Source organism: Onthophagus taurus, chromosome 11, assembly GCF_036711975.1.
Source record: "Onthophagus taurus isolate NC chromosome 11, IU_Otau_3.0, whole genome shotgun sequence".
NCBI classification, from domain to species: Eukaryota; Metazoa; Arthropoda; class Insecta; order Coleoptera; family Scarabaeidae; genus Onthophagus; species Onthophagus taurus.
Genome location: NC_091976.1, coordinates 24688502 through 24756705, shown reverse-complemented (window position 1 = coordinate 24756705; position 68204 = coordinate 24688502). Strand labels below are relative to the sequence as shown.

Genomic DNA, 68204 nt, shown 5'->3' with positions numbered 1-68204 from the left:
TAGTTACTTCAAAATAAACTTAGAGACAATGAAAGAAACATTTTTAAAATTGTTTCCCCATTGTAAAAATAGATGTAACGAGAATTTTTTATTGGTCCAGATGTCTCTAAACTGTAGCAGTCGATTGAAGTAAGAATCGAGAAAGAAAGGGTATATTACTACTACTACATCGGAAAATGGAGAAGAGCACTGGGTTTGTCGGATAAAAGGTTGGAAGTTGTTAGATCGAAGAGCTTTATTTCAATGTTCTTTCATTGTTGCGTGAAAAGTCCTCCTGGTAGATTGTTTCATTTCCATAAAATCGGGTAACGCCATTTGCGAGGCGGTCGAGAAAGCTTCAAGTCGGATTCGCTCGGTCGACTTCCTTTGATAAACGGTTATTAAGTGAATGGAGGCCCATTATTTTCAATATTTTAATATTCGTTTAAAGTATAGCCACTTTGTGCCCGGAATAAAACACGGCCGTCCCCGTTCAAATCCCATTTATCCGCGAGGCCGATTTCAAGAATTTATGCACTACAACGTTCTGAAATCATAAAAGCATCGCGCCGGCTTATGCGTTTTTATTTATTGGCCGCAGGAAAAGGTATTGATCGCCATACTTTGGGCTTTCGTTCTTCCTCACATAAATCATACGATCCTCATTTGTATATCCATTACAAATCCCTTTTATGACAATTATATATTCGCGTTGCGTTATCCAGTTTCAATAAGCTTTATATTCTAACAACGCGCGTTTAGTATTAAAATTACAAAATTTACATTTTGATCACGCGAATTGCATTTTGCAGCACACATTCGATTATATATCGTTTTGATATGTTAAAATATACGAATGAGCTGAAGGTTTATTATAAACCCGGTATAATCATAAACGCGAAACCTTTATTCATCAAATCATTAAAACTACATATTTAAAAAAAAATAATGAAGCGAAATTTAAATCACCTTTTTTAACTCTTTTGGTAATTTCGAATACCAAACAAACCGCATTCATGTATATTTACTCACATTACCATATGTTAATATGTGTGCTAATTAAAATAACTCACCCCTTATTCATTAGGGCTTGTAATGAGCGCTAAAACACGAAATGTAAAATGTACGATAACTAGAATAAGCTGGAATGGTTTATACTCAACTTTAATTAGTATTAAATTAATAATTTTAAATTTGCAAAATAGATACGAATTTTAGAAATTTATTTAATTGGGTTTTTTCAAGGAATGATTTTGATTTTCAGGTTTCAATTCATTTCAAGCCAACTTGATTAAGAGCACCTTTTAGTATCAACTCCGTGTGCTATTTCTTCACTGCAAATCTGTTGTTTACACATAAACTAGCATTATTGGTGACTCCAGTGTTAAGGAAGAAAGTTTCGACCAGGATGCAGCATCCTTCTTCAGGTATGCTCATAAAATAAGGTCAAAGAAACATTTTTTGACCAAACATTTTCAAAACTATTTTTCTGCATTTACACACATGGGAAAACGAAAGAACAATAAGTGTCTAGGAATGAGTTCTTAAGAACTAGCGAACTTACGGAGGCTTTGTGACGAAGAAACGTCCAGGAAGACCAAGAATTATTATCAGAGGATGAGTTAACATGGTGTCAGGTGTAAACCAATTTTGAAGATACAACAAGATAGAAAACGGTAAAAGAAAAGAAGTAATTGAAAGTGGTGATATTGAACTTAGCCTTAAAAAAGACAACGAGGTAGAACTGCTAGGAATTTATTAAACGATAGACAGAAATGCTTAGAGTAATGAAAAAAAACCATCACCGACTGCTTTAAGTATAGAAAAGTAGAAAAGCTTCGTTAAGAGTTGGTCAAATTATTGTATAAGAAAAGACATCTTTTCTTAAAAGCATTAGTTAAATATAACGAATTTAATCTAACAGAGATGTAATATATTTACGAGCTCATTTTAATTATTATGTGATCTAGATACGGGAGCCAATGATTTTAATGTTATATATCTCAAATGAAAGCTTACGCCTGGCTGAATATAGAAGTTATAAAGGTTAAATGAACAAGGCGTATATACGCATAACATTGTAATACATGAAACTGTAACTACATTTTTCTCGAAACATCCTTTTTACATGTGGTTAACACGATTCCTAAAAAACTACTCATTCGATTGACTTAAAATTTAAACTGCACTTTCAAATAGAATCTTTCTATCGTATGATCTACAGAGAAACTGATACGATATACAGACTGATTCAGAGTAAGCGCCTTATTTTTTTTTAGCCACACTATGGGTACTACTTTCAAAATATTTGGCAGTTATATGTTTTAGGACACTCTCTACACGATGGTGATATCATATTTTCAATTGGACGAATTATTTCAAAATGGCGACTGTCAACTTTTTTTTTTAAATGGAATGCCAAAATTTTTTTTTTATTATTGAGATCTTAAAAGCATTCTTTTTACGACAGTATTTTGTTTTTCTTAAAAATTCATTTCTTTCCCCATCCAAAAGGAACCTAATATTTTAATCTATACTCTGTTTTTAAACCAGGAGGAGTATTTTAAATTTGTCACCAGATTGACCTTGCACAGGCAATTTTGAATTTTGATTTTGAATTTGAAGGTTAGGTAATTGATAATTCGACAGTTTCGTGTCATTATTGTATATTTTGTGTTCTTAAACCCTTTTTTATTATATTTTGAAATAAATATACTCATAACTTCAATGTTAATTTGTATGTATAGTGTTGACGATAACAAACGAAAATAAATACAATAATAAGTAAATAAATAAATAAATTATTAATTTAAATTTACCGCCAAAATATCTAGTGATATTTTCTGGTGATTTTTTCCAGTGTAAATCTGACTTTCGCGTTTACTCCTCCTGGTTTAAAAACAGAGTATAGTTCTAGTGCAAGTGTTAGTTCTAGTTTTAATTGTTATTCAGTGCTAAGTTGTATATTTTTAAGTTTCGGGTTTAGCCCTGTGTCTTCAGACGCTGAATGTTAGGTAAGGTTAGTTTTGTTAACAAACATTAATTATACCATGAAGTATTCTTTGGCAATTTGTAATGGCAATTATAGCGTGAAGTTTTCTTTTGGAATGTCAATTATAGCGTGAAGGAATGTAAGGTAAGGTTAGTTTTGTTTACAAACATTAATTATACCATGAAGTTTTCTTTGGCAATTAGTAATGGCAATTATAGCGTAAAGTTTTCTTTTGTAATGTCAATTATAGCGTGAAGGAATGTGAGGTAAGGTTAGTTTTGTTTACAAACATTAATTATACCATGAAGTATTCTTTGGCAATTTGTAATGGCAATTATAGCGTGAAGTTTTCTTTTGTAATGTCAATTATAGCGTGAAGGAATATGAGGTAAGGTTAGTTTTGTTTACAAATATTAATTATACCTTGAAGTTTTCTTTGGCAATTTGTAATGGCAATTATAGCGTGAAGTTTTCTTTTGTAATGTCAATTATAGCGTGAATGAATGTGAGGTAAGGTTAGTTTTGTTTACAAATATTAATTATACCTTGAAGTTTTCTTTGGCAATTTGTAATGGCAATTATAGCGTGAAGTTTTCTTTTGTAATGTCAATTATAGCGTGAAGGAATGTTAGGTAAGGTTAGTTTTGTTTACAAACATTAATTATACCTTGAAGTTTTCTTTGGCAATTATACTCTGTTTTTAAACCAGGAGGAGTATTTTAGATTTGTCACCAGATTGACCTTGCACGTGATTGGTTGAATGCGAGGAAGGTTCACACACAGGCAATTTTGAATTTTGATTTTGAATTTGAATGTTAGGTTATTAACAATTCGACAGTTTCGTGTCATTATTGTAAATTTTGTGTTCTTAAACCCTTCTTTATTATATTTTGAAATAAATACACTCATAACTTCAATGTTAATTTGTATGTTTAGTGTTGACGATAACAAACGAAAATAAATACAATAATAAGTAAATAAATAAATAATAACAATTATTAATTTAAATTTACCGCCAAAATATCTAGTGATATTTTCTGGTGATTTTTCCTAGTGTAAATCTGACTTTCGCGTTTACTCCTCCTGGTTTAAAAACAGAGTATAGTAGCGCATGAATGTTTTACACTCGATGTTATTTTTGTCAAAATAAATAAATAAGTAGATGTTTATTACAAAATAAAGTTTAATTGTTTCTTTTGTGTCTAGCGCTACTTGATATTTGGACAAAAATAACATCGAGTGTAAAACATTCATGCGCTACTGAATTTTTAAGAAAAACAAAATACTATCGTATAAAGAATGTTTTTAGGACCTCAGTAATAAAAAAAAAATTTTGGCATTCCATTTAAAAAAAAAGTTGAGAGTCGCCATTTTGAAATAATTCTTCCAAGTGAAAATGTGGCATCACCATCGTGTAGAGAATGACCCAAAACATATTACTGCCAAATATTTTGAAAGTAGTACCCATAGTGTGGTTAAAAAAAAATAAGGCGCTTACTCTGAATCAGGCTGTATACTTACGTGTTTTTTTTTTGCAATAAACTTATCGATTTCAAGAACAAAATCGATTATGTTAATTTGACTAGGCACCATTTTGCCAATAATGTTTTTTTTGCTTAGTTCTAGTTCAAACGATAATCACAACTATGTATATAGAAAAGAACATCATTTCATTTTTGAGTTTTAGATCATTTCAAGGATAGATATTGTGTCAACCAGCAACTTAGACAATCCACGCACCAACTTGGTTGAAGGACAATGTAAAGATTATTTTCTATAAACAATTCTTTTTAAATAAGTAAATATATCATGAAAACATATGCAAAAGATTAAATTGAAATACCACATAATTTGGCAGCTAAAAATTCCCAAAGAAATCATTTTATTTGATACAAAGAAAGATACTCACCCCTTAAAAAGCTTGAATTAATTTATACTAGTATTATTTGGGGTGGTTTACACTCAATTTCAAATTATTTCATGTTTTGACAATGTTAATAATTAAAGCTTTATGATTTTTCAGGCTCAAAACGAAAAAATGTATTGAAATCCAATGAGTAGCGTTCAAACCCTTAAACGCCCGCACATCAACTAAAATGCGTTATTAGCGAATCAACTTCCAAACATCCCCTCCTTAATTTATTGTGTGAAGAGGAATACTGGAGGTGAATAAACCAAAAAATGTAAAGACGACGAGGCGAAGCGGTTTTTAATCGTTTTTTGGTTTCAAAACTCAACCTTTCTATAAAAAAATTACTCGTTTTCTCGAAACATTTCAAATAAAACTTACGTCATTTTACTAAAATAAAATGCACTAAGTAATCGAATTTTAATGTTTAACACTTCCTGCAGCAGAATCAGGTGCCCAACAAATAATTAAAATGAAGCGGCTAACACGTTGGGTTATGCAGCATCCCTTATTTTTTGTTATGAAATATAAATTTGAAATTGAATGAATTTATCAATTCACAACTATAATCACGTCACCTCTTTTTGCAGAAAATCTCATGGCACTTACTGCTCTGTTCAATCAGTGTTTAAACACAGGATGTGTTCCTGATAAATTTAAGATAGCAAGTATTTTGCCGCTATTCAAAAAAGGTGATATTGATGATCCTTCGAATTTTAGACCAATTAGTATATTGCCGGTGTTGTCAAACATTTTTGAAATGCTATTGAAAAATCAATTATTCAATTATTTTGAAATTAATAATATTTTTAACAAACAACAATTTGGCCTTAGAAAAGGATTCTCTACGGCACGTCGATGGTTTTGAGGCTTCGCAATACACTGAAGCTAGTTTTTTGGATCATACCAAAGCTTTTTATTGCGTGTCTCATTCTATCTTAATACGTAAACTGTACGGTTACAATGTCGCCCCGGACGCTTTTGTCATCTTATCTCACAAATAGAAGTAAATTTGTTAAATTTAACTAGGTGATATGTAACCCTGGGAATATTACAAGCAGTGTTCCTCAGGAGTCAATTTTGGGTCCTATATTGTTCTTAATACTTAATATTAATGATTTATCTTCTTTCCTAAGTGGTGAAAGCTCAAGTTCAATCTTGTAAGCGGATGACACAAGTTTGCTGACAAAACATGTTCTGGCGTTGATGCCAAGGGATTGCAAGATTTAATGTTAAAATCGGCAAAACATTGGTTTGCGAGTAATCGTCTAACACTGAATGCTCATAAAACAGAAGTATGACCTTTACACTAAAGCAAACTACTATTAAATCCTGTGTAGCGGGTATAGGAGTCAGGTTTTTGGGTGTTCATCTGGATTCCGGGCTTACCTGGAATATTCATGGTGAGAAATTAGCCTCACGCTGAGTCTGAGTCTTCCTCTGCTCGGGTATTGCGTTCCGATTATTTTGCGCTTTTTCTGACCCATCTAAGTTATGGGCCTGGGGATATGCTCCGATCAATAAAAGAATATTTGGTATACAAAGAAGAGCTATTAGAAATGTTGCTAACTTTAATTACACTGAAGACTGTAGGCCTTCTTTTATCAAATTAAAAATATTAACACTACCTTCATTATATATTTTGGAGTGTTTAAAACTCACTTTACATCATAGTTAGCACAGGAAAAAATACTGATGTCGACAATTATGGCACTAGGGGGAGGAACGACATTCGACCAAAAACACTGCCACTGGAGAGGTCGAGAAACGCATATAATTACTATGGAGTGAAATTCTTCAATGTTTTGGCATTGTGGTTATAGAAGCTTACCTTATAAAGTTTAGGACAAGTTAAGGACACGGATTTATTTTGTCGAGGATTTAATGTAATGTAATGTATTTAGTAATTTAGTCTTTCTTATATGTTTTTTATGTTGCATTTATATTTAGATTTTGACGAATGTATGCCCTCTAGGTTATTAACATAATAAATTATTATTATTACGTTATGATACACTTTTGGGCGGTACTGTACGTGCAGTAGACATATCGCAATTATACGATCAAAGAAATCCAACATCTCAGTTCGTTTTTTGCAACCTTCTAAGGGTGTTAGCTTTAATTTAATTTTGCTCCTGGTGAGTAGAAGTATGAATCACTACCACGATAGTATCTGCGTGACCTACCTACATTTCACATTTCGGGACCTAGGAATAATCCTTATACGACTCTGGAAATCGTCTTTCTCGCTCTTTGGCCTTCAGATGCGTCGGAAGTTGATCTAGAAAGAAATTATAAATCATTGGCAAATCCTAAATATAATACGATATGCATCCAGCCTTTCAGGGCGGATGTTTAATAGGCGTAAACTTTCTTTAAGTCATTCTTTCAGCAGTGAATTAACATGATACTTTTTCTTTATATACCTTATATATGCGTAAAAGTGACTATTGTTTTAAATACGTTAAAAGTATTTTAAAAAAATCGATACTACGATAAAATTAGCAATTCAAAAAGTTCGATCGGCAATCCAAAAGGGATTTATTCAAATTAACATAACTAAACGATTTTAAATTACCTTCCTGCCTACCCTCACTATTTTTTTACTCTTTTCTCGCCCGCCAAGTCTTAATGCAACCAGCGCTCAACTTCGTTCCAATCAGGCACAGCTTTGAATATTCATAAATAGTAATGGAAAGCTCCCCTAATATTACTCTCAGTGAGATGCACAATTTTATAATAGTTATTGATCTTGTATAATTTAAAACATTTTTAATTAAAGGATTTAGTTTCATTAAACATAAAATCATTTGTATCACCAAAAAGAAAGTTTATTGGTCATAATTTATAATAATTACTTTACAAAAACACTTAATTAGGTTTCCCTCGTCCAAAACCTCCTCTGAATTCAACATCAGCAGTACCAGCTCCAACATCAGCTTTTTTATCAGGTCCGCTAGTGCCACCAGGTGCTCTTCTGTACCCAGCGCGATCTTCTGCAGGTTTTGATGTTTCAGATCGAACAGCTGTTGCCCTAGGACGCGCAGTTTCTGTTCTAAGTTGTCTTTTAAGTGTTGCTGGGACAATTTCAGGTGGCAAATGAAGATACGTTCTTAAATATTCAATACCTTCATTGGTCAAGTACCTACAAGTAAATTAAACTTCAAAAATATATAAATAAACTACAGTTTTTACTCACCAATAAAAATGCCTCCATGCAAATTGTTCCTTAACATATCCTCTCGATTTTAAAGATTGTAAAGCTTTAATAACCTCCAAATTAGGGATAGTTTCTAATTCGGGATGTTTTGGTGCATGGTAGTCCTTTTTAGCCACCATAACACCCTCCTTAAAAAGGTATTCGTAGATTGCTACTCTATTCTTTTTTGGCATCAACATCCTAAAGAAAACAGAAAGATAAACATGAGTTACATCGGATTGTGAGGTTATGTTACTTGAATACACGAAATTATCAAAAATTGGATTTATTATAAAAAATAAAGGTGGATGATAGTTCGATAAAACATTAATATGAAAGATATTGCGAAAAAATGATATGATTTAGTTTGATTATTAAGATATTTGCGGAAAAAACTTACTTGACGCTTTCTGGTTGACACTTGACGTGAAAAGGAGGCGAAGTGGGAGAGAGTGAAATCCCCTAGACGTGTTTACAATTTTTTAGGTTGGCAATGAATTTATTTATGAATTTATATTTATCGAAATTCGATTATGATAATTATGATTAATTAGTTATTATTTTGTATGTAACAATTATTTAATGTTGCTTTTTAATTTTAAAATGGAAAAATTTTGAAATTAGTATTGTCACTTTTGACAGGTGAAACAATTTAAAAATTTTGAGGTTAAGTGTAATCTTAAAGTTGATATCCTGTGAGATTTTTAATTGAATTATATTGAATATTTATAATACTTTCAACATTTTTGGATTTAAGTAAGTTGAATTTGGTGTATTATTCATATTATCAGTGATGATATTTTTTTTTTAGGTGAGATTATAGGTTTATCGCAGCATTGTTCTTGGAATACTTTCAAAATGATCTTTTATTAGTATTAATTAATAAAATTAATTCATTTACTGAATATAAATCACATTTACAATGTCATCAAACGAGGTTGAGTCTGAAGTGAAGCTTCAGAATATGATAAATATCGATGTATATAGACAACATGTTCAAACTTATATTAATTTGGTAAAGATCTTGTTAGGGTGTATAATGATGATATTATTGTGGAAATTTTTAGCATATTTATCAAGCGGCTTATTATTGGGCCGAAAAAGTAGTTGCATTAACTTGTAATAATCCAAGAGACATTTATTGGTTGGCTCAATGCATGTTTTTATTGAAACAATATGATAGAGCAGCTCATTTATTAAGATCTAGATCTTTAGATACGGTTATACACGCTATTTTTTCAATAAAACTCCTTAATTATTAAATCCCTTTTTTTAGACATACGTTTTATGTAATTATTTAACAGTAAAATCTTTATTAGAGGCTAAAGATTTAAATGAAGCCTTCAAAGTATTGAATTCATTTAACCCAGATGTATTTACACATGTTAGTAGCATTGATATGTCAAATTTAGGTACAGAATTTACATCTTTTGATGATACCCCAAAGCATGTAAGTGAAAATCCCAAAAAATAATTAAACAATTAATTAGATTTTATTTTAAAGCAAATATGTGCTTCGGTTTTTTTGATCAAAGGAAATGTATTGGAAGCTATGGATAATCGTGGATTAGCCGCGGATTGTTACAGACAAGCGTTGCAATGCGACGTTTATTGTTTCGAAGCGTTTGAAAATTTAATTCAACATCAAATGTTAACAAGTGCTGAAGAAATTGATTTATTAAATTCACTTCCTATATCTCAACAATGTACCCCTGAAGAAGCTGAGGTTCTAACTATGCTTTATAAAAGTAAATTAAAAATATATCAAGGTGTTGTAAACATATCTGAAAATAAAAATCCAATTCCTCCAATGATCACTTCTCAATCAATGTTCTCAAGCACCCCAAGACACGATTTAATTGGTGCTGAAAGAGATTTATCAACACAAAAAGATGTTTTAAGTGATAACAAAGAAATTGATAATAAAGATATTGAAGGAATTCCGACGCAATTAGAAGTAAACTCGGCTATTTTACGTTTAGAACAGAGTTTAGACGTTTTGGTTTCTGAAGCTGAATATTTATATTACATTTGTGATTATCAACGTTGCAAAAAATTAACTGAAAATATTTTAGCTGTTGATCCTTATCACAGCGGATGTTTACCTATTCATATTTCGTGTCTTGTTGAATTAAAAGAATCAAATAGTAAGATAAAAAAATCTCAAATTGTAAAATAATTAATGAATTTGTTTTAGAATTATTTACATTATCTCATAAACTCGTGGAAATATATCCAGATAGAGCTGTTGGTTGGTACGCGGTCGGTTGTTATTATTATGTTACAGGTAGAAGTGATTGTTCGAGAAGAAATCTTTTAAAAGCAACCACTCTTGATAAACTTTTCGGCCCCGCTTGGTTAGCTTATGGACATTCTTTCACTTTAGACAACGAACACGATCAAGCAATGGTCGCTTACTTTAAAGCATCCCAATTAATGAAAGGGTAATTATAAATTTATTTTATTATTTTTTTATTATCAAAACAAATTTTAGTTGTCATTTACCACTTCTGTATATCGGTTTAGAATGTGGCTTAACCAATAATGTTCCTTTAGCGACGAATTTTTTCGATCAAGCCATAAAAATTGCTCCAAACGATCCGTTTGTTTTGCAAGAAATGGGAGTTATCGCCTTTCAAAGTTTAAAGTAATTTGATTTATTCGTTTATAATAAAATGGTATAAATTTTGTTTTCTTTAGATATGATTTAGCTGAACAACACTTTAAAGAGGCTTTAAACGTTGTTAAATGTTCTGGTTATCAAAAAGTTCTTCCAGAATGTTGGGCGCCACTTTTAAATAATTTAGGACATGCTTTGAGGAAACAAAAAAAATATATGGAAGCTGTAGAATATCATTTAGAGGTAAAAAATAACTATTTAACAGTAGAACCTCGATTAGACTAATTTAACTAGTAAACATAGATTTCTAAGATCACCTCTATCAAGCAGCTAGAAGTCTTTGATGTTTGTAGCAAGGATGATGTTTGCCCCCTTTCTAATTTACTGATTTTGTATTTTCAGAAAATGCAATTTTTGTCGTTTTTTTTCTTATACAACCTTATGCTATAATATGTTCATCAAATAGAAAGAAATATTCTCTATCAAAATATGCAAAAAAAAACATATGGGTTCCATTTAAGATAACAATGTTGGTTACCATAGCCAGAGGCGGTGCTACCGGGGGGTACAAGGGGTGCACTGCATCCGGGCGCCGCCTAAAAGGGGGCGCCGGCGCCTTTTTAATGTTTTCTCCAACAATATCTTATCTTTCTTTTGCAGTATTTAGACCTGTCAGCAGTAGCTAGTCTTCAGAAAGCAGTATTTAGTCTCCACAAAGCAATTTTAGTCTTTAAAAAGCAGTATTTAGTGTTCCAGACGCTGTATTTAGACCTGTCGGCAGTATCTAGTCTTCAGAAAGCAGTATTTAGTCTTCTAGAAGCAGTATCTAGTCTTCTGCCAACGTTATGTATGTTTTCTCCAACAATATCTTATCTTTCTTTTGCAGTACTTAGACCTGTCAACAGTATCTAGTCTTCAGAAAGCAGTATTTAGTCTCCACAAAGCAATTTTAGTCTTTAGAAAGCAGTATTTAGTGTCCCAGATGCTGTATTTAGACCTATCGGCAGTATCTAGTCTTCAGAAAGCAGTATTTAATCTTCCAGAGCAGTATCTAGTCTTCAGAAAGCAGTATTTAGTTTTTTAGAAGCAGTATCTAGTCTTCTGCCAACGTTATGTATGTTTTGTTCTTGATACTGACAGCTACTTCTTTCTGGGTGTCTATCATCATCTTTTTGGGAGCCTCTTATTATCTATACGGATCTTGTACCACCCGGTACCTCATTTCTGCAGCTGTTACTTTGTTTTTGTGCTTATCCTGTATTGGCAAAGTTTCCGTATTGGTGATTTCCTATCCTGTGCAATAACAAGACAAGTAACACATAAGCATTGCCATGAAAAATCATGTTTGGTTTATAATCAATTTTTTGTTTTCTCTGAACAGTAATTTCAGACTTCATGTGGACTTTGAACAATGTAATTGCTGTTTTTTGCTGAAGTTTATAACTATTGCAATTTCAGACTTTTTCTTGCAAATTAACCTTCTGACCAGAGTATTCCCGACTATTCCCTTAAGTTTGGTTTTCACCAGTATAATTCTTAAATTTTTGCTGAAGTATGGATTATGATTATTCCAGTCTTTTTTAAGTTTATTTATATTTCATTTACCATAGTTATACAGGTGTCCCATATCTTCCGCATCAGAGCATTATACGGTTGTAGGATACATTATTCTGACGCGATCTTTCTAATAAAATTTTTCCGAAATGTTTATAATAACCGAACGGGAACTGTTTAAAGTCTCTCCAATAGCGATTCACTTCAATAGCACAAAAAGTTTATTCCTCTTTCCGTGTCGAATCTATCTATTATATGATTTACGATATCCGAAGGCGTTTCCCGAAGCTTTTCTTGAATTGCTATTGGAGGAAAAACAGTTCCCGTGCGGTTATTATAAACATTTCGGAAAAATATTATTAGAAAGATCGCTTCAGAATAATGTATCCGGTTGTAGGATAGATAATGCTCTGATGCCGAAGATACGGGACACGCTGTATAGATATTCCATACATAATGGGCACCTGTATTGGGCTGTATAATTATTTGCTTAGAAATGCGTTGATTTATGTTGCTCACAGGGAAATTAAAATTTTAGTTTATCAAAAAATTTTATTAATAAAAGTTGTTTCTAATATAACTCTCAACAAATATTGTTTATAAAAAAATTCGATACGATCAATAATTATAATGATATGCCAACAATATACCATCGTACTGTTCAGTGGGAAATTAAAATTTTGTGTTATCACAAAATACTGATAATAAAAGTTGTTTCTAATAAAATTCTGAACAAATATTATTTATAAAAAAAATCGATATGATCAATAATTATCGTGATATGCAAACGATATACCAATGTACTATTTAGTAGGAAATTAAAATTTTGTTTTATCAAAAAATGTTGTTAATAAAAGTTGTTTCTAATACAATTCTGAACAAATATTGTTAATAAAAAAATTCGATACGATCAATAATTATTATGATATGACCACGATATAAAAGCGTACTTTTCAGTGGGAAATTAAAATTTTGTTTTATCACAAAATATTGTTAATAAAAGTTGTTTCTAATATAATTATCATCAAATATTATTTATAAAAAAAATCGATAGAATCAGTAATTTTTATGATATGTCAACGATACACCAACGTACTGTTCAGTGGGAAATTAAAATTTTGTTTTATCACAAATTACTATTAATAAAAGTTGTTTCTAATATAATTCTCAACAAATATTGTTTATAAAAAAATTCGATACGATCAATAATTATTATGATATGCCGATGATATACCAACGTACTGTTCAGTGGGAAATTAAAATTTTGTTTTATCAAAAAATACTGTTAATAAAAGTTCTTTCTAATAAAATTCTGAACAAATATTATTTATAAAAAAAATTGATATGATCAATAATTATTATGATATGCAAACGATATACCAACGTACTGTTCAGTGGGAAATGAAAATTTTGTGTTATCACAAAATACTGTGCATATTAAGATTTTATCAATAATTGGTAATTATTTAAAACGGTTTTTGATAAAATTTTAATATGTTAAAGTGCGTTTATATAATTTGACATAAGTTTATATCTAAAATTTAAATATGATTTATATTTTAACATGAATTGTACATTATAGAGGTCTTCTGAGGACGGCCAGGTGGCTGAAATTAATAAAGACAATTAACAAAATAAAATTTATCACCTTAGTAAATAAAGATTTATTACCTACTTTATCCAAGAAAAGGTGAAATGAATATTAACCTAAACTATATTAGTCATTTGTGGTTTTAAAGAAAAATGTTTCAAATAAAAAATTCTTTATTAATTGTGGCGCATTTTTTGGCGATATTTGCTTGATTACATTATTTTTTATTTCGTTGCTATGGCAACCAACATTGTTACTATATGTTTTTTTTTGTATATTTTGATAGAGGATAAATCCCTTTACACGATGAACATATCAAATCATATGGTACAAATGTAGAAAAAGACTACAGTGATAAAAATAAGAGGAAGATTACTTCAAAATTTTCTGACAAATCGTACAAATTTAATTGTAGCTTTAGACAAGTTGGAGTTAAATAAAAGAGAAAGTATTTAGTAAGATTTAAGTTTTTAATGGATTTGCAAAGAAAAATTAACCGCTCCTACATTATCATCATCACATCAAGTTTTTCATGTCGTTTCTCGCCACTAAGATTCTTTCGCGGCTTCTTCCACTAATTATAAATTAAAGCACACATAATTCGTCGTCTGGTTTAATTGCATACGATTAATCGGAGTTCTACTATACTAAAATACCAAAAATAATATCATTAATATTTTAGGCTTTAGTGTTAAGACCACAAACTCCTACAACATATTCAGCGATTGCATTCAATCATTCTTTATTGGGTAACTTAATGGAAGCTGTCGATTGGTTTCATAGGGCTTTAGGTTTAAAAGGAGATGATACTTTTAGTACAACAATGTTAAATTATTTATTGGAACATTTAGCGGAAGATGATAGTCCGTTTCCTGGTAAATAACTTAATTATTTGATGATTTTTTTGTGTTATAATAAAAACTTTTAGGTGCACCTAATGAAATTCCGAATTTTAAATCATTAATTGAAGAAAGTGTACAATCAAATTCGGATGAAAGTGTCGCTGTTGAAGGAACCGTTGATGGAATAAGAAATGATTTATCAGATATGAGTATGAGTTATTAAAAGGGTAATTATAAAAAGTTTGTCTTTATTTTAAGAAGATACATACTAAATTATACGAATAATGTTGACGAAATTCTTATAAAATATTAAAAAAAAAATACAAGTGACACTTTTTATAAATAGAATGTTGTATGAATGTTGTTCAAACTTCTTATTCTACTTAAACCCTAATTTCTAAAAAAAAACTAAATTAGATTTTGTTACAATTTAATAAACCTCCGTTTCTTTTGGTGAACTCCTCTTTTCTGGAACTTCTTCGTCCTCATCATCTTCATCTACATCGTCTGAAGGGCGCATTTTTTCCTCATCTTCCATTCTAAATGAAAATATAATTATTATTTATTATATTTTTTTAATTGTCTTAATCTCACCGTCTCTTTTCCATCGTTGATGTTTCGTATTCATATTCAGGTTCATCATCTTCTTCATTCGCAGCTTTCCTTTTTTGAATAAATTTATAAGCGATGAATGCAAGAAGAAGAATTAAAGGAACGATGATTGCCATAACGATAGCTGTTGTGTAACCAGCGTATCTTGAGGAATATTCCTGTTGGCCTAAATAAAAATAATTTTTTGAATTTATATTAATTTAATTTATATATTTTTTTGTGGAATGGATACACAAGGTAATTAAATTCAAATATTGTAATCCATTCCACAATATAGGAAAATAAAAAATCAAAAAACATCGTTTAATAACAACCAATTAGTCATTTTGCTTTTCTTTTCCTATCCTGTGAAAATGGACCACTTCTTCCTTCCAAAATAAATTTATTGTTATAAAACTAAGAAAATAAAATTACATTAAAATTAATATCTTAAACATCTGTAACTAAATTGCGTTGACTTTTCGTAATTTGATCTTTATGTTTTTTATCTTTATCGACAAAGCTATATTCTGGCATTGCTGCAACTGGACTTGGGGTGACGTTCGGTTTTGGAAGTGGTGGTGGAGAGCTATATTTCGGTGGTGATAATGATCGATCTAATGGGGGCGTCGTAATATAAGGTTCTGAATAAACCGGTCCTGTTGAATCTCGAAATTCTGAATTTATTGGCGAATCTGCGTCATAATCTCCTTCCTCAAAATCTATGTTGGGACGATCTTTTAATGGCTCGTTAGTACGATAACTTCGATCGTAACTGCGTCTTTTTTGAGGTAATGTGTCCCCGTAACTACCTCGATCGCTCATCACGGGACTTCTATATGTATACTCATCTTCTGGGGATGCTGTTCCCGATCCAATTTCGTTCATTTTCATACGACTCGCCGAACGCGATGGGGGGCCGTATAACCATGAGTTATCGTTGCGTTTATCGCTTAATTTTCGGTAAGCTTTAATGATTATGTAAGCAAGCAAAATGACTAATGGTACTACAATAGCTAACACTATTGCAGTGGTTATTCCAGCAGTTCTAGAGGAATATTCTTGTTCACCTTTCGTTTAAACAAAAAATAATAACATTGAAAAACTAAAATATTAAAAAAAAATCAAAATACTTACGAAGACACTCTGTGTATCCATGAATAGGTGTATCCCATTGCCCGTGAGCTAAGCATTCTCTCCTTGGATCCCCAACAAGTACAAAGTTTTGGTCACATTCAAATTGGACAGTTGTTCCCGGTATAAAGAAGAAAGTACTTTTTCTTCCAAATCTAGGCGTAGGCAAAATTCCGCAAGAAATTGTTCTTATTGAATTCTGCTTTCTCATGTTGATAATGGTATTGAAATAATTCAAAGAGAAATGGGCCAAGTGTCTATCCAAAGTCATTGCGAAATCGTATTGGCAATGATAGTTTTCGTGACAGAATTGCCAAGCTTCTTCTCGATGCAAAGATCGATTCGGCGGGATCAATTGATTTAGATCGGTTCTAAATTCTGGTATAAAACTTCGATTATTAAACGACGAAGCAAGTCGACCAAATTCCCTATAGAATAACGCCGCCCCTATTCCTTCTTGGTGGTTATCTTCCAGCATCCAATGCATACCGAAATCGGTGTAAATGCGTTGAAATTCGTTTAAGTTTGTATGAATTGGTACTAAGGTACCATCAGGAAGGGCGAAATCATCTTCTACATCGAAACTCCAATTACCAAACAATCCCCTAGTTTGATTCTAAAAACGTTTCAACGTCAAAATTAAAAATTAATTTTTTAATTTGATACATACGATAAAAGTCCATGGTAAATACACCCTCGCAGTTAAAAATCCACGATTTTCAAGTACCTCAACACCCACTCCCGAATCAAACATCATAATAACTTCGGATTGATTTAAAATATATGTTGGTGTGTAAACAGTTACATCCGGGAAATGTTGGAATTTCAAAGCTGGGCGATCGAAGTACACTCTCCTATTATCAACGATAACATCTAATCTATATCTCCATCTAGCGTATTCTGGACGGCGTCGAACTTCAACCACCGTATTATTAACTAATTATTAAAAAAAAATTAGTTATTTTTAGATGAATAAAAATAAAAGATTAAAATTACCTCTAGCTACCACCGATGTTAATTCAGTAGCTCTAACTTCACCATATAAATTCATTGGCATTTGTTCAAATCTTCCTTGCACGTCCAATTGATGATCGGGAGTATTAACTCGCACCAAAACGAATTCGCCCATACCGTTAAATGTGTAAGCTAAATTATCGAACGTGATTATGTGCGGATCTCCAAAAACACCAGCAATTGAAGGTGCTTGATAAGAAACGCAATCTTGAGATGGTCTTCTTTCAAATCGAAGGGTTTCGCAGCCGACGGCTTGTTCACTTTGCCACATGCAACATAAATATCTTGGAACCATATCATGGAACCATTGTGAAAGGGAGGGAACTTTCGTTGGTTCGGTCCATGGAAGGAAACCTAAATTATGGGAACGACGAGGGAATGATCCCCATTGCTGATCGTACGATAACATTAAGAAATTCATTTTATCGTAACAACATTGTTGTTCAGAACCATCAAGGCTATAAAAAAATAATTAAATTTATGAATTATTTGAAAACAAAAAATTATTAATTAATAATTAACTTACGTCGGTGCTCCAGTTCTTACACAATGCATAGCTCCTCTATTATACATACATAAAGGATTTGAATCTCTATCGCAATCAAAATCGGGCAAAAATCGTCCCTTATCATTCAAAGCGTGTTGTAAAGTGCAAGGACATTGATTTAATTTATGAGTGAAACTTTTCAAAAATCGATCAGTTCGTAACCATTCATTACAAAGTGCCAATGGCCAATTTGATCCATAATCTCTTTCCCATTGGAAGTTAAAGTACCATCCCAAAGGAATTGGACGACTCCAAATCATGGGGGTAACCGAATACCCATTAGTTCCGTTAATAAAAATGGGATTGGTTAAATTAATTTGTAAGAAACCGAATTTCATGTCGGATACAATTCGATTTTCGCGGTTTCTAAACGTAGCGGGAGTAATGGTGTATTCACCAACGTTCGTAATTCCCTCGGCGATTAAATCGATGTACAAGAATTCCGGCCGAATACTTGTTTCTCTATAACCCCAAAGGGAGATTGAAATCGGCGCATTATCGTTTATCGTTAAATTTTGTTTGACCCATTTCAGTCGAATTTCTGTTGGGTTTCTTTGGTGGATTGAATTGTCGTCGAAGAAAATTTTTTCGGTGGCTTGCCCAGGAGGTTCAACATAATATTTACCTTTCCATTTAAACACCTCATTATTAATAGCAATTTCAAAACGAACATATCCTTGTACTGTTAATCTTGGTTGAACGCAAATCGCTCTGTTAGTATCTACGACTATTCCAAAAACTTCATCCGCAATATCAAATTTGCAACGAATTTTATCTCTAGGTCTAAAACAAGGACCTGTTATGTTTACCACGGTACCTGTTGGAAGAAATAAAATAATTTAATACAGGTTTTCTTTAACCTGAAGTTAGAGTTAAGTTCTTGTAAGTAAAAACGTACCTCCTAACATATTTCCACTTTCTGGGGCGAATATTAATGGGAGATTAGCCCCGTCGATATCTTTATTACAATTTCCAGTTAATATATTTTCATCAATCCGGAAAACGTGTCGTCCGGGAAAACCATTCGTCCAACCACGTCCTGTTAAGTCTCGAATTACTGATGCTTGACTGTACGGTTGATATTCATAAGCTCTACTTCCATTTCCGGCGTTAAAACCAACAAACGCGGGAATACCTCCTTCTCCTTTAAGTGTATCTCCCCCAGCCTCAGTGTGAGCTGACCATTGAATATCAAGATAATTAAAAATAGCATAAGTAACAACTTCATCGGTAGCCAAAACCACTTGAAAAGTGTTAGTGTGGAATAACGACTGACTAATTCCCCCGGCAAACGTAACATTTTTCCATGTCACAATAACCATATGTTTTGGATCAAAATTATCAGCACCAATCATTCCTTCACGAACATCCCACTTAACCCTTTCGTATGCTTCAACACCAAATTGATCGGTTCTAAATTGCAAATCTCTTTCCATGCGGTAATAAACACCGGGTCTTCTTTGATCGATATCCTCAGCACGAATCGAACCAATCCTACATTTACTGAAGAAAATCCCGATAAAACTCGGATCGTTTACCCTAGGCCAATCTTTAACTGGGAAAGTCAGAGGGTAACCTCCATAATTTTCCGGCGGGTCACTAAATTCTAAGTAACCGTTCATCGAAACTCTGGTGTAATTAAAACGGAAACCGAAGAAAGGAAGTTGAAAATTGAGATTTTTATGAATCGTCTGCGTTGATGATTGGATCGCCCTTTGAAAATCACCTTCATTGTCGCTACCTCCCATATCGAAAAACCAATACATAAATTCACTTCTTATTTCGCGTAATCGGGCTTCTGTGATTACATATGGAACTCCTCCTCCAGCTCTTTGTGAACGTTGATCAGGTGGTGCAAATCGAGACTTTATTGAATCTAGATAGATGTATAGAGAAAATATTAAAATTAGGTAATAATAATAATTTATTGTTAATAAATAAAAGTTCGAGGTCTAATGTTAGTTCTAGTGCTAGCGTCAGCTCTAGTTTTAGTTGTTATTCAACATTAGATTATTGTACGTTTTAATTGAAGTAAAAGTAACTTTCGGGTTTAGCCGTCTTAAGAGACGTGCGGCTAAACCCAAATGTTTCTAGTTCTAGATCTGGTGTTAGTTCTATTGCTCTAGTGGGGACACACTTCCCTATCTCAAACGTCTGCTCTAATACGGATGCTGACATTAAAGCAATGGATATAACCCGTCCATCCGGTAGGGTTTACAGCCTAGCTGGGAAAATTTTTACCCCCAACAGAGTAAGGTGAGCTATTTCTAATTTGAAATCACCTGGAGGGGATGGAATTCTGCCTATTTTGCTGCAAAAAGGCATAGAAGACCTACTCTCAATAATAATATGCCTATATATAGCTTCACCAGCTATAACTTCAACTATATACCTACATTATGGAGGAAAGTAAAGGAGGTCTTTATACCTAAAGGTGGTAGACCAATTAGCCTAACTTCATTTCTCAAAGGGATGGAAAAGGTAATCAATCAATACCTTAGGAATGGAGCGCTGGTCAATAATCCACTCAATCCAAGTCAACATGCTTATTAGAAAGCAAAATCAACAATTGCTGCTCTCCATGCTGTAACAAGCATTTTAGAGAGACAATTGCAACCAAAGAGATAGCCCTATGTGCTTCCATAGACATAACGGGTGCTTTTGATAACACCTCCTACGAATCCATAGAGAAAGCTCTAAACGTAAAAGACACAGTGACAATGACGTCGATTCGTTTGATGTTGGCGGCATCTCGTTTTATGACCTCGATTTAAAACGCACAATGAATGGGAGAAACAACTTAATTTACCACCAATAGCAGCAATACCTTGCATCGACGCAACAATATGGCGTCAGATTTGGCGGGATACCGCCAGAGTCACTTCTGGTTATTCTGTAGTATAGCTATGCTGAAAAGTCGGGACATCACAGCCAGTCTGGGAGGCAAGTCGTTGACTATTAAGGCACTTAGAGGATGTCCCCAAGGGGGAGTGCTTTTACCTCTCCTATGGCGCCTGGTACATGCCTTTATAATTTGGAATAAAAGTCTTGATTGGGCTGGAAATGTTTCTGCCAAAAAACGAAGGAAAATGTTCTTACAAGAACTAGGTATGTCACTTATCCAACACGAAATAAATCGAAGAGCATCAAATATTGGAAGAGGTGGAAAGGGAATACAAAATAGAATAGAAATTGCAATTGAAAGTACAGGAAGAAAAATAACAGCATTCCATAAAATGTGATTCCTGTACTGTACATAGTACAAAAACAATAAATGTAATTTGTACACGCTACAAACAAGAATATGCTTCTTGTTATTTTCCGTCACATGTTTATAATATGACTTATGACAACGGTGGCCAAACTGCGGCTCGCGAGCCACATGCGGCTCTTTGAATGATTATCTGTTTTTAATACCTTATTTGCATACCTTTTTAATACGTATTTAATTGCGGCTCGCGAAAAATTTCGAATTTTGAAAAATGGCTCGGACTATCAAGGAGCTTGGCCACCCCTGACTTAGGATTAAGAATGAGTTCCTTTTTATACATAGTTATATTGTGGTTATAGTTTAATTATATACAGGTGTTCCGTGATTCGACGACAAACTTATACCATATATTCCGGGGGTCATTACGATCAAAAAATGGTATATAACTTATAGGTGAATTTATTTTATTTCGGAGATATCGAAGGAATTAAAAAAAAGTGATAGTCTTGACGATTTAACGTTTGATAAATTAATGATTTTTATGCTGTCTAAAGCAGTTTTAAATGCAGTTGAACGAAGTCCTTCTACCAGTATTCGTAGAATATCCCATACAACGGCAATTCCTCAAACCAACGTATGGAGAATTCTGCGCTATGATGGACTTTATCCCTATCATTTACACAAAGTCCAGCATTTACTTCCTGCGTTCCGGATGAGGCCTAATTTACAAGGAATGGTATTAACAACACACATAATTCTCACATCTGGACGGATCAAAATCCACACGAAGCAATCGTTCTTAACCATCAATATCGTTTTTCCGTCAACGTGTCTTGCGGCTTGTTAAATAATCAACTTGCTGGGCCTCATTCTTTTGAAAGACGTCTTAGTGCAGAAATTTACCCTCATTTTTGGGAAGAAGAATTGCCGAATTAAATAGAAGATAGTCCTCTAGAAGCTCGACTTGGGATGTGGCTCCAGCAAGATGGAGCACCTTCACATTTTGGGAGACAAGTGACGGTATTTCTTAATCAAAATTTTCCGGAGAGGTGGATAGGTCGAGGTCCAGGACGATGGTCCTGTACATTGGCCAGCTCGGTCACCTCACTTGTCGCCTCTAGATTATTTTCTGTGGGGTTGTCTCAAATCTCGTACGTATAGTAGTAATGGTAAAGTAGATACACGCGGAGAGTTGATTGACAGAATAGTTGAAGCTATTAATTCGCTAAAGAAATTAACTAGCAACATTCTATAACACGAAGGATAGCTGCATATTCAGAAAATACGCTTACTTAAAATATTACTTACTAGCACTTGGTGCAGAGGCAACGGGCTCAGTATTAATCCAAACAAAGTCGAAATAGTCCCTTTTACTCCGAGAAGGAAGCTACAATTGAGAGCACCCTCAATTGAAGGTAGAACTATTAACCTCAAAACTAAAGTCAAATACCTAGGGGTAATACTAGACAGTAAACTAAACTGGAACTGCAACTTAGTCAAGGTGAGGAAAAAGACTATCATGACTAACCAGATCTGCCGCAGGCTTCTTGGAAGGAATTGGGGTCTTAAACCACGAAGAGCTTAAGATGAAGGCTTAAGTTACAATATATCTTATAAGTCGCGGTGACGAGAGGGGCTGCTCCCCTCAGCCCGGCAATAATAGCAACACTCATTACTGTAATTGTAATAAGAGGTGTTGAAAAACTAGCCTATGGGTTATTGAAAATGAATACTAATTCGAATATAATCAAGAAATCATCAAAATGAGCACTGATATACTAGGAATTGATATGATAAAGAGATATGAAATTGTTAAATCCACTTTATCAATTAAAGATATTCAAAATCTCAACTAAACCTAAATCGTCAACTAAAAATTACAAGGTACCAAAAAAATCGAGTAACTAAAAAGTATGTAATAAATCAATAAATTAAATTCATCGTCGTCGTTTTATCATCGATCAAACATTGTTTATGCACATGACGAAATTATTTCGTTAATCACTCCTTATCTTATCACTACAAATATACCTGTGTGAGTTTTTGGAAAATCGAACAAAACATACACATATTAAATTCAACAAATAAAATCGTCATTATTATATGATTCGATTGGATAACTTAGTAGGATTCGATAAAAAGATAAAAAATTCTTACCGTAATTTGCATAATCCACATAATCCGTTAATTTCTCTGATTTTTGTTCCGCATCTTCTACCGTTGCCACAGCTGTCTCTACATTTTCGATTGGATCCTCATGGGGTTCCTCATTTTCTACATGCGTTTCAGTTTCTGCAATAAAATTTAAATGAAATTTTAGATAAAGACGCCATTTTGTTCTAGAAAAAAAATATTTATACACCATTCTTTTTTAAATACAGAACATATTTATTAATAACTTTCTCTATTAAAATGAATCATAAGATGTTATGTACCGCAGTTTTTTATAGATTCATTAAACTAAATGAACTGCTTTAGTAATAAAGATAAAAATATTTGTGCGCGCCATTTTGATTTCTAGAAACGCCCAAAATAATGTATTCAAAATTTAAAATAAAGACTAACTTACCATCTAGAGTAATTTCTGGAACTATTTCAACATTATCTACGTCGGTTTCGGTTGTTTCGAGATCATCTTGCGCCGAAACGACAGCAATCGCCAAAAAAGTAAAAAGGAAAATTTTCTTCCAATTCATCTTTTCTCATTGATTCATTGGAAGAAATAAGAATCTGTTTAATGGTAGTTCTTAACAATCACAAAAAACGATAAAAATATAAACTCCACCTATTCGCACCAGTTTATTAAGAAATGATTTATCTAACTAAGCTAAGCGGGTGTAAAAACACTAAGTTATCTACTTTGATAACAAAGATAAAACACAAAACTGGGTTGTGAAGTGTAACGGTACAGGTATCGAAATATTTATCAACCTTTGATAAGGATTACTTTTATTTGTTGTTTAAGTCATAGTTTATTTTAGCACACAGAAAAATTTAATGATCGTTTCATGTTAAACTAGATAATTTAAAAAAAGGAATTATATTAACATGACTCATTATTTTCATGAAATATTTTATTTATTAAATGAACAAATTATGACTATCTTATTTTTCTTGATTAGGTGGCTGAAAATGATCAGGTATCTTTTGTAATTCAACTTTTGTAGCTTTCAACGCCACACCTTCAGGTAAATTCCTTTCAATATATTCAAGCAAAGTATCTGCAGTTGATCCAGTTAAATATTTATATTGCACAAATGTAAAATAAGTTCTTATTTCGTATTGTACTCTGTGCTTTTTATGAATATGGGCTGATTTTAATACTGTATATCTATCATGAAGAGGTTTCCTCAAATTCCATCTAAAACATATTAAAAAGGCAATAAATAATCATTTGTTTTTAATTTTTCTTAATTTTACGTTTTGCATTCAATATTAAAATTATTTCCAGTCATTGTAGCAAATTTAGCAAAGCTATTTAGCACGGCGGAATCATTTCCTCGTAATTCCAACTCCACTATTTTAAATAATTTATCGGGTACATCAGAAAGTTGAGTTTCAGTTTGCAAATTTGTGGTAACCGTCCTCGATGTGATAATTTTTGGGAATTTATCGAAATTCCTTATTGTGGACCTTAAAAAGTTCTAAAAACATCGAAAAATTAATTCAAATTTATGAAATATATCGAAAATTACCATTTTATATATTAATTTAACCTCAAAATTCGTTCTAACCTCAAAATATATAATAAAAATATTTTATGTTGTGTAGCGCCCTCTATTAATTAATTTTTCAAATAATAACATTAAATGAGAGAAACACTTTTTTGCTTTATACGTATTATTTAAATATGTTTTTATAATTTTTTTTTTTGGTTTAAATTAAATGAATGTTTTTTTAATTTTTATTTACGTAGTAATAAACGTTTATAACAACATTTAACTAAAATACATAGATTTCTATATTACCGATATTAATGTTGTCATTTTTGACAGTTAACCTAACCACGTGTTTTTATTAATTATTAATTAATTATTATTAAAATGGATGAAAACCAACAAAGTAATATTAATTTTATACCTTGTGTTAAATGGGTTAAACAAGGTATTGCTAAAAGTAACCCAGAAAAGGTAAAATCAAAATTTTAATTTTAAACAAAAATTTAATATTTAATTTTTTTAGGTTCAATTAACCAAAGAAGAATTAGCTGAAATAATCAATGAAACAAAATCAAAGCTACAGTAAGTGAGTTATTTTTCTTTATTCCATAAACTATAATAATTTATTAGAATTGCTGAGGAAAAGGAAGGAGGTCCTTCAGAAGAAACTTCAATGCCGGTTGATGATGAATTTAGCCTTGAAAAGTATGATGAAGAAGCTGATACGGAAGAAAATCCTTTAGGGATAGCTGCTTTAGCTGAGTTACCGAATGAGGCTGATGCAAACTTTGATGATAGTGATGATTCTGATAAAGAAGATGATTTAATTAAAAAGGATGATAATTTGGTTCTTGTTGGAAGGGTTGAAGGAGATGCAGGAGTCTTGGAAGTTTATGGTATGAATTATTTTCTAAAAATATAATACACAATCAATTTTTTTTTAAATTTTTAGTGTATAATGAATCAGAAGGTTCCTTGTATGTACACCATGACTTTCTCCTACCGGCGTTTCCTTTAGCAATTGAATGGCTTGATCATGAACCTGGACAAGCTCCAGGAAATTATTGCGCAATAGGATCAATGAATCCTGTTATCGATATTTGGGATTTAGATATAATAAATTGTTTAGAACCAGCTTATTCTTTAGGACAACCGGCTAAAAGAAAAAAGAATCAACCACACATTGGTCATAAAGACGCTGTTTTAGCTTTATCATGGAATAAAAATTTCCATCACATCTTAGCTAGCGGTTCAGCAGATAATTTGGTTATGTTATGGGATATTGATCAATGTGAACCAAGTGTTATCATTAAGTCTTTTCTCAAACAAGTTCAATGTATGGAATGGCATAAATTGGAAGCTCAAACTTTATTAGCCGGATCAAGTGATAAAACAGCAAGAGTTTTTGATTGTAGAAACCCTGAAACGCATCAAACATGGGTTTTGAAAGGGGAAGCTGAAAAGGTTTATTGGAATCCTTTAGAACCATTCGTTTTCTTTGCTGGAACAGATAATGGGTTTGTACAATGCTTTGATTGTCGGAAAGGAGAGTTATGGGAGATTGAAGCACATTCTGAAGAAATTTCTGGCTTGGTTATTAGTAGTCAATGTCCAGGGATGTTATTGACAACTTCTTCAGATGGTTTACTTAAAACTTGGGATTTTAAAGATAAGGATAAACCAATTTTGGTGCATGAAAAAGATTTAAAATTGGGAAAAGTACTTTCATTGGATATTTCCCCAAATTCTCCATTTACTGTAGCTGCTGGTGGTGACAAAAAAAGTAATAATTTTAAAGTTTTAGATTTGCTAAGTATTGACACAGGTTTGTTATTATTTTTTATTTAAAAATGAATTTGTAAAAATTTGATTTTTAGTGAAACATGTGTTTGGATCAAGAGAGTTAACACAATTAGTGACTGCAGAAGAAAGTATGAATGGATAATTATTTTTTAAATAAATATTTTTAATAAAACGGTTCTGTTTGAATTGAAAACCCCTATTATTACATCTTAAAATATTTAGTATAAATAAACAAGATTTTTTTATCTTTGTAGTTGATTAAACGAGATTAATTAATAAAAAAAAATAAAAATATGAGTTGACCCCGACGTGATTTGAACACGCAACCTTCTGATCTGGAGTCAGACGCGCTACCGTTGCGCCACGGAGTCTACATAAAATATAGTAATTAGAATAGTACTAAACATATAATTTGTTATAAAAAATTTCAATTCACTTGGCAAAGAGAAATTTATAAACACACTTTGTATAAGAATGATTTGGATTAAAAGTAAAATGCGACATCGAGAAAGCGGTAATCAATGTATTTAACAAGGAACAAGATAACGCACTTGAAAAGCTAAACGATTAAGGAATAACTCATAAAATCTAGAAATGTGATGTATATTTATTTGTGCAAATAAGAATTTTCATTCATCGTTAATTATGTGTATTGTTTCATTATAATTAATAAACAATGGTGGAAAATCTTTAATGTTTCATTACGATTAAACAATATGAATCCACGTAACATCTCACATTTAAGAAACTCTATAAAATGCGCGTCCCAGATAATTGGCAGTCACCCGTCTTTTAAATGTCACTATAAACTTGGACTAACATGTATTAGAAAAACAAGCTTGTTGTAGATAATAGCTTTGTTCGTTGGGACTGCACTACTTGCACTCACTTGCACTAAGCAGTTTAGTGCAGATGTTGTGTGTTCGTTGGGGATAGTGCAGTTTAGTGCAGTTGCACTCATACTGTTCGTTGGGCCAGGTGCAGTGCAATTTAGTGCAGCCGGTGCAAGTTAGTGCAGATTTTGTTGCACCTGCTTTCGATTAAGTTCAATAAGTGCAGTGTAACTAAAATGGCGGAATATTTGAAAACGTGTTTTGTAATAATTAATATTAATATTAAATATTAAGAAATAAAACGTTATAATAATAATTAATATTTGTTGTATTAGAGAACACAGTATATTCAATCCCAGTAGAGGCAGTAGAAAACTACCCCTACTTTTTTGGAATAATTTAAAAACTACCCTGTCTATTTTGGCGGCATTAAATACACTTATAGTACATTTAAAAATATTATGTGTTTTTTCTCATTTAGGGGTGGCTGGGGTTAACTACCCTCACCACCCCAAATTTTTTTTTGCAAGTACTGCTTATCAATTTTGGTGCAATTTAGCATGTGATTTCTTTATACGTTAAGTAGTACTTTAGTACGTTAGTAGTTTGGTATAGAAAATATATTTCGCTAATAATTGAAAAAAATAAAAAGTAATAATAATAATTGATGAATACTAAAAAAACATTCTGCGATAATTTCATTTTCCACGAGTATTTCGCTGACAATCTCCTGTTCGTCCATTTCAAATATTATACACTTTTTTTATAAAAATCTGTTCGTTGGGACCACGGTTTATACACTTTTCTGACCTGCACTAAGTTGACATGACATTGCACTGACTTACACTTCATTGCACTATGACGTCATACTAGTGCCATGTCGTGCAGAGTAGTGCAGCCCCAACGAACAAAGCTAATGTCATCGTTATCAATTGAATTCGTATCAGAAAAAAGTATTTAATTCGATGTTCAATGGTTTAAGAGGCTCTTTGCATTCTGCTTCCTATCTATCCAGTCTCCTTTTCCTCCTTTCAGTTACTAATCCGAATCTGTCTTCTATTACCAGTCCCTTTTCAGTTTCCCTCCTCTCTGCCCAGGCTCTTTCCGAATCTTTAGAGAGTTTAGAGTTTCTATTCAGTCTCTTTCTTCTATTATCAATTTCTTTCTTCAATCTCTGCTCAGTGTCCTTCTTTTATGTATAATCTCCAATTTGTCTTTTTAGTTTCTGTTGAGTCTCTTTCCATTATTACTGGCATTATTCCACTCCTCCTACTCGCTGTTTAATATCTTTCTTGCCTTTCCAATCTAACTCCTCTTTGGTCAGCCTCCCTGCTATTTTTCTAGTCGCTATTGTTTCTCTTTCTTCTATTACCAGTTTTCTTCTTCACCGTTAAATCTCTGTTCAGTGTCCTTTTTTTATCACATGCCAATTATTTGGACTTTCTACCTTACCTGCTCTCTGTCTAATCCCCTTCCAGTTTCTGTCCAGTTCTCACTTTCTATTACCAGTATTTTATTCTGACTCAATGTCTGTTCTTTCTCCACCTTAAATTAGCAATCACTTTCCAGTCTCTATGTAGTCTTGCTCTTTCTTTTACAGTTTGTTCCCACTCTTTACTTTTTTTTTTCTTTGCAATTTCTGTGCAAACTATTTCATCCATTAGCTTCATTCTAGCCTTTCTCTTCTTCGTCTCGTTCTCGCCTTGACTTTGTAGTCTTAAAATACACTTTAATAATACGGAATATCGACTTATATGCTGAAGATGCAAATTTGAAACATATCTTGTTGTGAAAAATATTAAAAGTGACATAAGTACGAAGGCGTTCACTGCCAGTGTTAATTAAACTAAAACTAGAACTAACACTAGCACTATCACTAGACCTAGAAAGTGCCATGTTGCCACCTTCTTCAGAAACATGTTCGAAGTGACGAATTCGGTTAAAATTTGACAATAAATACATGAAAATTAGTGTCTAATTGTCAACTAAGTTGTTTTTGTCAAATCCGGGTGGTGAAGGCTTCGTTGAGTTCACTAGCATCTTCCATGTGCGGCTGAGTTCCCAACCATCTTCTCTATTCATGTTATTCCCATGTCGATGAATCTCTATCGCCTCTGTCGTCAATCTTTGGAAGTAATGTCCGTTTCTTGCTAGCACTTTGGTTTTGTCGAACTCTATGCTGTGTCCTCCTTCGTGGCAATTCTCTGCGACTGCAGATTGTTGGATCTTTCTGTCGGATATCTCTCATAGTATAGCCGTTCTTCTGCAGCACATCTTCTAGGAATCTTTTTTCTTTTCTTAGGTTCTCTTTATCGCATATCCTCTCTGCTCGCTGGAATAAGGCTTGAATCACGGACCTCTTCTGTTGTAGGTGGAGGTCGGATGAAGTCTGCAGGTACCTATTCGTATGCGTCCTCTTTCGATATACTCCCAGTTCCATGCCCCCATCTGTCTTCCTAGTGACTAACACATCTAGGAATGGCAACTGTTTTGCAGTTTCTGTTTCCATCGTAAATTTTATCATGGGATGCTGTGAATTGAGGTGGTCTAGAAATTCGTGGAGTTGCTCTTTTCCATGTTGCCAGATCACAAAAGTGTCATCGACGTAACGGAGCCATAGCTTCGGTTTCCAAGGACTTTTCTTGAGCGCTTCCTCTTCAAACATCTGATTATTAAAAGTGACGTTTTGAATGTTACATTTTGTATTTTTCTAGTCTCTATTGTTTCTCTTTCTACTACTATTTCTACTATTATCAGTTTCTTTATTCTCCTTTAAATCTCTGTTCAGTGTCTTTTTTTATCACATGCCTCCTATTTGTCTTCTTAGTTTCTATTGAGAGTCTTTTCATTATTATAAGTATCATTCCACCCTTCCTACTCGCTACCTTCCTACTAGTATCTTTCTTGTCTTTAAAATCTCTGTCTAATCTTTCTAGTATTTTTCTTGCTTTTACAGTCTCCTTTCAGTTTCCCAACCCAACCCCATTATTTCATTGCCATTTTCCTTCTGGTCTGCCCAATCTCCTTTCAGTTTCACTTCAGTCCTTTTTTTCCATTACCAGTATCTTCTTCTGTTTCATTTGCTGTTGTTTCACCTACTTAAATTATCAATCACTTTTTAGTCTCTATCTCGTATTTCTTTTTCTTTTACCAGTCTATTCCAACCCCCTCTTCTCTCGCAGTCTTCTTTGCACTTTCTGTCCAAACCAATTTTTCCATTACCAGCCTTCTTCCAGTCTTTCCCTTATTCGTCTCGTTCTCGCCTTGACTTTGTAGTCTTAAAATACAGTTTAATAATACAGAATATCGACTTGTATGCTGAAGATATAAATTATTGTTTAAGCTTGTCTGTTTCTTCTGGCAATAACTTGGAAATGTAGATATCTGGGCAAATTCGTTATAATGTTAGTAATATACAAAACTATACTAGTCCTACTATATTTTGGAGTCTTGGTTTATTAGTTTTTGTTTGAAAATGTTCCATAAATGAGACACAAAATGAAATCAACACCTAGTTTTTAATAAACGTTTTATTTATAGTTGATAGAACAGTTATTTAAAGCCCTAATTAACTATTGCGATAGAGTGATGTTTGCGCTTGTGATACAGACAACATATTTAAATAAACATTTTACATAAACATCATGATTTGTGCAATTGATACAATATATCTCCGGCGATTTATATTTATATTTGGACCATATTTTTAGAACCTATTTTTAAACCAGCAACACTTTTTATGTTACGTTAGGTTAAATGGTTTCGGAGAATTATTATCATTGTTCTAAATTCGGAAAAGTTAAACAAAATTATACAAGAAGAATTAAATTCATTAATGGTAACTCGATATATTTTATATCATATTCGAGCGATAATTTTATAAATAAACTCAGCCTACATCAAGGAATTTGGAAGATCGCAATCGACGTTGTGTAATTTTTATGTTAACATGTGAATCACGGTTTGAAGAAAAACAAGAAGTGCTGATTTTTGAAATACTTCTCGGATGACACTGTTTTTGGTTAATATGAGTCATTTTTTTGTATAAATTGTTTAATAATTTTTGTTTTATTTAAAGATAATGTTTTTGTAGAAATGATTAAATTGGGGTGGGTCTGAACTAGGTCCCATGGTGTAATGGTTAGCACTCTGGACTTTGAATCCAGCGATCCGAGTTCAAATCTCGGTGGGACCTAATTTTTTTTTTTTGATTAATTATTATTTGATTTTAATTTTTTTTTGGGAAAATTGTTTAATTATTGTTGTTGATTAGTTAATTTTAGAAATGTGGTGATTTTTTTTGAAATTGTTCTAAATGGACGCCATTGTGCTGGAAACGACGCCGGCGCCATTCGATCCGCGTTTGCGCCCACCTCGACTTTAATAAAACCGGAGCCGGTGTTCAGTCGGGCTCGGGCCGAGTGGGGTTAAAGTGCGGGTCGCGTCGCACAGCCTTTCGTACACAAAACTGTTTTTCGAACGAATCATCTACAAAACGAAACTAAATAGTCAACGCATCTAAATCAGAAACACAACAACCGTTTTTTACGGAATTGCTTTCAAAAGCACACCACGATGATAGGCACCGATGGTTATAACAACGTCGACCATTACGGCGACGGTTACATGGAACAGGAGGAAGAATGGGAACGCGAAGGACTTTTAGATCCAGCATGGGAGAAACAACAAAAAAAGGTTGGTTAAAAAAATTGTTTTTGACTCCAATTGTTTTTTTTTTAACTTGTAAACATAACCTATAAATTTTGACACACCAAAACAAAAGCAACCCACATTTCATAACCTAACATAATTTAAAAAATGTTAAATAAAGCGGTGAATCCCAGAATATTAGGATTATTACATAATTTTTTTCTCAAATATAACTTATCCGCGACGTCACTCCTACGTAACCTTATCTATCTCTACAAAATACAGGGCTCTGGACTATTTTTGGATACCTCCATTCCCGAGGTTCCCTTATACCGTCACCGACGTCGTGATGTAACGAAGCGTCGCAACACCTCGCATATAATATAACCGCCATCGAAGATTTACTATATATTTTAGTCTTACTATATTTTTCGGTGACACATTTGGATCCAGCGCAGTTTTGAAATCGAGACGGGTCCGGGCGTCGCGACGCCCACCCGAAACTCTCATTTATAAATTTAAAGTACGACCACTCGGTGCGCGCAAGATCCGCGCGAAAAAGACGCCCTCATTCGCAATCGTGCGCACACAAGCGAGAGAGCGTCACGAGCGTCGGGTTTCCGACGCCTCATGACCAAAGAAGGGCGCCGACGTTCAACATCGATGTCTGTAAACAGGACAGAAACCAATATCTTTTTGCCGCTTTGTTTGCGATTTAAATGTTTTTCTACTTTAAAGTTTTCAAATTGACGTAAATATTTTAAAAGGTACCTAGAATATACGTCTAATAATATAAGTATGATCGTTTCGACAAATTTTTAGGTTTAGGAGGCTATTTTTAAATGTGTTTTCTTCGAAAATAAAATTGTTATAAAATTATTACGCTTTAAAAATAACTGTTACTTAAGAATTTAAATTGTTCATTACGTTCAAGTTCATTTATTACATTATTCTTGGCAAAATAACCAGGTGTTAACGACTTTTTTATCAGGTACATTGATCAATTATAACTTTTAAAAATCATGATAAAATTTAAAGTTAAGAATTTTTTTATATTGCAAATTTTTCCACGAAGCATGTTTTTGATTCACTCTTAATCCCTAAGTTTCGCTAAGTTAAATCCCTTAGGGATTCCCTAAGTCCCTAAGGGAATCCCTAAGTTTTGGTGATCTCAATTAAGGGGGTAGCCACCTTTGAAATGAAAAAAATCGATTTTTTTTTTGCTTAAAAGTGTTCTTTATACTGTCTAGAATGAGAATCCATTGACATTTGAAAAAAAAACATTTGCGGAATGTTTTTCTGCCTAAAAAAATGATTTTTGTAACACATGTCACCGGAAATTCTGTATCCACTTCTGTATTTCTGTATTTTGACCTTGTACAAAAAAGTTTAAAAAAAACATAAAATATCATTTTTCAAAAACGCTATAAGCATCACAAAAACTCATTTTCGTAGAACACTTTACCCGACTTCTATCGAACAAATGGGTAATTCCAAATATAAAGTCAAAAAGTTGTAAGAAGTGTAGTTACTGGAATACTGCGGAATTTCAAGATTGGGTCGAAGATCATAAAGAAATATGTGATATAAACCATGTCGGATCTTTAGGAAAAATGGAAGTGGACTCCGTCGTAGAGATGTTTCAACGATCCGAAGATAAACATAATTAGAAGTACTGTTTTTACGTAGGAGACGGAGACAGCAAAACCTTCAAAGTTATTATGGACGCTCAGCCCTATGACAAAAAAGTTATATTATAATAAAGAATTATATTATGGATTGGCTATTCGCAGAAATTGCGATTCCGTGAAGGACACGAAAAAAGAGATCTGGGCTACTTTGTATCATAAAATTTCAACAGATGAAACTCCAAAGCATGACAATTGTCCAGTTGGTGCTGACTCGTGGTGTTCCTGGCAGAAAGCGCACGCTTTGTCAGAAATCGATGAGTACACTCACAAGCCAGCAATCGGCAATGATGTTTTTAACGCAGTGTAGTAAACCTGTATACGAAGAGATATCAAGGGAAAATCTTTTGACAAGATGTTTAGGGGGATATACGCAAAACAGCAAAGAAAGTTACAACGCCGCGTTATGGTCTATCGCACCAAAAACTATTCATAGTGACAAGAAAGTGGTTGACATTGCGTCTGATATAGCTGCTTGCAATTTTAATGACGGTCTTACAAGCATTATGGAAATAATGCAAGCACTGAATTTTAATGGGACTTTATGGCTTCAGTTTTGTTAGGACTAACCGCAAATCTCCCCGTTCTATGATATTCAATCTGCTCCTTTTTTTTTGTTAAAAGGTTTGTAACGACACTAAAACTTTTTTCGACAAGATATGACGAGGGAAACGCTATCAAAAGCTTTCTCGCAATTCCGCACAGTCCAGTATATTTTTCGGGTATTTCTGCCTGCAGCCAAAATATTTGATACCCTCTTTTAAATTTCACCTTCAGCTCCTCATTAGTGTTAAGCTCGAGTATATATATTAATATTGAATATATATATTTGTTTATTGAATCTTTTGAAGTCATCATGCAGGGCAATTAAATATTGAACGTATGTCTGAATATGCTCATCAAGCCATTCTACCTGTGACAAGCTTGAAAACTGGGAAAGTTCGAGCCGACTAATATTTTGCTTCATAAATTTCAATTTTCCAACAAAGGCTGAAACTACACCCTTTGTTTTTATTAAATTGAGGCTGTCCCCTTGTAATTGTAAGTTAATGACATTAAATTTTTTGAACAAATCTGTCAAAAACGCGATGTCTGCTTTCAAATTGATCAGGTTTTCTTTTAAATCTGGGTCTTTACTTTCCAGAAACTCTAACACTGATTCAAAAAGTGAATAAAATCTTGTTAAACATGCACTTTTCGACAACCAGCGTACTTCAGTATGTAAGAGCAATCGTTGGAAGTCTTCATCATTTTCATCGCAAAATTGTGCAAATAAACGCGCATTCATATAATTATAATACAATACACGAGCAATACATTGCTTCTTATTTTGTTAACTGCATTCATCGTAAATTGAAGCAATGAGTGCAATCTATCACTCAAATTTTTCGCTACTAGATGTTGTCGGTAGATGACACAGTGAATTGCAGTTATCACTGGTATAATTCTTAAGTTTTTACAAGTAACAGTCGCTGAGCTTCTTAAAATATTATCTGCCTACATTGATAGGCGAAAAAATGTGTAAAAATGTTTGTGGACCCCCGCTTACGAATTGTGAACGAATTGTGAGTCCAGCTGGGCCACTTTGGGAATCAATGGTTTAAACTTTTTGTAACTACTCACCTAGATTGGAATAAGTATCCAAACTGCACATGTTGCTCTTAGGGTGTGTCCAAACATTGCACGAAATTCGCAATACAATTCTGCCTCATACAAGTTTGGACATACCAAAGAATATTTGCGCGGATTGCCAGAAAGGCGTTGGGTTAAATCTAATCTCTGTTTCTGTAGGATTTATAAAATGACGATGTTGTTTTCTATCATCGATTTTGAAAAAGCTGAATCTTCCAGCTTTCCTTCCAAAAATTTCAGTTTTGAACATAGCGGAGTTATTAGATTCCAGTAATTTGGCTAACCAGTAAAACGACTTCCTCCAAACTGCCTTGGTTCTCTTTAAATACCTCAGGGTTTTTAGTTTGGCGTCCCTAAAAAGCTAAACCCTAAGAAAAATTCATCCTAAATGCACAAAATTTCAACCTGGAAATTACAGCATATTTCAATCCACTGACTTTTCATCTCGGTTTGGAATGATCCAAACCTAGATTCATCTGTTCCTCTTATTGTTATGCTAAGCTGGATTATCTTTGATATGCTTTATGTATAATTTGTATCTGAAGTGCTACCGCTCTTGGAATTAATCTCATAGAGATATATGTAAACCAGTAGTGTCGCCTGCGGTTTACAATTGCTGTTTGCAGTTTTTCGCCTGTCTCTGGAATTGTGCCTTAAGCGTGTTTAAACAAATAGATACAAGTTACTTTGCATAGCATCGAAGATTATCATATCTTTGTAACAATTAAAGGAATTTCCAATGTTTACTTAGGTTTGTACCAACTTTTGGGTTATATCTGTGGGTAATATGTAGTTCATGGAAAGTACATATTACCCACAGAGGCTGAATTGTTGTAATTTATAGCAATAAAATTAGGCTGGCGGTAATGGTCAAGGTCAGTGAGGTCACACTACAGATTAGAATTTTTTTAGAACTAGAAGCACAACATAAGATCTTTTAATCATCTCCACAATAAATGGGATAAGATGCTGGAAATGACAGCACCTGTAAGTAAAAATCTTGGACTCAAGACAGAGCTTCTGTTGCCAGAATACTCACTCAAGGATCTATTATGTAAAATTGTTTGCTGGACATACATCACAGCAGTTTTTAATGAGAATAGGATGTGTACTCAAAATAAGCAAAACTACGAATCATTACTTTTTAGCACGTTTTAGAAGAACCTAAATGTCTCACTCAGTCTGAAAATGTTTCAATATTTACCAATAGCTCCCAGCTGTTGCCAACACCTTGCGATTTTAAAGGCTATCAAATCACTTATTTCGAATATCTGCCAATATTAAATCAAAAGCACTTTTAAAACTGCGCTGGATTACAGCCATGTTCTACACTTAAGCTAGCATTGATAGCAAGATAGTTTGCATTGATGTGCCCATGTTGTTAAAAGATAATGGAAGATATTTGGGACATCTTAACGATGGAACCAAGAAAGTCATTACCAAAAACAGAATTAAAATATACAGAAAATAGGCCATAGATGTCATTGACTCTTAGTTGATATTTTAGATGCAATGAAATACCACAGAGTACTCAGAGATATTGATACTCATACATACTGGATTGTAAGATGTCTAGGAACTCGTTATAGTTAGCTGCAATTTATGTTGTGGAGCAAATGGAAAGGAAACAAAAACTTTATGAAGTATGATCATCCCAGACTGTTCTTTGAAATCTAGTATCTAAGCAATGTAATCGCAGACTTTTCCAATTTTGGAACCTACATTTATATAAAATGATGTAATACACACTTCGTTGTAAATAGTGTAATTACTTGGTAATCATTTGGTCAGTGTGATTCTAGACTTCTTCAAGTATGTGGGACAATTCTAGAGCTTTTCTAGGAAAGTTACAGTTTGGCAAATGTAATTGACCGAATAAATATGGCACGTGTTGTAGTCTTGGCAAGTTGAATGGTACACCACAACCTTAATTTTTGGTATATCCGATCATGTAATTTCTTGGATTAGTTTTCTGTTTTTTATTTGGGCGATAATAAACTTATTTTCAATCAAAATACTTGTTAGAAATAGAAATGGAATTTCCATTAGAATTTTAATTGTTATTAATTAAGTGAAACGAACCGGAACATTAAAAAGAAACTGAAAGATCATAAAGTTCAACATTCCACCGTGTAATTTGAACTGTAAGCAAGCAATTTTAAACTAGTTGTTTAAAATGATATTGTTATTAAGAACATAAAAAAACTTGTTCCATTCCGGTGTATTTTTTGTTTAACTTTAGCAGTTGTTTACCAAGATTAAGGTGATTCATAAAGAGACACCGGACTTCGTTTTCCAGTCTTCCGCGTCGTATGGTTACTTTCATTCAATACGAATTAACTGTTTTTGCAGGTCTATTATCTCGCCGAGTAGAAATACCTCGTCTAGACCGTTTATTTACACAATACATACTTCTTGTAATTTACGTCTTCCATCATAGCAAAAACCTTTACGGTTAGTGTTAACAGATAGAAAGCAATATCTAACTCGAAACGTTTCTCGTAAAATATAAAAATATCGTTAAGGATTTTTTTATCTAAAAATATATCAACGTCAAAAATAGAATCGCGTTAGTGGGTCAGATACTAAAATCTAAATTTGTGTTGAAGGAAAAGCGAAACCAACTTTATAAACTTATGGGTTTATTGTTGCAAATCTTGAGTCACGATCAGAACTTTCTTTCTTTTGTGAAAACAATCGGGTATTTGTTCCCCGCTGAAACGTTTTCCTGGCACACGGACAAAATAGCTATATAGCGAAGATCGTGCTATTAAAACTCCTACAAAGTCCAACCTGTCACGCCACAAATACTTTATTCATCCAACTTAGCATTTCTAAGCAATCGACTTTGTAAAGATGTATAAAGCCACTTATCACACATATGCGACCCGTTACCCACTATACTTAAACGATATCTACGATACATCTGCGATAATGTTAAACGTACTCCGTACTCCATGATGACGATTTAATGATAATTACATCGTTTAAGACTTTACAAAATGAGCACGCGCTTTACTATTTTTAAATGAATCATAGCTTAAGCGACTATTAACCTGTTTCCTATGACCCAATCGAAGAACTTTCTGGTATTTATTAAATATTTAAAATTATGTAGGTATTGCGCGATGAAAATTATGCGATCTTGGTTAAAATTTAGTATAAAAAAAATGTTTTATGATTATTTTATTCGGAAATATTTATTAACATATAAGGCGTTTTTCGAGTGATAAAGAAAATCGCTTTTAAGTCGTAGGCGATTCCAACGAATTTTTTTAATTTAATTCCTGACATTCCTACATTAACGGGATAATCCCAATAATCATTATGTTAATAATTATAATGGAAAATAGTTTATTTAGTATGTTATAATCATGATAAGGTTCCAAGTATTACCAACGAATATTTAACAATTTTGCAGCACAATAAACCTATTTGGTACAATTTTTGAAGATCACCACACAATTTTCAATCATTCTGTACAAGTTAGCAACCTCATAAACTTATTTTTAACAACTGGGAAGGCGTAGAAACAATCTTGGATCATTTAGACAGTTCTAAATACTACCAAATTAACTTTGAATCATTATGAACAATTTTCTAACGCTATAAAGCTGCTTTGTATCATTTTAGATACAACTTTTAATCATTCTAAACCATCTGATATAGTTATGAACCAGTTTTGGAACATGTAACCATTCAACAATTTTGGAACTCAATAAACATATTTAGTACAACTTGCGATGCAGATTTCACCTATTTAGACAAATTTTTGAGGATCGGCAAACAATTTTCAATCATTTGAACAAATTTGCAACCTCATAAACTTGCTTTGAACGACTTGGAATGCGTAGAAACAAATCTTGAGTCATTTAGGCAAGGTCCTAAATGCTACCAATCAACTTTATATCATTGTGGACAATTTTGCAACGCTATAAACCTATTATATAAACCTGTTTGGTACACTTTCAGATGCAGTTTTCGTAAATACTTCGCTATTCTTAGACCTGGATATCTTTAGAACACTCTTGAAAATGCCAAGAAATATTTTTGAACACCTGAAAATCCATTGTAAATTGCTGGAAATCGTTAGAAATCTTTGGATATTTTTGAAGAATGTTTTAAAATCTTTGACAGTTCCTAAAAAATAATTCAATTCTTTAGAAAACTTAAGAATACTAACTAAATCCTACAAATTTGGTTGGTAATCATAAAAATACCTAGAATTTTAGAAGAATCCTAACTTAGTATACAGGGTAAAATGTTTGGTTTATCAATACCTAAAATCCAGCAACTCAGGTAACTGGATTGTATACTAAAGAGAATGCCAATATTCGTTTAAAGGAGGCTTTACACTATAAACGTTAGTTTCTAGAAATGATATATCTAGACTTTCTATTAAATGAAACCCTATACAAAAAAATCTAGTGTATTAAGATCGAGAGGTCTCGCAGGCATAAGATGGGATTGTCACGATCAATCTACCAGTTTGGAAAGTGTTCGTCCAACCACTCTCTTTCAGTGCATGGTTTTTTCAAAGCTTATAACCTGGTTAAAATTACCTCTTTCTGTGCAAATGAAATTAATTCGTCATACATAACATATTTTGCCTAATTTTTAGGCATCATCACAAAAATGAAGATAAAGACCTGAAAAGGAATAATAGGAAAGTTAAAAGAGTATAAATATACAGTGTAATATGGTTAAGGGTTAATTAATAGATATCGAATTTTAATAAAAATGATCATCTTATTTTCCCTCGAGAAAACTAAAGCTGTATTATTTCTCACACTCGATCCGCATTCACGGCTCACACAGTACTCATTCATCCGGCTGCACTAATTATCCGATGAAAGATAACGCATATACACAATAGGTGTATCTGTACACAACACACTCTTAGTTCTTTCGAAATCCCGTTTGGTGCCCGAAGATGTGTAGCAGCAAGGTTGCTGTGTTATTTCAGGCAGTTGGTGTTACGTATGGAAAAAATAACCGTCGGTATTTTTGAGGTCCAGATTTTCTAAAATTAGCTTTTGTTAAATGTTCACGCCGGGTGAACGAAATATTCATCGTTCGCATTCCATTAAGATATCGAAATTAATTCATTACAACGATTTGTCATTTAAGGATTCTAACGGTCGTTTTCCCCTCCTCTACGTCAAATGTAAATTCAAACTTGACCCACACGACCGGAACAGCTGGCGAGTGGTAAAACCAATCGACAGAAATCACAAATCACCACGCCATGTGGACTTTTCTTGCGACATTCAATGATTCAGAGCGGTTAATTGGGTTCCCTGGTGACTAAATTGTTTCTAATTGACAGAAGAGGTACCGCTATAAAGAAGGAAATCTTGTAATTGCTGAACTGTACCGGTTGCGGTTAAATTGTTTTCATTTTAACTTTTAAGTTACATGCTAATCGCGAAGATTAATAAAACGTTTTTGTTATTATTTATTGTTTTCACCTACTTGCATGGTCGTAAATTTTGTTTATTATCGCCTTGCGGTTTAATAACAATCACTGCGTGACAAGAATGATGTATTAGCGTTTATATATTGATTAAAATGTATGTATTACAACTTCTATCACTAAGTATTGCGATAAATTTTAAAGTGTTACAATCTTTTTTGTAATTAATTAAATTAGAAAAATACTTTTACTTATCACAGTTAATTTGTTTTGAGTTGTAATATCTAGTTTTGGAACATTAAAGGCGATGCTTTTTATTTTGGCATTGAAAGGATATCAAATATTTGGCATTAATAAGAAGTGCTTTAGTATTTTAGGATTCTCAAAATATGTACTGATGAAAGTAAACATGCCTTAGTAATTAGCTCGGGTATATTTTGGCACGTCGTCTAGATAATCTACATTACAAAACAAACTTTTTTTTTTGTTCATCGTCAATATGTGTTTTTCTGGCTGCACCATTGTTTGCGAATATCTCAAAAAATATGACCCATTCAATCCTGCGTTAGCATACGCCCACATTTGCTTTAAAACCAAGGAGAAGTGATTAACGTTGTCGTTCGAGGTATGTCCAAGGACATCGTTGAGGTGTTGCTTCCACGAATAACACGTGGTATAGCACGACATTCCAAAAACACAAAACGAAGCAGCCTCAACCTTTACACCGAACTTTAGGTCATGTCTGTACTTATTGACTACTACAACAGCTGTTGTCGGGGTTATGATAGGGTAGTTCGAGACCTGCGCGTCCGGCCACGTGCCACATGCAAGATTCATGAGGCGAATTCGCAATGTTTTGGTAATATCCGGTTGTATACAGTTATAACCCAGCTGTTTTCCACAAAAAAAGAGACCTGTTAGACACGTGACACACGGTGTGTCTATCATCACATAAATTAGCTGTCACTGGTAGTTGTAGTACGTGGTCTTGTATACAGCGTGTTTAGAAAAGGAAACGGGCGCCGTTTGCATACGGGATTAATAACTTCATCGGTCCGAACACGGGCTGCTCACGTAGACGGCAAAGGAACAATGATGCCTCCTCATTGCAACGGTACATTGGAAAGTAGTGGATGCGATAAATTTGCACCGACCGCGAGGTCGTGCGTTGGAAGGAAGTAACTGGTTTTCTTAAAAGCCTCGATGGCGAACTTTAAAAACTGCCAACTTCTTCGAACGAATTCCAATCCGTTCACGAAATGACTATATCGGACGGTATTTATATGGATATGAATCTCTAAATATTTCCACGGGAAGTGTTTATACTGTATATTTAATGCTACCTTCTTATTGATAAGAAGACACTTAGAAATACCGTTAAAAGTAATCCCCGCATTTTTACCGAACGGGTTGTCTAAAAATAAACACTTCCGATAAGATAAAAGCAACAACGTCGGATCTTTTTAAGGTGGTAAAGGAAAAAACTCTCTTCAATTAATTTTAACTCGATCTTCAATTTAGATTCACGCCTCCAGTTGTCTGTTTGGGCCATTAATCGACTCTGAATGTCGTCCTCTGGTCTTCTAATTAAATCAGGCACGTGAAGGCGACAGATTTTACACATTCATCGAGATCAAGAGGTTCAAGCCCAGTTGGCGCACTCAAGCTATGGCATAATATGGCGCCAGATTCTGAGTATTTTTAGATACTCTTTTAAGACTATGTGGGTGTATGATCTAGTTTTTTTTTTTTTTTTTTTTTATGTATCCAGTTTATACTTAATTCTCAAAACTAAGAAATAATCCAACAAAATTCACAATATTCCATGCAAATAGATACAGCGAATTTTACTTAAAATTCAATATACAAAAATGTATTTCCATAGAAATCATGGCGTACCTATTTACTTTGTCTCACGTAAAATGCAACTTGTCTGAATATTTCTGGTTGTAGGTCTAATGTTAGTTCTAGTGACGCTGGTAAGTAGCGCTAGTTAACATAAGATATCACTATGTACCATATTTTTATTGAACTAAAACTAGAACTGACACTAGACCTAGAACTAGAAAGTATCGGGTTTAGCCGTGCGGCTTAAAGTCGATTTTTGCACTATCACTAGGTCCACGTACTAGGTATCCAGGTCACAGCAACATTGAGGGCAATGAGAACGCGGACAAGCTGGCCAAAGAGGCAGCGATGACGCTCTATATTGGACTCCAACCTGGCTGTGGACTACAAAAAAGCCACCGAAAACAAATAATCAACAATTGGGAGGTCTCAAAGGTAGCCTCACGCTGGAAAGATCTTCCAGGTCACACACAAGTGAAGAGTATGATAACTCCGTCGCAAAACAAAGTTTTATGCCTCGGCAAAGGGGATCTAAGGACACTCTCAGGTTATCTGACCGACTATGCGCCCCTAAAATACCACCTTCCACATTGGACAAGCTGAGGATCAAACTTGTCGATTTTGCAACGACGAGTCAGAAACAGAATATATACTGTGCAATTGCGTCGCCAGAGGTCGTCTAAGACACAAAATTTTCGGTTAAACTCTCTTGACACCTACCGACATAAAGGTTCAAGACCTCAGGGCAATACTAAGGTTCATCAAGGACCTACATTTATCCTAAACCTTTGGAGGGCTAAAGTTACAATAGATCTTAACTGCCCGGCAGCAACAATAATAATAATAACACAAGACCTAGAACTAGAATCATTCGGATTTAGCCGTCTTGAAAGACGTGTGGCTAAATCCGAATGTTTCTAGTTCGCGGTTTAGTGTTAGTTCTAGTATTGTATTAGCACAATCACTAGAACTAACACAAGACCTAGAACTAGAATCATTCGGGTTTAGCCGTCTCAAGAGACGTGCGGCTAAACCCGAATGTTTCTAGTTCTCGGTCTAGTGTTAGTTCAAGTCTTACACTAGCACTATCAGTAGAACTAACACAAGACCTAGACCTAGAATCATTCGGATTTAGCCGTCTTGAGAGACGTGTGGCTAAATCCGAACGTTTCTAGTTCTCTGTCTAGTGTTAGTTCTAGTATTGTATTAGCACAATCACTAGAACTAACACAAGAACTAGAACCATTCGGGTTTAGTCGTCTTAAGAGACGTGCGGCTAAATCCGAATGTTTCTAGTTCTAGGTCTAGTGTTAATTTTACTTTTAGTTTATTAAAAATATACAACAATCTAACACTGAATAACAATTAAAACTAGAACTACCGTCCTTGATTTATGCATCGTATAGACAACTCGGGACATACCCCAAGTTTATCTATAAACATGGAATAGAACAACTTGAGGAATAATCAGAGATGGATTCTATCTATAATCGCAAACTTTTATATTTAAATATACTGTATTATGTATTAAATAAATCATATTAATAGTATGACTTAAAAATATTTTGTCCGTTACATCGAGGTTTTGCTATAGTTGTTTCATCTGCAGTTAGAGAGATGATTATTATTATTATAAAATGACCTCAACACGTTGATTCACTTCTCTCAAAGCAATTGATTCAGGTCACTGGCCTCTTGTCGCCCATATAAACAATAAAATGAGTAATGCATACGATTATCTCATGTTTTCATATCAGATGATGGGAATGAAACGACTTCTTCTTAAATACAAAAACAATTTTTTCGATTTAATGTAGTTTAGGTTGATATTAGAAAATAAAATTCAATAGACATTCCAAACCAATTTAACTTAAAACTAAAGAAAGAGGCGTTTATATATGGAAATGCATTTTTGTCACGGTGATTAGAGAAAGTGTAAAGCCTCGGGCGGATTTTGACCGACACCACCATGCCGTGCATTCCAAATGCCGGAGAGTGTTTTATTACGTAAGTCTCGGTGTTAGTAAAACGCTTTTCGAATGAGAAATGGTCGTCGGATGCTTAAAATAATCTCCGAATCCGGGATTGAGCGTCGAGGTTCTTTCTAGTCTGACGAGAAGAGGTGGCGAGACGCTAAGAGAGAGGCTGGTGCACTTCTTCCAGAGCAAGTTTCTATTTTAAAACCCACGGCTGGTTGATATACCGGTACACACGAATTCTACCGGGAACAGATGGCACACGCGAAGGAGTTTGTGGAATAGGCAAGAACGGTTATGGCGCTCTCAACTCAACCGTAGGATTTGACATCGTTAATTCTTGGCTTTGATTGCCGTCAACGGCTGGTTTTGTCGTCATTTTACTGTTGTATTTTCTATGTATGTCAAATAATACCAACAAATAACGGAATCAAATTATATCAATATTAAAGATTTAAGGATATTTTATTCAAGGCAATAATGTCTAGGTCATAATCATAATACGAAAACCACTGAACCATTTCTACCATAACATACACATGCCATTGAAGGTCATAAATTATACCATACAGACAACAACAGTATTTTCTCTCGTCTACAGAAATTACAGAAATAGTTGAACCAGAATCGATTGTGTGGAACGACTACGCGTTCTAGTAAGCGGTTTGCTTTCACTTTTGCATTCTGTTGACTTTTAATTGTAGGTCAGATTGAACTAGCGATTAGGTTCTACAGTAGAAGTTTACTGTTACGTTGGTTTCGCAACGTCAACGTTCCTGATAAGACTTGCATAACCTTATCTTTTTTGTTTGTTTGAAGGTTAACCGTGAAGTTTGTTCATTTTTAAAATACATGTTATTAAAATGTATAAATGCGCAGTATTTAAATTAATACAAATCGACAAAGGAGATTTGTCTGTTAGTTAAGGTGAAAGCTTAATTTTTATTTCCCACGAAATACATTGCGGTTTTTGAGGATTTTGTGTTTCTATTTTGAAATCAAATTAATTAAGAAACTTTCTAAAGTTTTTGAAGTATCTTGACAACAACTAAAATTAAATGATGAATGCGTCGTTGAAATTACCATTTTTAATTGGATTGAAATTGGAACACAAAAAAAGTAAAACAAATAATCACGTAAAATAAAAGTGAGTCTAAACTGAAACTGATCTGTAATGTGTTGGATTTTGAATGAAATTTGGCATTTTAGTTGATCTATAATGTATAGATTTTGTCGGCAGTATATAAGTTGATGCGTGGATTGCGTAGATTTAGTAAGAACTTTGGCCATTTCCAATTTTTTTGGAAAACGATTTTTCTTTGAATATTTCATATTTTGAGCTGAGAAGAATTTCTGATATCGTATTCTTCATCACGTTCCATAACAAATACGGAAGGCAAACAACAATTTTAGTATTTTCTGGAATAAGATTAGTTTTTTATTGAATTTTTGCAAATTTCGTGTTGTGTAGAATTTCTGATCAATTTTATTCTAACTATATCATATTCCTCATCATGAATAATATCAAACACGACAAGAATTTTTTTTGCCATTTCCTACTTTTCTGGAAAATCAATTTATTTACAATTTCTTCAAATTTTGAGATGAACAGATTTTCTGATCAATTTCATTTCAATTATATCGCATTTCTCATCACATATAACAGCTAGTAAGGAAGGAAAATTACTTTTACCGCTACTTATAACATTGGAAACTCGCATTCTTTGAATTTTGTTGAATTTCTTTTCAATTAAATTTGTTCTGCATCGTATTAAAATTCATATTGTGAAAAATATCTTTGAGGTGATATAATTTATAATTGACAAGAAATTCTAATAAAAAAAACACCTATATAACCCTATTAATGGTTATAAAAACTGTCAACATGTCAAAAAAAAAAAACAACAATTAACAATTTTCAATGTCTAATAAATGCGTGTTACATACTACATCTTTCAAAAATTTAAATTGTGTTGTTGATAGTCCAGACAGAGAAGTTTCAAATACGAAGGTACGTTTTGTTTAAATTATGTTGAAAATGTAGTCTGTTAATGGGATGGGTATAGAATTTCGTAAATTCGTAAATTTTTCTCAAAAACTCGTGGTTATTGGCCGATGTAGCAGCTGATGACTCAGTATGCAACGATCCGCTTTGGACCGTTTCCAATGTATAAATACATTTTCACCAAGGTCTCCCAAAGCAATTCACAAAACTGTTATCTGTTGCTCTACAACCTCGAAATTACAACGGCCCGGAGTGTTTAAATCGAACGTATTCGAAAGTGTTCGATTTTCACTCTCGCTCATTTTTTTGCTTAACATTCTTATACCCGGTGGAAAATTCTGTTTTGGTTCAACACTCATTAATTGTTTTAACGTTTATGTAACTTCATTTCATCACATGTTTGTTTGCTTATGATTAATTGGTTAGGGACCCATTTTTTAAATAAACATTGACGTAGTCGGAACGTCTGCGGTTTAAATATTTTGATTGTTACTAAATATCAATGTTTGATATTTGATATGAGCGGCAAAATACATAAAAGTGTAATTCTACACCGGAAACGGGAAACCAGAATATATCTTTGTCAATCGATTTAGTTTTTTTTACCATTTTTGAATTAAAATGTTATTTAGTATTGAAGTAAAACCTTGATAAAGTAAGGCGTTGTCTTTTTCATCGAACTCTTCCACTCCCAACCAAGTTAACGTTCGATTCGAGATAGTTGTGCGACACAGGAACAACATTTTGCAACGGTTTCCCGACCAGCGAGGTCAGCAGAGATCATCCAAGGTCGTGTCTTGGTTCAAAAAGGCAAAAGATTTACATAACTGGTCGAGATTCGTTCTATTATTACCCCGGCAAATAGTTCAGCGAATGCATTTCGATTAGAAATGACCGCGGTCAATTGTATTGTTGTTGTTATTGTTGTTGTCGTCGCCACAGATTGGTTGTGGGCGCGGCAAAGTTCACTTCCCATTGTGCTTCTCTTAATTAACTTGACTCGAATGCCGAGGTAAACACCTTTATGTAATGTAATAATAACAACAGGTATTTTCGATGATTAAGCGGTGCTTTAATAATAGAAGAAATAGCAAATCTATTTTCTACACAGTTTTAGCTGTTGCTTTCATCGACCCATTAAAGTGGTATTAATTAATTTGTGTGGGATGGATAGAGCAGGTGTTTAAACATGTTCGTTTTTTTTGGCACCGAATCAAATAGCGAAACGATAAATTGCTTTTGGGATTTTGGTTTCAAATGTGGTTTGACAGAGCTAATAGGTCGACTGCGTCATATTCAATTATTCTTTTAATTTTGTTTTGAGTGAACGCAAGGTCAGCACAACAATTATTGTTTGTGAGGTGATTAATTAGACATTCCTTTTTGGAATGCGGGTGTCACGAAAACAGAAAACGAAAGATTCTTTTGTTTGGATCGTTCTTATCAGTCAAAATGTTTTTAAGTATACTGGTTTTTCAGGTCGTTTCTAATTTCGACACTTAAAATTCTTTCGTATTCCACTTTATTTATTTTATTTACGTTGCGTATTTGCAATTGGAAATTTTCCCACTATTAATTATTTATTAACGCATTTATGAAATATTCATGTTACGTATTTTAAGTATTTTAAGGCGTTTTCTTGCTATGCGGATTTGAAGAAGTCGTCAAGCATAAAACAAACGTCAAGAGATAAAAATTTGTTGTTTTGGCGGGATTTGTGCAAACAGAGTGCAGCAAAACGGACGTTACTGTTTGCTAAGGTTTTGCTCTATTCTCTTACAGATACCGTCGCGACAAACAAATATTTGCCAAGATAGGTTACCCAAGAAACGCAACACAAGAAATGAAACCCAAGTAATAAATAATATTACAATTTAAATTTTACGCCAATAAACAACCACTTTATAACCAACGGTACTCACCAAGTAAATCCCATGATAATAAATAATAAAGCTTGGGATTTATTTAACTCTTAAGTATACTGATAGCATAAAACGTTGTTAGTTTAAGGTTTAAGGTGTGGTAATTCTGAAAAGATAAATGCTTCATTGAATATTGTTATTTATACTTATCTATAATTTATTATTAAAATTTTCAGACATTCACGGCTTGGTGTAACAGTCACCTTCGTAAAGCTGGAACATCCATTGACAACATAGAAGACGATTTCCGTAATGGCCTTAAACTTATGCTCCTCCTCGAGGTTATTTCCGGTGAAACTTTACCGAAACCGGATCGTGGAAAAATGCGTTTCCATAAGATTGCGAATGTTAATAAAGCCCTGGATTACATCGCCAGTAAAGGGGTTAAATTGGTATCAATTGGTGCTGAAGGTTAGTAATAAAATTTTTTATTACATCTTATGCTCTAATGAGCTCACGTAGAACTCTAAAAAAGGGAAAGTGTCTCCTGGATTCCATACAAATCATTGTCCAATCTACCGTGACTAGCATTTATTTATTTTTATTACGTTCCAACACGTTTCTACATAAACCATGAATAATAAGTGTAAGAACGTGTGTGATTTAAATCTAAATTAACCGTTCGACAGTTCAATTAAAATATCCTTCCTCATTCCGTTTCTTTTTAGAAATCGTTGATGGCAACTTGAAGATGACCCTTGGTATGATCTGGACAATCATCCTCCGTTTCGCTATCCAGGATATCTCCGTGGAAGAGATGACAGCTAAAGAAGGCTTGTTGTTGTGGTGCCAGAGAAAGACTGCCCCATATAAGAACGTCAACGTCCAGAACTTCCATTTATCGTTCAAGGATGGTTTGGCTTTCTGCGCCTTAATCCATCGTCACCGTCCGGATCTCATCGATTATAACAAACTATCGAAGGATAATCCTTTGGAAAATTTGAACACTGCCTTTGATGTTGCCGAGAAATACCTCGATATTCCTAGGATGTTGGATCCAGACGGTAAATGAGTGTTTAAACAAAAAATAATATATATACAGTATAAAAAAGAGAGGATAATAGAATTAGAAAATTTGGTTATTCAAAATTTTCAGATCTTATCAACACGCCAAAGCCCGACGAGCGCGCTATCATGACCTACGTGTCATGTTATTATCATGCCTTCCAAGGAGCGCAACAGGTATTGCGAAATTTGGAAGGGCTTTGAGTTTTGTACTTTTTTTTTTCGAGCTTTTTATATTAACAAAAACAATTTTTTTAATTAAAATTTGCTTTTTATCGTCAGATATGAACCTTTAAAAGATGTTACCTTTAATCACATTAACCAACCCACCTTTTTTTTGATAATTACTAAAAAACGACGTTTGTGTTATGTGTGTTTTTTTCTTTTTGCGCATGCAGACTTACAGAACACTGCGATGCCAGATGAACGAGCTGTTATGACTTATGTTTCTTCATATTATCACTGCTTCTCTGGAGCTCAAAAGGTGATTTTTGAAGTATTTTTTTAACACATTAACATACGATTTGATATAAGGTGGGGAAAAATGGTTTTAGATGCGAATAAAAAGTAAATTAGTTAAAATTAGGACAATTTTGTAAATTTGAAAAAATTTTATTTTAGATCTTAAATCTTAATTGTACAGGACAAATTAATTGAGCGATAACAATTAAGCGTTGGGATCACAACATGATTTGGGGACAACCTATCTAATACAAAATTGTACAAAACCCAACTTTGGCAGTGGAACAAAAAAGTTGCACGGTTTCAAAAAAATTTTCTGCGTGTTGTGTACTGATTTCATGTGTCTTATAGGCTTACTTTTCATACAAGATTTTCCTCTACAATTATTAATTATGGACAGTCAAATTTGAAGCTTCCAGTGTGTTTCTGAATAGAGAAACATGAAAAATGCAATTAAATGGAAAGTACCAGCTTACTGGTTGTTATTAAAATGCAATGATATACTGAACAAAGCATACGCAATCTCTTTTTAATAATTAATTATATGCTTGGAAATGTCTACAATTGACAGATGATATCTACTTTCAAATATCTGCAACAATATCAGCCACTATCTCTTATCAAGAGTTTGTCTACATCGATCTGATAACGTGTACAGCTATCTGGATAACATCTGCAAAAACTTATTGTAGGAATTATCTGATTTGTTGAATTATCTGCAGAAACATTTTGTCAATATCACAAATACTTATAATGTGTAGAATTGCCTATGTTTATAAATATCTACAAATGTTTGTTACACCACCAACCTTCTGTCTAACAGACAGAGTGATTATAAATGATTTTGATATTATCACAAAACTTTTCACATAAGCAATTTATCAAGTTTTTTTATGGTATTACAGATGCCTCACATGCTGCTCTTTAGTGATACTGTAGATATTAGTTGTATAATCAAATTGTTCCTATACTCAACAAGTTTTTAACAATTTGATCAAATTTGAATTAAGATAGATCCTTGCAGTTCTGATTAAGGAGATTTAGTCAAGGTCATCTTTTTGGGAAGGCATTAACATTAAATATTTCACATATTCCATGAAATAAGTTTACTCTGCGTCAAGTTGTGTGAAAGAGGGAGTCATGACATCAATTTCTGATCATCTTTGTTACCAGAATCATCGATTTACCTTGATTAAAAATTCACGAACATCGCAGCACCATTCTACTTGTATCCACGCAGCAGTGAAAATGTCATTGCAAAATTAAGCATATTTTAAGTCCCCATTAAAACTTAATGTCGATATTGAAAAGTTTATGGAGTTGGTAAATAGCCAATCTTATGTGATTTATCACATGAAAGTTTCAAAGATGCCAGAGAAATAATAAATTGGCAACAAATAATTAATGGTTTGTTGGGTAAATTGTGGATGCTTCAATGGCATTCCAACGAGTTTTGACTGAGCCACCTATAACATGGTGGGTTCTAAATGAGTCTTGAATTTGATGAGTATTATGTTTGGAAGATCCTTTGAGATAAGGATATTCGCGATGAGACGGAGAGCAGAAAACAACTCCAGATTAACTTTCTTCACTGTGCATCACAGAGAAAATCTGATAGGAGCGATTGCATCTGATTACGCGGCCCACTCAGATATAACGTATTTCATCACTTCCAAAGAGCAGATACTTTGATTCAAACCTTATAAGTCTCTGAATACATCACCAATGCCATTTAAGTAAATTAATTCCTATATCTTGGTTTAATTTTTATTCGCATCCGAAATCATTTCAACCATTTTACTTACACCTTGTATATACAACCAACTTCTTTTGTTCTTAATTTTTACATATATTAATTTATTTAGGCTGAAACTGCTGCTAATAGAATCTGCAAGGTACTAAAAGTCAACCAAGAAAATGAACGTCTCATGGAGGAATACGAACGTTTAGCTAGCGACGTAAGAACATAAATTAATTTCAAAAATAAATATTATATTGATGATTTTTTTAGCTTTTAGAATGGATTCGCCGTACCATGCCATGGTTAAATTCCCGCCAAACCGATAATTCTTTAGCTGGCGTTCAAAAGAAACTTGAAGAATACCGTACCTACAGGCGCAAACACAAACCTCCACGCGTCGAACAAAAAGCTAAACTTGAAACTAACTTTAATACACTTCAAACGAAACTAAGATTGTCTAATCGTCCCGCTTACATGCCAACGGAAGGTAAAATGGTTTCGGATATTACCAACGCTTGGAAAGGACTTGAAACTGCCGAGAAAGCGTTTGAAGAGTGGTTATTGTCCGAAATGATGCGCCTCGAACGTCTTGAACATTTGGCGCAGAAATTCAAGCATAAAGCCGATGCCCACGAAGATTGGACCAGGGGTAAAGAAGAGATGCTTCAAAGTCAAGACTTTAGGCAGTGTCGTCTTAATGAGTTGAAGGCTTTAAAGAAAAAACACGAAGCTTTCGAGTCGGATTTGGCCGCGCATCAAGATCGTGTTGAGCAAATTGCTGCTATTGCTCAAGAATTAAAGTAAATATCTTTATAAAAGAAATTATTTAAAAATAATAATTTTTTTTGTCTTTAGCACTTTGGAATATCATGATAGCGTGAGTGTTAACGCACGTTGCCAACGTATTTGCGATCAATGGGATAGGTTAGGTGCTTTAACTCAACGTCGCCGCCAAGCTTTAGATGACGCTGAAAGGATTTTGGAAAAGATCGACATTTTACATTTGGAATTTGCCAAACGCGCAGCTCCATTTAATAATTGGCTCGATGGAACACGCGAGGATTTGGTTGATATCTTCATTGTTCATACTGTTGAAGAAATTCAAGGGCTTATTGATGCTCATGCTCATTTCAAGGTAAAAATTTAGTAAAAAATCTTGCTTTGGTTAATTATTATGATTTAAATATTTTTATAGGCTACTTTAGGAGAAGCTGATAAAGAATACCAGAGCATTGTTGGTCTTGTAAGAGAGGTAGAAAGTATTGTGAAGCAACATCAAGTTCCTGGAGGTCTTGAAAATCCTTACACAACTCTTACCGCTCACGTAAGTTTTTTTTGTTATGCACCTCGATATTTTTCACTTTATTTCGAGTCACACTCATTAGAACGAATCAAAATTTTAATTGAGAGAAAACGATTAATTTCTTTTGGCTTATTTTGCGGCCAAGGAAGGGATCAGTAGCAATTTGGAGGTAAAAAATATCAAAAAAATTAAAAGAAATAGGTGTCCCAATTCAATTTGTTTGATCAACAAACAACATCTTTTATTAATTTGTTTTTCGGGGTAGGATCTTACCAGAAAATGGGCCGACGTTAGACAATTGGTACCACAACGTGATGCTACATTACAAGCTGAACTTAGAAAACAACAAAGTAAGATTAGATAATTTCTTTTGATTAATTACTTAAAATATTTATCAATTTAGACAATGAGATGTTGCGTCGTCAATTTGCTGAAAAAGCTAACGCAGTTGGTCCATGGATTGAAAGACAATTGGATGGAGTAACAGCTATTGGAATGGGTATTCATGGAACTCTTGAAGATCAATTACACCGTCTTAAAGAATTCGAACAAGGAGTTTACGCATATAAACCGCATATTGAGGAATTGGAAAGAATCCACCAAGCTGTACAAGAAAGCATGATCTTTGAAAATAGATACACTCAATACTCGATGGAAACTTTAAGAGTTGGATGGGAACAATTATTAACTTCGATCAATCGCAACATCAACGAAGTTGAAAACCAAATTTTGACGCGCGATTCAAAGGGAATTACACAGAGTCAATTGAATGAATTTAGATCATCATTCAATCATTTCGATAAGAACAGAACCGGACGGTTAACTCCTGAAGAGTTTAAATCATGCTTGGTTTCTTTGGGTTATTCGATTGGAAAGGATAGGCAAGGTGAAATTGATTTCCAAAGGATTTTAGCTGTTGTTGATCCTAACAATACTGGATACGTTCATTTTGATGCTTTCTTGGACTTTATGACTCGTGAAAGCACTGATACAGATACAGCAGAACAAGTTATTGATAGTTTCCGTATTTTAGCAGCTGATAAGGTTTGTGTTGATTAAAACAAAAAAATTTTTTTTTTAATTAATTCTTTTTGTGCAGCCATATATTTTACCTGATGAATTAAGAAGGGAATTGCCACCAGATCAAGCAGAATATTGTATTCAACGTATGCCACCATATAAAGGACCAGGTGCTGCTCCAGGAGCTTTAGATTATATGTCATTTTCGACTGCCCTTTATGGCCAGTCTGATCTGTAATTTGTAAGAAAGTCGCCCCCTAAAGGTGCGGAGGGGTGTTTTTGCCATCAAGGAAATGATACCATATCTCATTGCCTTAAAGAAATTCATTCGAATCATTTATTTATTTTTACTTTGTAGATGTTATGCAGCTAGAGCGGATTTGAAAATTCGAGTTCGCTCTAGTTGCATAAGAAACGTAGTGAAACAAGCTTTGTAAGTATAAAAAACGACGGTCGTGCGACGCGGTCGCTCGATTTGAAAATTTTTGAAATGAAACGATTTTTAGTTATTTATTTATTATTTTTTTTTCTTGTCGCTTGGTGCCCTTACAGTTTAGTTTACTACAACGGTAAGAACTATTTTTTTGTTTTATAGTTTATTTTCGGAATTTACGTATTGTTATTTTTCTTTTTTTTGCGAAGCTCTAGATTTAGTTTATTAATTAATAAGTTTTTCCTTTTTGATGTGTACAGAAAAAAAATGATGTTACAACGTTAAATGCTCCTTTTAAATGCTCTCTATATCACTATTATTTCATTTCCCCCTTTTTTTTTCAATTAATTCTTTTTAAATCGAAACATTTTTTTTTGGCTTATCACTATCGGAGTATTTAAAGTTTGCGTTGGGAGTTTATTTTATTATATAATATCCGTGGACGAAAACAACAAACATGGGAGCTGAAATGAAACAGTCGCCAAAGTATATTAACTTGTATGTTTACAGCAGACGATACTTGTATGATTACGAGTCAAATTCAAAAAGAAAAAAAATAAAAAAAAATGAAATTGATTTATTATAATAGTTATTAGACGCGATACTTCATTACATTACTATTTGCACACCACTGTGTTCTGTGCAAATGATGGGAGTGTAGTGCTCTATATTATATGTTCAAACTTTATATTTCATATAAGTTATACGGCTATGTGAATAAATGTAATTTTAAAAGAATTGCTTTTTTTGTTTAAATTTTTCTTTATTTTCTAAAATTGCTAATTGATTTAAACTTAAAAACGCTTATTTTTCTTCGTCTTACGTTAATGCTTCCTTGTAGAGAACATTCTAACATTTTTTTTCAATTCCTGCAATAGAATTTCTTTCAGTTCCTAGGCAAATTTTGTCAATCCTTCAATAATTAAATTCACGCGCTAAAGATATTTCCAGGTCAAAATTTATTTCAAGGGCACGAGTAGCGGATACAGTAACAGTTTGCATATGTTCTAAATATTACAATCTCAACCTAAACATGACACAAAGGCCTTGGGTGCTCTCCATATTTTTTAATTCCTTACCATTAAAGAAGTATGTTGGATGATAAACATGTTGACATGTGAAGGGCGCTATATGACACTTATCCATATTCAAATGTAACTTATTAACATTGCACTCCAGTCATGATGTAAATTTAGCTGAAAGGACTATTTGAGACATCAACACCACTGTATATCTTGAAATTATAATTATATACCAAAATGTGTAAAGTCAATTCCACAGTTAACAAATTTATGAATAGACTTTGATTTTGTACTTTAGACTGGTTTTTATTTTATATAGAATTTAAGTCTAACCAGTTTCGGCCCTTGGCCATCTTTAAAGGCTCTACAAATAGATTAACATCTTATCTCTCATCTTATCCATTTTACAAACAAGTTTCTTAATATTTCTTTTTGTTTTGTTAAAAAAGATCACATATCAAAGTCGAAATCAGGTTATTGGTTACTAATTTACAAAATTAAAGTTTAAAAAGTTATAAAATGAAATTAAGGACGAAGTGTTACAAGTTTACAGATTAAAATTTAAGAACGCTCTTCTTTAACAAAAGAAATATTAAGAAACTTGGGAAAAATTCAAGAATCATCATAATAATCAATGTGAAATGACCCAAAAAACACGTTAGAAATAAAAAGAAAGTTCGGAAAAGTGACTAACACTAGATTAATTTCAGTTATAAAACTTCTATTACATGATAACTAACTTCAGGTTTAAAATGTCAACCTCAATTTTGACATATTTGTAATCTTCATTAAAAATCCTTTAAAATGAGTACAAACACGACATATTTATCTTCAATATTAATGAAGTTATAGTCAACTTCCGGTTAAGAATGTCAACGTCAATTTTGACATATTTGTAATCGTCGTGAAAAATCCTTTCAAATGAGTCCAAACATGATACGTTTAATTCCAATATTAATCGAGATATAAGCAACTTCCGGTTTGAAATGTCAATGTTATTTTGACATATTCATAATTTTTATAAAATGCCTTAATATTTGTCGCAAAAACAAAAATATAATAAAAAAAAATAAAAAATTAAGGTTGGTATTAATATTTAAAAATTAAATTGCTATCTTCATTGTTGCTAACTTCGGGTTTAATGTTTTTTATTCTAACTTTTTTGTTTTTTGAGATAAGTGCGTCATCTTTGGACTCATTTTAAAGGTTTTTTAATGAAGTTGACAAATATGTCAAAATTAAAAGTTGAACGTTCGAACTTTTTGGTTTTATGAGAGATGCGTCAAGTTTGGGCTCACTTTAAAGGTTATTTTATGAAGATTACGAATATAATAATAAAATTAAAGTTGAGATTGACAACTGAAAGTTTTTTTCACAACTAAACCCAAATGTTTCTAGCTTTAGTTCAATAAAAATATACAAAATAGTAATATCTTATGCTAACTAGACCTACCTACCACTGCCACTAGAACTAACACTAGACCGAGAACTAGAAACATTCGGATTTAGTCCCACGTCTCTCAAGACGGCTAAACCCGAATGATTTTAGTTCTAGATCTTGTGTTAATTCTAGTGATAGTGCTGGTGTAAAACTAGAATTAACACTAGACCTAGAACTAGAAAGTTTCGGGTTTAACCTTGCGTCTTCTAGCGTCTTCTGCGTCTGGTCTAGTGTTAGTTCTAGTTTTAGTGCAATAAAAACATGCAACATAGTGATTAACTAGCGCCAGCTACCGCTGTCGTTTGTAAAGTGGATAAGATGAGAGATGTTAATCTATTTGTGGAGTCAATCGCCGAAACTAGTTAGACTTAAATTTTATATAAAATAAAAGACATACTTTTAATTTTATACTAATATCTAGAAAACGACATTGGTCCGAAATTGTAGGTTCATCTATTTTTTCTATTGTAGAATTTCTTGGTGTATCTAAGTGTCATATCTAAGTCGGTTTCTTAGACATATGATGCAAATCAGACTTGAAATCGTATAACATGACTGGCGCTTAGCTTTATTCTTTAAAACAAATAGTATTTTAGGTCTTTCGGTATTCTGCATTTTTTCTAAGATAAGTTACACCTTTACCTACCAGACAGCATAAAAATCTTTAAAAACAATAAAATGTCGCTTAGTCAAGTGATGTATAACGCGGTCCATATATCTCGACATATTCTAGCAATAAGTCACTAAACAACTTAAAAAGCTCAATATCAGCTTTCAATGTAAATTCATCTCATCCCAAACATGTTCGATATGATTGATATCAGAACTCAGTCTTGTCCAATCAAATTCCTATTTAATCCAGATATTCACTGAAAAATCTCATAATTCTTAGAAGATTTTCGAAGGTTGTCGAAAGCTCCTAAGTTATTATTGAAAACTGCCAGAATTGCGTATTATATCTTTTAGTGATCTCATGTTTTTGTAAGTGGATTATGCCTAATATAAAGTCCAATATTAACTTTTCTGTGTTTACAGAATCTTTCACACAACAGTGTTTCCAGCTGTATTTAGCAGACAAATTAATATGTACTACTTGATATACCTACTTGAAAGTATGCTATAGTTAAGGCAAGCTTTTCAAGGATAGAATGTGGTCTTGACCCGTTGCCTTTTCCATGTTTAATCCTGAAATCGCTCTTTAGGTCTCCAAAGGTGAAGACAATTGCTGACCTTACTATCTGTATCGCTATTTTATAAGGAAGTCTTCAGGATACTTGATCCAGGTATGCCCTTACAAATGTTTCAAGTACTTTACTTTTTGATGTTCATTATTATTTTGTTATTTGTTTTGCCAGCTATTCAACATCCACGTATCTTTCATCCTTACTTGCGTCTATTTGTGAATGAATCCTTTCTTTCTAGCTGATATGAACACTCAATCTCAGACATTGAACTGATGTTCTTGTTTTGCAGCTACTCCACATTCATAGTAAAGTTTCAGGTTCCTCACGTTTTTTATTTGTCGTTTGTCTTTTCCAGAGTCTTTATCTTGCATTCTTTTGCAAAAACTACATATACTGAATACTACAGTAAGTGTTGGTCCATATCCACAACAAATTGTCCTGATTGTTCTCGAAACGTTCTGTCTTTTGCTATGTACGAATCTTAGTACTCGTAGACTCTGGAAAAGTGAAATAACAAATACAAAAGGCGAAGAACGTGAAGCTTTACTATGAAAACTAGTACTGAATGTGGAGAAGCTGCAAAACAAGAACATCAGTTGAATGTCTGAGATTGCGTATACACAATAAGTTAAGACTTTGATTTTTGTTTTTAGACCTAAAAGATTTCTTTCTTACAATATCGACTCCAAAAGTTTAACGAAAGTTTGAATCAGTTCCTAATAAGTTTATAAAGATCCACATAACTTGAAGTTATAGTTGTTACCAATCTAACAATGTAAGAAATAAAAATAGAACTTAACTATAAATATTATTAGTATCTATCACCTCGATTTGATGTCATATGACTCATCAGTGGAACAATTCACGGTTTTAATTATTAAAAGAATGATGATCGTTTAATGGTTTTTTTATTCTCTTATATACTTTGTTTAAAAACCACAGAAAAACGATCAGTACAGTTTTAATCAAGTTTAACAATAGAAATGTGCACCACAAAGAAATACATTTTATAGTTAGTTGGATCGAAAAGATTATTGCTTACAATGTGTTAATTACCGGTTTATAATGAACTATAATTTCCGTTCTAAAATGTACGTCGTGTACAGGTTGTGAGGTTCTCAATTCAAGTGCGGCGTATCAAATTATCAGATCGTATGTAGTGAATCGTTTATGCGTGTAACTCAAAAAATCGAGTACTTCCACGGGGTCTTTTATCTTGAGCATTGTCGCCGCGGTTCTCTGGTCCTTAACCGGTAGAACAAGCGGTCACTTAACAGTTAACATAAAGCGAAATCTTTTTTTTATAAGAACGCGACACAATGCTCTATAGACGGGATGTTACAATGCATACCTATTCTAATTTTGCCCTTTGCCGTCGCTTCTTTGCTTCTTGTCGGCCGTTCGAGGCCGTTTGCGCTCAATACGCCGGCGTCCTTAGGTTTCGAAGGAAAAAACCCGCCAATGACTATATAAACTGGCGCGAGCTGATACAAAGAAGTCTTAAATTGCGACCAACAAAGGGCAGCACACAGCCTGCTAATAAGCGTGCGGTGTCCACAGAGGCCTAACCACCATCTACTTAACGATGCAAAGGATTGTAGTGCACTGGCGACCAATACATTGTAATATGGTCCAAGGACGAGGTACACTTTCTTGTCCGAAGACCTTAATGCGGGCGGTCACATCCTTTGTGGGGCAGGTGGGCCTTTCTGATGCTACTTGAGACAATTTCACCTCAAAGAGTAGTATTATTCGAAATAACGATGCAGTTGTAATAAAACTACTTTTTACGACATTTACAATTGAATTTTCCGCCAGCGTGCAATAACTGTAAAATTTTTCATTCGGTACATAACTCAAGAGGCCACCGAAAAACGTATTTCCGCCTTTCGAGCTCTAGGTCTCGGTAATTTGGAACTGCCGCATAGATAGACCGGATCAAAAATGCATGGCCATTGTCTGGTCTCTCGCTAACAATAAAGAGACTAGTTTATTGTCCCCGATGTCACGTCTGAGCATAAAGTGAGCGCTTACTGCTGTTCTACTACTCCTCTTAAAACTGGACCCGAGCCACACTTATTAATTTATAAATAAAAGAGCTGAGGTGATTCACATATAAACTGGAGTTCAACGAGTTTCTTTCATCCGGATGGAGATACAATGTTAGCCTTTTTGTAGGTTAATTGGGAAAACGTTGTTTTCCATTCTTCCGAGTAAAACATTCCAATTAGAATGTCGCAGAAATGTGTACTAGTACCAGAGGAATTTTAGCTACGAGGAATGGAGAAATACTTTACAGGAATTTAACAGTTTGTAAATTGTTTGTAAAAAATCGTTTCTCTCAAACTGATTTAGTTTTTTATAGCATCAAACGCAGGATGTTTCAAAAGTTAACTGCTAAACAAAAGTGAATAATAAAATTCGATAAATACTAATTAAAAAAATTATTTTGTTGTATATTGAATTTTACATTTTTCTTTCTGGACCCTCAAGGTCAAGGTCACACCGCGTAACCTTTAGATTCCAGGAGGAGGTTCGTCAATCGGCAAATTGAAGTTAAGGTCAACTTATATGCATTGACCCTGATATGACCTCGCCTTCAAACATTCAAAGTCAGGACCGTACCGCGTAGATTTTAACTTGTATTGGACGTTGAAAATCATGGATTGCATGGCAACATCTTCCGAATAAATTAAAAATTGTTTATGTGTATGGGCGAAACACATTGAATCGGAATCACTTCTCCATGAGGATATACATTTACATTTACAGAACTATAACTTGGCAACATATTTCTTATGAAAACGGTTCAAACATGGGGATGTAGCAATTTACGTGAAACCACAAATCCCTGCAAAAGAGTTGATTGAAATAAAATCAAATTCCTTAGAATTAGATATGGAAATATGTGGAATAAAACATGATGCAACATAGCAAGATCCAAAGTTAGTTTGAGGAATTGTGTTCGTCTTTTGGCTTCCGCGTCCTGACTAGAGAACTTTCTAGAGTAACCTGTGAATCAAGAACATGTATAGATAATATACTAGTTAATGAGCGAAATTATGCTTACCATTGAATTGACTGGTACTCGTATTTCGGTTGACCTGCCAATGAAGAGAATATTTACAAATGATAAAATAGAGACATTCATAAATGAAGTTCGCTCTAGGAACTGGGTCGACATTCTTGAGGGTTTACCATCTGACTACGATAAATTCTTTGCTGAATTTAAAAACACATTCGACAAATGTTTCCCTATGAAGCTTGTAAAAACAAATGCATTGGTAGAAAACCGTATAGAGTGGTGGACTGACGAATTAAAAGAAATGAAAAACAACTTGGACGCCCTAGAAGTAATCAAGCAGGTGAAAAACGATGAGCAAAGTAAACAAGTATACAGAAACTTCAGAAACCAATATTTAAAGAAAATAGATTTACCGCAATTGGCAAAAATGCGACAAAAACAATCAATTCCGATTGCAACCCAACATCGCTGGTGCAAAACATGCCAATGAATCCTCAACTGTCATTTTTTTCTTTATCCAACCACTAACGAGGAAGTACTACAAATTGTCTACAATCTGAAAAGCAAAACGACACCAGATGCTTTTGGCTTCTCCGTAAAACTGCTAAAACTAATCATACCCTACATTGCTGACGTGATATATATTATGATCAACAATTCTTTTGCGGATGGGATATTGCCAGACCTTCTTAAAAAACCAAGAATCACGCCGGTTTATAAAGGCAAAGGAGGGCACTATTTAGAAAATTACAGACCAATATCAATTCTACCTGCCATATCAAAAATCTGGGAAGTGGCCATACGAGATCGTCTAAATAGTTATTTTGAATGTAAAAACATCTGGAATGGTAGCCATCACGGTTACAGAAAGGGGAAATCCACACTAACAGCTATGGCACATATGATTAATACATATTCGAAGCTATTGATAAAAACAGGAATGTATAAGCTATTTTCTGTGATTTAAGCAAGGTATTCGACACCATGGATCACAAAATATTACTTAGAAAAATGCATTTTTATGGAATTAGAGGTGTCAGTAATAAACTAATAGAAACAGAATGAAAACAACAAAGTTCTACAGAAACTGTAATGAATATAGGTGTCCCACAGGGCTCTATTCTTGGTCCGTTGCTCTACTTAATATACACCAACGAGTTGCCAATAAACGTAAACGCCCCTGTCATACTTCAGTACACCGATGATACATCGTTTCTTAATTATTGTAAGGAAGAGACACAACTAAATTGTGGTTCAACAATAACAGCGTAAAACTAAACGAAATCAAAACAGAAATATTAAAGTTCACGACCAAGATGGAAGGTGGCAACAGATGTATAAAATTCCTTGGTATTCTACTGGATCAGAAACTTACCTTTGAAAACCATGTCCAGAATGTCACGGCGAAGCTAAGTAGTGCTATCTACACTATCCGAATGCTTAGGAAAACTGCAACCTACGAAGCAGTACCGAAATGCAAAGCGCAGGTGAAAAGGTTATTGCTTCGAGATAGATTTTATTCCATAGATGAATATATGCCAATGTAATGGATATATCTCAACATATTGCATGTTATTATTATATCTTAAATTAATGTAATACTAACTATTATTATAATAAATAACTATTGTTATAATTATGCACAAGGCTAATTAATCAGCAATTCTATGTCGAATAGCAGAAAGAGATTTCTGCCCAACTTTTCTAGTCTGGAGTTTTTATGTCTACTGTACTCTGAAATTGAAAATGTTGCAGATCCTCAGACCAGAGTTTCTCTTAGCGGTAGACAAGATATTTTAGGTGGCAATGATCTACTTATTACGATTTTCGTTAAGTTTGGTCACTATAACCTATGAGATCAGAATTATCCTTGACCCATTTTAACACTGCTTTGCCCACAAATACATTGTCCTTGAATTTCATGAAAGATATACTTGTAACCATATTCAAAAACATATTAAGTTGAAAGCATTCGATGGCAAATTGTCAACGTTTCGATAATTATAAATATAGTAATTGGATCGTATCCAAGAAAAGCATCACGAGGAGCCAAAGCAATTTTATCGCTGTATTAACTTTACTGACATTCCTGAGTAAACAAAACGACATGTAACCGGAATTTACTTGTTTCGAACGTGATGAATGACGAGATTGAGGTTAACTGCTTGCGACATTAGCGTATATACGTTAACGACCGCGTACGGTTGAAATTCGTCTCCTCTCAGTTCCATATCTGATCTTGAAGAACGATGGCAATACGTCGACGAGTCCTCGCACATCTTAGGTGGCCAAGAGTGCGTCACAATTCACGGCCTATCTAGATCCGCGCCTGTTACCGCTACCAACAGGTTCGAACAAGAAGCGAGCCGGACGTGCAATTTTTCCACAAAGGTCTTATACACTAGAAGTACTACCGCAGGCCTCGGGTGTGACTTTATGCTCGAACCGGCCCATTATCGTATAGTATTCGGGCAGTAAAACTTTGTATCAAATTACCGGGCGATAATTAGGTAACCGTTTGGTGGTGGAGATCAACCTCCGATAACGTTGATTTACATGTTTTGTCTTCGGAATTCTGTCTGGGCCGTTATATGCTCACCACTACGACGGAAAATTATTACCCGATTACTGTTATTGTTATTACAGAAATTTACATTTTCTCAACTTTACGATGTGAAGATTGAAATTATTGAATATTTTTATTAGTTAGGTTCTGATTAAGTAGTAAATAAATATTCTTTGAAAGTCTACTTATGAAGATTATATGGTACCACCCTTCCACTTTAAGTGAACACCTACATGGGTTCCGGTAAAGGGGTGTTTATCGGTCGGAATATAGTTGATTTATGACCACCTAAATAAACACTTGGCACCGATAAATAACCATTAATGATAGAGTTTTAAAAACTTTTTTCAATTGAAAATTTTTGCAAACGAACGCAACACGCACCATTTATCTTGTGTTTTATCCACCCGCACACGCATTCTCACACGATCGAGGTAAACCGGGAGGGGGGAAGACAAAGAAGTGAAGAAGAAATTTATGGGCGACGAGCTCGCCGTGAAAATTAATTGGCCTGTGAAATTGCTCGTGCAACCCGAGCCGGACGCGGGTCGTAAAAATCCGATACTTTTGTTTATTCCGGTTCGACACGGAGATCACCCCTCTCCACCTTTCTGGATCATTTTGAAGCTTTTATGCTAATCGCAAACCACCCCCCAGGTTTAACTTTAACGAAGTACCGTCGCGGGATATCAAAACCGCCGTCACCCCGCGATACATCCTGGGCAAAATTCATTAAACATGGACAAAGTTTGTTCTCCGTGACCAAAACACAGATACGGCAAGCGAGCGTAGCCACGCGGCGAAGGCAGGTTGGGGTCTGTGTAAACTTGAACTAATTCCTCCGCCCTTGTTCGAGACCATAAATTTTAAATATTAACGCGACGGCCCCGCGCTTTCCTCGTAGAGAGAGGTCGGCGATATCGTCGACCCAAACCCGAGATCACCAACGTTTCTCAGCTTATAATTTTAAACAAGTCTTATTTTAAGAGAAACTTTAGAAAGTCTGATAACACACAAAGTTATTATGTCTTATATCTTTATGATATCTGATTTGGAAGTTTTACCAAAAATGTTTTAAAATTGTAAAAGTGAATGTGGTTAGACTGGATGGAGCCGGAAATACTTAGTGGTCAGGTTATGACGGAAGAATCACCACCACATCCCATTTACTGGGAGCGGCGATGTCGGTGCGATTGCCCTCTGGCAACGCGATCGGCACCACAGAGGCCGTACGTCATTCCAAATTGCAGTTACGCGAAGTTTACTTTGGACCGCGAACGGCAATAAATTTTAAAAGCTCTCTTACGATTACGAAGCTGCTTCGCGAGTAAATAACTTAGCGTTCCGATCGGAGGAAAAGCAAATTTTGACGTTGCGATATCAAGCTGTGCTTTATTTACACAATAATCTCTTGTCCATTATGAGTGTGGACCACCGCGTGTTTGATGTTTATAGAATAGATCCGACAACGAAAAGTGGATCAGTTGTGTCCGAGCGCGTCCGCCTCCAGGTAAATAAATTAAGGCGGGCCCACCGGACCAGCCTTGGCAAAAGAGGCAACAAAACGGCGCAGAAAAAGCTTCGTCGGGCCCACACCGTCTCTCGTTCGCGTAAGGCTCGGTGTAAAGATCCGATACGCAGATAGCGCCTCTTAATGTGTTGTAAATTAAGTGACTGATGATCGCGACCGAGGAGATTAATTAATTATTCCACGAAAATATCCCAGGACCGTGTACACCTCGACCGTATTGTAGATATAGAAATACTGTTGTGTTCACTTCTTCAGCGTTTCTTCAACTGTGGGTCAACGATTTCTTTATACTCATCATATTTTACCTATCTAAAATGTATATCAATAGATACTTAATTAAAGATCTCTTATAATCAGATTACGCGAAATTGAAATACAGTCGAGTGCCGATTAACCGTGGTAATCGGGGGAAAATAGAAACCGGATAATCGAAAACCACGGATACACTAGCCGTGGTTGCTAATCTGAAAAAGCATTCTTAAGGCAACTTTTTATGGAAAATGTTATGACAAATGTTATGACACAACTAGAAATTTTCTCCGACGTTTAGTTTTCGTTTATTCTTTTTTTTGAATAATTGTGACATATCATTGAAATCAGAATTAATTATCCTATTTTTTGGTGCAAAAATCAAATATGGCGTTCATAAGAAAAAATAAACCTGGTGATAGTTTCACGAAAACAAAACGCCGGAGAAAATTTCTGGTTGTGTCATGACATTTTTCATAAAAAGTTGCCTTAAGAATGTTTTTTCAGATTCAGGATAAAACGAAAAATAAAACTTCTTTATTTTTCTTCTTTATTTTAGGCAAAAAACGAAAAAGTAATTTTTTTGTTTTTCGGTCATATTTTAAAAACTAAAACGGCTAGATCCAAAAACTTTGTTGAAAAATGATGAGCTCTAAGATACGCAACTTTGACCCCATTTAACCATTTCTGTATCTCATATGGTTTCTGAAATCCCAATGGTAAGGGTCGAATTTGAATTACCCTGTATAGTCGGTATCATCTTGCTGTTTCATAAAATTTAAAAGAGTTTTAGCACCTGCTAGTGCTTCCTTGCAGCTGACTTTGGATTGTGGTTCTAAAGTGTCATCTTCTACGTCATCGTCACCACATTCTTGGAGTGAACTCGGTTCAGAGATTGGTTTGGTGACTCTATCGAGTAGATCATGGTCGGTCATGTGTTCACAGTCCAAAACATTCGAGTTAATATTTAGCCAATCCAGAATATTTTCGTCATCCAGTTCTTCACAGCCCTGAATATTTTTTAATTACTGAAACACATCTAAAGGTTCATCATTATCAATTTCATGTTTTTCATCTGATTTAACGCATAAAATATTCTTAAAACATTTTTCAATTCTAGTAACTTTCACTTTTCCCTAGACATACGATATGTTGTATACAGCATATTAAATTTTATTAAATTTTTTCTGTACAATCTCTTCATTTCACATTTGGCGGAAGATACAAAACTGTGATATTTCCGTTCTCAACTGACAACACTTCAACTGGCCAATGAGATAGCGCATTTTTAAACCACATTTCAAAAATGTCTCATGTCATCCACGCAGAACGGTTGTTATAGTATTCGACTGGGATCTTTTTTAAGTCTTTTAAAGCTCTAGACGACTTTGAGTTCCCTACTATAGCTAATTTTAGCTTATCTTCTCCAGTAGCATTTGAGCAACATAACACTGTAATCCGATCTTTACTAATTTTATAGCCAGGAGCAGTTTTTTCTTTAGCAGATGCTAATGTACGAGTGAGCATTGCACTCCAATAGAGGCCAGTCTCATCAGCATTGTATACTTGCGCAGGTACTAAACGCCTCTCTTTGATAACATTTGATAACGTCTCTAAAAATTGTATTTTCAACATCGTCAGCACTAAGCAGTTCTGAATTTGTAATTCTTTAATTCCATTCCTTTCTTTAAAACGTCGCAACCTGCTAAATGTGTAAGATTCGGTGATAACTTTACTGAAAAAAACCACTTCACCATTACAATTTCCAGTTGCTCACTCTTCCCATCTTTCATTGTTTTCCTATGTGAAGAGTCAGCTGATGTTTCACACATAGAAACAAATGTTTCTAATTTGGGCTGCTGTTTCACTAAATCGCGTACGGTTTGTTGTCCAATTCCATATTTGTTAGCCAGCAAAGTGACACTTTCACCATGTTTACGTCTTTTAATAATTTCTAATTTTTTTTCAACTGTTAAAACTACCCGTTTTCACATCGGAGCCATTACTACAGTATTTACACAGTAAGAATGAAAACCGTTTGTAGTAATACACCGTCGTATGAGAAAATAGGATTATAATGCGGATTTCCCCGGATTTATTTTAGTTCGCCTTTCTTCGGATACATAACAATATCGATTTTTTCTCGAAAAAAAATTAGGAATGGCGGAGTACGTAGCGAATTTGTTGTTAAACTTTAAAAGTATATAAATCATAAGCACTGTTAATCCGAACCCCAGTTAAACGGTTCACGGATAATCGGCACTTTACTGCACTTCTATAAAATATTTTAGTCAAGATGACTCAGTAAATTTATATTTATCGAGCTAATTTCGATTTTTAAGATGTATATAAAAGTTTAAGAACCACTGCAACAGATAACGGAAGGTGCGCTAAGTCATATCCATTACGCAGTCAGGGACGTATTAATTTTCTGCTAATCTCGGCCGGTCCTTGTTTCGGTCTTCTCCGTATTAATTATCACCTTGGGCCGCAATATCTGCATGCCGCGGCTTATCTTAGCCAAGAAACGCCGTCTGCAACAATCTTTGTCAACAGCTTTTTGTCAACAGCTCGTTGTCAACATCCACAATGTTCCGTTATCGTACA

At 33.8% G+C, this 68204-nt stretch overlaps 6 protein-coding genes and 2 non-coding genes across 11 annotated transcripts; 4 read left to right on the top strand and 4 right to left on the bottom strand.

The window, feature by feature from the left end:
• Positions 1 to 7689: 7689 nt before the first annotated feature.
• Positions 7690 to 8575, bottom strand: LOC111429018 (small ribosomal subunit protein eS10-like). The gene is made up of 3 exons (XM_023064806.2): positions 8480 to 8575; positions 8080 to 8280; positions 7690 to 8025 (listed from the first exon to the last, which is right to left on the bottom strand). The coding sequence occupies exons 2-3, from the start codon at positions 8277 to 8279 to the stop codon at positions 7752 to 7754; spliced, it is 474 nt and encodes a 157-aa protein (XP_022920574.1). The 5' UTR covers position 8280; positions 8480 to 8575; the 3' UTR covers positions 7690 to 7751.
• Positions 8576 to 8728: 153 nt separating this feature from the next.
• Positions 8729 to 15049, top strand: LOC111429020 (cell division cycle protein 16). The gene is made up of 10 exons (XM_023064809.2): positions 8729 to 8835; positions 8891 to 9094; positions 9147 to 9299; positions 9356 to 9529; positions 9584 to 10226; positions 10277 to 10523; positions 10574 to 10726; positions 10780 to 10942; positions 14527 to 14719; positions 14773 to 15049. The coding sequence occupies exons 2-10, from the start codon at positions 9002 to 9004 to the stop codon at positions 14907 to 14909; spliced, it is 1956 nt and encodes a 651-aa protein (XP_022920577.2). The 5' UTR covers positions 8729 to 8835; positions 8891 to 9001; the 3' UTR covers positions 14910 to 15049.
• LOC111429019 (sushi domain containing 2 mesh) lies at positions 14918 to 24057 on the bottom strand. Of its 2 annotated transcripts, XM_023064808.2 has the most exons (9): positions 23753 to 24042; positions 23341 to 23475; positions 18871 to 19848; positions 17952 to 18789; positions 17408 to 17883; positions 17082 to 17347; positions 16415 to 17027; positions 15281 to 15464; positions 14918 to 15225 (listed from the first exon to the last, which is right to left on the bottom strand). In XM_023064808.2, the coding sequence occupies exons 1-9, from the start codon at positions 23877 to 23879 to the stop codon at positions 15117 to 15119; spliced, it is 3726 nt and encodes a 1241-aa protein (XP_022920576.2). In that variant the 5' UTR covers positions 23880 to 24042; the 3' UTR covers positions 14918 to 15116. The 2 variants fall into 2 exon arrangements, with proteins under 2 accessions (XP_022920576.2, XP_022920575.2); XM_023064807.2 differs by lacking the exons at positions 14918 to 15225; positions 15281 to 15464 and adding an exon at positions 15661 to 16347 and having other exon boundaries at positions 23753 to 24057.
• A 182-nt stretch (positions 24058 to 24239) lies between these two features.
• LOC111429021 (mitochondrial ribosomal protein S10) lies at positions 24240 to 24956 on the bottom strand. Its single transcript, XM_023064810.2, has 3 exons — positions 24879 to 24956; positions 24604 to 24827; positions 24240 to 24544 (listed from the first exon to the last, which is right to left on the bottom strand). The coding sequence occupies exons 1-3, from the start codon at positions 24879 to 24881 to the stop codon at positions 24289 to 24291; spliced, it is 483 nt and encodes a 160-aa protein (XP_022920578.2). The 5' UTR covers positions 24882 to 24956; the 3' UTR covers positions 24240 to 24288.
• A 205-nt stretch (positions 24957 to 25161) lies between these two features.
• On the top strand, positions 25162 to 26817 carry LOC111429031 (no child left behind). The gene is made up of 5 exons (XM_023064818.2): positions 25162 to 25313; positions 25366 to 25424; positions 25473 to 25738; positions 25795 to 26667; positions 26720 to 26817. Exons 1-5 carry the CDS (start codon positions 25227 to 25229, stop codon positions 26785 to 26787), a joined length of 1353 nt encoding a protein of 450 aa, XP_022920586.2. The 5' UTR covers positions 25162 to 25226; the 3' UTR covers positions 26788 to 26817.
• Positions 26818 to 26944: 127 nt separating this feature from the next.
• TRNAW-CCA (transfer RNA tryptophan (anticodon CCA)) lies at positions 26945 to 27016 on the bottom strand. The gene has a single exon. It is a non-coding gene; the product is annotated as a tRNA-Trp (tRNA).
• Positions 27017 to 31601: 4585 nt separating this feature from the next.
• TRNAQ-UUG (transfer RNA glutamine (anticodon UUG)) lies at positions 31602 to 31673 on the top strand. Its single transcript has one exon. It is a non-coding gene; the product is annotated as a tRNA-Gln (tRNA).
• A 209-nt stretch (positions 31674 to 31882) lies between these two features.
• LOC111429038 (alpha actinin) lies at positions 31883 to 54892 on the top strand. 3 transcript variants are annotated; one of them, XM_071200591.1, is made up of 12 exons: positions 31883 to 32173; positions 48792 to 49026; positions 49284 to 49619; positions 49712 to 49807; positions 50025 to 50104; positions 51948 to 52040; positions 52094 to 52623; positions 52679 to 52958; positions 53019 to 53147; positions 53392 to 53476; positions 53530 to 54170; positions 54226 to 54892. In XM_071200591.1, exons 1-12 carry the CDS (start codon positions 32054 to 32056, stop codon positions 54382 to 54384), a joined length of 2784 nt encoding a protein of 927 aa, XP_071056692.1. In that variant the 5' UTR covers positions 31883 to 32053; the 3' UTR covers positions 54385 to 54892. The 3 variants fall into 3 exon arrangements, with proteins under 3 accessions (XP_071056692.1, XP_022920593.1, XP_022920592.1); XM_023064825.2 differs by lacking the exon at positions 49712 to 49807 and having other exon boundaries at positions 50019 to 50104; XM_023064824.2 differs by lacking the exon at positions 50025 to 50104 and having other exon boundaries at positions 49712 to 49797.
• Positions 54893 to 68204: the final 13312 nt, after the last annotated feature.

Coding starts and splice junctions, on each gene's coding strand:
- LOC111429031 (XM_023064818.2), top strand. CDS start 25,227: ATGGATGAAAACCAACAAAGTAATATTAATTTTATACCTTGTGTTAAA. Junction 25,314..25,365: donor CTAAAAGTAACCCAGAAAAG/GTAAAATCAAAA, acceptor TAATTTTTTTAG/GTTCAATTAACCAAAGAAGA. Junction 25,425..25,472: donor GAAACAAAATCAAAGCTACA/GTAAGTGAGTTA, acceptor ATAATTTATTAG/AATTGCTGAGGAAAAGGAAG.
- LOC111429019 (XM_023064807.2), bottom strand. CDS start 23,879: ATGAATTGGAAGAAAATTTTCCTTTTTACTTTTTTGGCGATTGCTGTC. Junction 19,849..23,340: donor TGTGGATTATGCAAATTACG/GTAAGAATTTTT, acceptor ACATCTATCTAG/ATTCAATAAAGTCTCGATTT. Junction 17,028..17,081: donor ATTTACCATGGACTTTTATC/GTATGTATCAAA, acceptor AAACGTTTTTAG/AATCAAACTAGGGGATTGTT.
- LOC111429020 (XM_023064809.2), top strand. CDS start 9,002: ATGTCATCAAACGAGGTTGAGTCTGAAGTGAAGCTTCAGAATATGATA. Junction 9,530..9,583: donor TTGATGATACCCCAAAGCAT/GTAAGTGAAAAT, acceptor TTTATTTTAAAG/CAAATATGTGCTTCGGTTTT. Junction 14,720..14,772: donor AGATGATAGTCCGTTTCCTG/GTAAATAACTTA, acceptor AAAAACTTTTAG/GTGCACCTAATGAAATTCCG.
- LOC111429018 (XM_023064806.2), bottom strand. CDS start 8,279: ATGTTGATGCCAAAAAAGAATAGAGTAGCAATCTACGAATACCTTTTT. Junction 8,026..8,079: donor GCATGGAGGCATTTTTATTG/GTGAGTAAAAAC, acceptor ATTTACTTGTAG/GTACTTGACCAATGAAGGTA.
- LOC111429021 (XM_023064810.2), bottom strand. Junction 24,545..24,603: donor TTTAATATTGAATGCAAAAC/GTAAAATTAAGA, acceptor AATATGTTTTAG/ATGGAATTTGAGGAAACCTC.
- LOC111429038 (XM_071200591.1), top strand. CDS start 32,054: ATGATAGGCACCGATGGTTATAACAACGTCGACCATTACGGCGACGGT. Junction 53,477..53,529: donor TGAACTTAGAAAACAACAAA/GTAAGATTAGAT, acceptor TTATCAATTTAG/ACAATGAGATGTTGCGTCGT. Junction 54,171..54,225: donor GTATTTTAGCAGCTGATAAG/GTTTGTGTTGAT, acceptor CTTTTTGTGCAG/CCATATATTTTACCTGATGA.